This window comes from Neomonachus schauinslandi, chromosome X (genome assembly GCF_002201575.2).
Source record: "Neomonachus schauinslandi chromosome X, ASM220157v2, whole genome shotgun sequence".
NCBI lineage: Eukaryota > Metazoa > Chordata > Mammalia > Carnivora > Phocidae > Neomonachus > Neomonachus schauinslandi.
Genome location: NC_058419.1, coordinates 113,642,345 through 113,694,100, shown reverse-complemented (window position 1 = coordinate 113,694,100; position 51,756 = coordinate 113,642,345). Strand labels below are relative to the sequence as shown.

Sequence of the window (51,756 nt, the reverse complement as noted above, 5' to 3'; positions counted from 1 at the left end):
AAACTTGAAGGGCAGAAAGGACAAATAACAGGTCAAGGTTATTCATCTATTAGATGGTGATGTTAGAACCTTCATTCCTCTAGGCTTCTGACTGAAATTCTGGGCTCAATCCAATCATACTTGAAACAAATATCCCTTTTCAGTAGTGTTGACCACTTTTAGGTTCTTACTGACATAAATCCCAGAAAATACTGGTCCTAAGATGTCTCCTGACTTTCAAAGCTGAATCAACACCCAGACTCCAAAAACAGGTTGGAATATCATTGATGCCACTGAACTGTACACTTAAAAATAGTTAAAATGGGGGGCATCTGGATGGCTCAGTCAGTTAAGCATCCAACTCTTAGCTGAGCTCAGGTCTTGATCTCAGGGTCGTGAATTCAAGCCCCGCACTGGAGTCCACACTAGACGTGCAGCCTGCTTTAAAAAAAAAAAAAAAAGTTAAAAGAACAGATTTATGTTATATATATTTTACCACAATTTAAAAGATTAATAGTGTAATATACCAGAAACCATTGAATTGTACACTTTAAATAGGTTAATTATATGGTATGTGAATCATATCTGAATAAAGTTGTTGGGCCTTATTAAGCCAAAATCCTGGACCTGAATTGTGAATATAACTCAGGCTGGAAAACTGGAGAGCAGGGAAATCAGAATCAGAATCTGTCATAATCTGTCCCCACATACTCCCACAGGACACTGGAACTAGGTGAGAGGAGGAGGAATAATGGGTGTCCTTCGCCAACAGATTGCTTAAGACTGTGCTTGTGAAATCCGTTCATGCACTCCCTGCTCTGGAGGGGTAGTTGTTCACTTGACCCGTTTTTTTTTCTTTCCATTTACATGTTATTACAGAAAAAATTAAAGGTACAGAGCAGCAGACATAAAAGTATAACCACCAGCTTGGACAACTGTGAAACCATGGCCAAGCTTGTTTCATCTATATCCCTACCCATTTCTGCCCCCCTTCCTGTATTAATTTGAAGCAAATGACAGACATCCTATCATTTCTTTGGTAAACATCTCAGCACGACTCTCTAAAAGAGAAGAACTCCTTTAAGTACACACAACACCATCACCACAATTTAAAAATTAACAATCCCTATGTCCATCAACACATAAATGGATAAACAAAAAGTGGTATATACATGCAATAGAATATCATTCAGCCTTTTTTAACAGCGTTTTAAAGGCAGAATTTTAAGAAAATTCTGACACATGCTACGAACGGATGAATATCAAGGACATTTGCTAAGTGAAATGAGCCAATCACAAAAAGACAAATATGGTATGATTCCACTTATATGAGGTTCCTGGAGTAGTCACACTCATAAGGACATAAAGTAAAATGGTGAGTGCCAGGGGCTGGTGGGAGGAGAGAATGGGGAGCTGTTTAATGCGTACAGTTTCATTTTTGCAACTTGAAAAGACTTCTGGAGATTGGTTGCACAATGTGAATGTACTTAACGCTACTAAACTGTACACTTAAAAATGGTTAAGATGTTAAATTTTATGGGTATTCTACCAAAATTAAAATTTTAATTTAATAATTTCTTAATTTTATGAACTATCCAGTACTCAAATTTCCAATTCTTATAAACGTCATACTTTTCCCCCCAATGTTTGTTTGAATTAGGATCCAAATAAAATCCACAGGTTGCCACGGATTATGGCTCTTAAAACATTTCTGACCTATAGGTTTCCCTTCCCCTCTCTTCCTTACAATTTATTTAAAGAAACAAGGTCGTTTGTCCTGTGGTTTCTCACAGCTTAAATTCTGCTGCCCGCATCCCATGGTGTCCTTTAACACTTTCCTTAGTCCTCTGTATTCCCTGTAAATTAGTCGTTGGACCTAGAGGCCCTGGGCCAATTTTGATTGGGACTCAGAAAGGGGCTAAAGACGTCCATTTCTGCGGCGACGGCCCAGCTGGACCTGAAAAGGCGAGGCTAAGCCAGCAGCCAAGCTGCTTAGAGAGACAGAAACGCCGTTTACACGTCAGAGTCAGTCACCTAGAAAAGCTGGGGAAGGACGAGAGAGGACCGGGCGGGACTACGCTGGGAAAACCCTTTGTCTGCTTTCCACGCACGTCATAAAGTTACTGAAATAAACAGCCAATGGGGGAGGGGCCTTTGGCGGAAATGACATACGTGCGGGCGGTGGCAGAGCGGCCATAGAGACGGGGAGACGGATAGAGAGGCTGCTCCAGGGCCGCACTTCCGGCCATATCCCTGGGAGACGCGCATTGTGGAGTCGGGAGCAGGCCGTGCCAGTTAGGGTCTCCGGTGGCCGGGACCGCTGTACCGGCCCCGCGGGCGGGATGTTCCGGGGTTTGAGCAGTTGGCTTGGCTTGGAGCAGCCGGCGGCGAGTGGCCGGCAATCTGAGGGAGACGGGCAGGTCGAGGGAGACGCTCCACCCCAGCAGTGCTCCGAAGAGGTGTCAGAGTCGGCAGAGGAGGAGCCGCGGCAAGCGGGGGACCAGGAACTCCTTCATCAGGCAAAAGGCCTCGGCAGTGAGTCTCCTCCGGCCCTCGGGACCAGAGTGTGTGTGTGTGTGGGGGGGGGGTGCCTGCTCCCTTCTCTTGACGCCCGAGGGCGCGGACCCGACTGGTTGGGGGGTGTGGGGTGGGTGGAAGGGGAGGAAGGTGTGTCTGTCACTCGGTCGTCTTGGGACAGGGGAGGTTGATGAGGATCTGGGCAAGGCCGAAGTTTCATCTAGCAGTCAATCCTGTGCCTGAAGTTCCTGGTGACAGGTCAGTCTTTACGAGGTGTGTAAACATTGGGAGCCAGGGCTTCCGTAAAACGGTGTGGTTCGACGTCCTTAGGTTTGACAAGGAATCTTTTTTGTTTAGTTCTCCAGCTTTCACCTCCACACGCCCACCCCCATGACGGGGGACGTTGGGGAACTTTAGTTGGTTGGAAAAGTGCCCTTTGTGCCCTTAGGGCACAGTGTGTTGTCCGAAGTAAAATTGCGGGCAAGAGTTACCGAAGGCCTCCCTCAGGCTGGTCTCCTTTTTAGGTGCAATGGAATTTTTTTTTTAAGGCGGGAAAGTAGCTGTCCATTTTTGTCTGTGATGCAGGTTTCGGTACTGGATGTTTGATGAACGATATCTCATTTAATCTGTTAAACCTCCCCGTGAGTTGGGAGAACAAGCCCAGAGTTACTGGCTCAAAGTTACACTGATAGTAAGCAGTAGATGTGGAATTTGAACCTAGGTCTGTCTAATTTGAAAGCCACAGTCTAGTTAGGGAGGAGAGTAAAAGTAGTAGGTTTGAAGAATAAACACAGAGCTCTGGTAATTCTGATTCTGGAGACCTTGGCGGGCTTAAATAATAAAAGAAAACGTCTTTGAGAAGGTGGGGCCTAAAGCAGATTGCACTACAAGTGAGAGACCTGCACCAAAGGTAGATACTAAATTTAGCAAGTGTTTTTTAAGAATCTACTAAAAGGCCAGTTCACAGGGGAGGCTGGAGCCCGAGAGTGGAGAAACACATATTTGAATGAGAAAGGCTCTAACATTTCAAGAAGTTTGGGGAGGGGGCAGGGAAAACACATAATCTCAAGATATGGCAGTACAGAATCTCAGCTCAAGGTCCCCAAACAGTGCACAAGAGAAATAAAACTAAGTGCTGTGCAACAAAAGCTCTAAAGAGGGAACAACTGTTTTGTGTGTAGAAAACTGAGAAGAAATGAACTTGCAATACTCAAAAGATGTGAGATGAATTGGACTAGAGCAGAAAGGCTATGTTAGGTATTTGAGATAGATACAAGTGGGACCATGTTAGGAAAAGCAGGGTATGGGTGTTTACTCCATTTCATAGAACATAGAGAACTATTTTCGTTGATCTTCAGGGGACTATCAAAAGTCGCTTTTTTTTTTTTTAAACTAATTTCCTATGCCTAACATGGGGCTTGAACTCACAACCCTGAGATCAAGAGTCACATGCTCTAGTGACTGAGCCCGCCAGGCACCCCAGAAGTCAATTATTAAAACAGCGAGGGCTTTATTGTCAACTTGAAACCTCACGTTTGTATTTACTTATTTTTTTAAAGATTTTATTTATTTATTTGAGAGAGCAGGGGGAGGGGCAGAAGGAGAGGGAGAAGCAGACTCCCCGCTGAGCAGAGACGTGGGGCCCGATCCCAGGACCCCGGGATCATGACCTGAGCCAAAGGCAGACGCTTAACCAACTGAGCCACCCAGGCGCCCTATATGTTATCTAAAAAGACTCGCCTCTCTCTTTTTTTAAAGATTGTTTTTATTTATTTGAGAGAGAGAGAACGAGCTGTGGGGAGGGAGAGAGAGAGAAGCAGACTCCCTGCTGAGCAGGAAGCCCCGGGGCTTGATCCCAGGACCTAAGCCGAAGGCAGAGGCTTAATCAACTGAGGCACCCAGGTGCCCCGAAAAGACTCCTCTCTTAAAAACTGAAATTAAGTGCCTCTGAGCCCGACTCCCACTACGTAGATTCATTTCTTTAGCCTTTTAAAATCTACGTGGCTCTTACACTCAATACTACCTAAATACTTCTGGTTCATGGTGATCTATTGTAAATTTGTAAATTTAGGCAACTCACCAGTTACAAATGGTGGACACCCAGGCCTAGATTCCACTCCCTCACCCAAAACCGAACCTTCCCATCCTTGGTCCTTCTTCCTGATAAACTCTGGCCTCCTAGGATTACCTGCTTCAGGAGGGCAGTTTATAAGGGAACTCACAGAAGAGCTCCTCCCTACCTCCCTGAAGGCCTCATGCCCCAAAGTAACTTCTAATTCAGCACAGATTGGTTGCTTGATTTTTGTTAAAGTCGACCAAATTGAAGCTTTTTCTGTACTCTTCCTTTAAAAAAAAAAAAATCCATACCTCTGAGAGTGTTAAATACATGAGTCATTTGCACAGTTTAAATAAGTGGGAGGATGGCCAAAAATGAGCTTTGGTTTTTTCAAAATTGTCTCTAAGGCCAGTCCATGCCCAGAAATGGAGGAAGGACAACCTCCTCTTCTTTGAAAAGTGCTCTTAGTATTTGCAGTAGAACTGTATTAATTAGGCCATCCTCTTTTTCTGTAAGGAAAGTGCATTTCAAGTTCTAGGTGCCTAACTTGCTTAGTTTACAAAACTAAGAAGGCCCCAAAAGTTAGTGTGTATGTAGGAAAATATATGTCTGCTTCAATACAGAAGTAAAATAACTGATTCAGTTCTGATGACAAACCCAGGTTTACCATGAGGGAGGGCAGTGCAAATGGTCAAGAGCTTGGATCCCACATCTTATAAACAATAATAAAGAGAACTGGGGATTTTAGCTTGAAGAAGAAACTTGGGGCATTGCTCAAAATTCTGAAAGTTTTTTTTTGTAGAAAAGTCATTCTATGTTACTTAAGAGGACAGATCTAAATCTGAGAGGTAGGAATGACAAGGAAAATGAAAAGGATTTTCTAATTAGAGGGGGATAACAGTAATAATTGGCTACACTTTGAAGTCATGTGCTCCCCATCCCTGGAAGTAGGGCTACCTGGATAAGAGGTTCAATTAGGTAACCTCTAAAAGCCCTTTCCAACATGAAGATTCTCAAATTGTATGAAATACAGTATTTTTGAAAAGTTAGCCAGCAATGGCTTAAGAATATTGGTTTTCTAAGGCTTTGCCTTAGAAACCACTATCTGCTCCTTATTTTCTTATTCTAGCAGCAAGCCTTAATCTCTTTATTCTTTTTACTCTGACAAATGTATGCTTTTTCTGACCTTTGAGAACCTTCCCACTTTCCTTTATCCTTATCATTCCATTCAGTTCTGTAAGCCCTTGTCACTTGCTCATATGAGATGAGGCAGTATGGAATTGGGGCACAAGCTTGCCAGTTAGAAGCAGATAGCTTATGTTTGAGTTTCCTGCATTGTTGTCTTTATTGTGATACCATTTGCAAATTATAGAAAATTCAGCTGCAAGTTACAGAGAATCCAACAGAGGCATAATGAGAAGACCTTGATTATGTCGGAAGTTCCCAAGACCACCCCTAGGTTTGATGAGCACCCACCAAAATGGGGGTTGTTTTGGCAAGAAGGAAGGGGCTAGGCATTGGATAGGCAGTCAGCAGAGTCTGCCACTATCTTAATGGGCAAATCATTTATCCTCTGTGAGCCTTGGCTTACCTATCTGTAAACTGGGCAGATTATACCTATTCTTCCCAGGATGATTGTGAGATTAAAATGACTACTTTCATTGTTAGCAGTTTGCCCTCTCCTTCCATAAGGCTGTGTCGTCATTCTCACCGAGAGCCATTTTACTTAGTCTTCCTTTTCTTCTTTGGTTGCTGCTTTAGTTCAGACCTCTTTGTGCCTATGTTCCTGAAGTGGACATTGTACTCCTATTACTTCCTGTTAACTCTTATCTTAGTCTCAATTTTTTCTAACCACTTAATGAAAACTGTCTTTAACTTGGTGTCATCCAATATATTAATTTGCAAAATTAATAAACCACTTCTCATCTTTATGAGCTTCTTACCTGAAAATCTCCTATCATGCTTTCCCACACCCCACTCCCTCTGACCTCGGAATCCATCGCACTCTCTAATTACTCTTGGGAGACCTTTTCCCTCCCTTCTCTGAGTGCCTCTGTTGAATGATTATTCTTGCTTCTCTTGTCTTTGAGCCTTTTATTGGCTTGTTTGTTTAGAAATGGACATTCCTTGAGGGCAAGAACTATATTTCCTCCAGTGTTCTCTGTGTTCAGTGTACTCCACTCTTGGAGTCATTAAAATCTGAGAATTGAGATTATTATGCTAAAATAACCAGTTTTTATTTTTTTAAGTTTATTTATTTATTTATTTATTTATTTAAGTAATCCCTACACCCAATGTGGGGCTCGAACTCATGACCCCAAGATCCACAGTCACACGCTCTTCAGATTAAGCCAGGCACCCCAAAATACCAGTTTTTAAATGGCAGTCCTCCTTAGAATAAAAATGATGATTCTAATTAAAAACATTCTCCTGAGAAAATCTTAAAAGGAACCCTGCTCTTTTAGAACTTTAGATTTCTTAGACTGTCAGCAAAGAATATTTTTACAAAATAATCTGGCTGTCTACCCAATTTATCATACCACTTTGTAAATAGACTAGTCATAGCCAAAGAGAAATGAGGGACCGCCCTAAAACTCAGCACTATTATGTTGCTCCCCATTCATCCATCTAGCAAGTGCTTACTGGTCACTCATTGCGGATACAGTGGTGAATCAGACAACCTTGGTCCCTGCCCCAGTGGGACTTAGGATGGGCCTTCAGTTTAACTGAGAAGACTGAGCCACCAAGTAATCAGTAGAGTGTCATGAATATTGTTGGTCTGGCAACACAGGTGCCGAGGGAACACATCTCAGGAGCTCCTGCTCTAGTCAAGGAGCCAGGGAACATTGCCTGAGAAGTGCTATCTGTGTAAGCGGAGACCCACAGTATATGTAGAGTTGGCCAGATAAAAGTGTTTCAAACCAAGGAATAATGTATCTGAGACCTCCTTGGAGGTACTCAAGAATTTCTTGGGGTCATATGAATGTAGAATAGGAGGGGGAAGAATGGTGAGAATGAAACCAGAGGCAAGTAGTATCCTGTGGTATAGTCACAATGGGCTGTTGACATCACCGACAGGTAAACGCCACCAAACACAATGGGAGAAAGTAGACTGTTTATGGTAAAGGCTACAGAGAGTGGGAGAAAGGGTCATTCAGATTGGCAGATAGTACTGCTGCTCCCAGATAGCAGTACAAGTTGCCTGATTCTCTGGAAGAGATACCAGCCACCAGTGAGGGTTTAATCTGGTGTGCCAAGCTCTCTTTGCCATTCTTATCTGGGTTTCCCCCCGCCTGAGTGTTGAGAGAGTCAACCTGCCTGCCCCTCAGCAGGTGCAAGTAGCAGAGGCAAGACTGCCCTAACTTAAGAGAGTATTTCCCACTAGATGAGATTGGAAGGCCAGTTGCCCAGGAGCATCCCCTAGCAAGTCCAGCTTCAGAACCTGCCTGAGGTTGCTTCCTGCAGCCTACATTGTATACAGTGTGGACTTAGAAACAATATTTGTCTATGTACAGACCTTTATGTTATAGTTGCAATAGAGCCTTGATACTTGTGTCTTTTCAAGTTTTCAGGAAAGTTAAATTTGTGCTTTTGCTTTGTTTTGTAAAGATGAAAGTTCGTGTGTTCCAGTTTTGTTTTTATTTTTATTTATTTTTAAAGATTTTATTTATTTATTTGACACAGAAAGAGCACAAGCAGGGGAAGCAGAGGGAGAAGCAGGCTTTCCGCTGAGCAGGGAACCTGATGCAGGGCTTGATCCCAAGACCCTGGGATCATGACCTGAGCTGAAAGACAGGCACTTAACGACTGAGCCTCCCAGGTGCCCCTACGTGTTCCAGTTTTAATCTTATTCTGCATATTTGCTCATTATTATTAGGTTAAGGATTTATGTTTATATTAGGGCTTGCCAAGATTCCTATTTATTAAAAATTCCTCCAGATTTATTATGGGATGGCTTAATCTAGGGAAGGAAGGGCATGTTTTCTTTGAACAAGAGGGAAGGAGAAAATAAAATAGGATATTTAGGGTCTGGAAAGGAAGGAAAGTGAAAGGGAGCCTTGATCTTATTTGTGAAGTTGGAAGGGAGATTATCTACTGAGATAAATTAAAATGAGAGACTGGAGAAGGGCAACACAAGTCTGAAACAGCTACTGGGGGAGAAGGGGTGGGAGAATGCTAGCACTCTTTGAAAGAGATTAATTAAAGGCCTGGTATAGATGGCTAGTCCACCCAGAAAGTGAAGTACTGTCAGTGCTATCAGTGTTTGAAGTCCTAGTTAACAAGAATCGTGCCCTGTGGTTTAAGATTCCCGTGAGAGCTCTTTAAGGGACAATCACAAATATAATAACCATTGCACTTGAATGGAGCATAGACTGTCTTTTATTCTTTACAGACTATCTGTTTAGCTTTGCAACTGCTGCTACAAAAAAGATAACTGAATCAGTTGCTGAAACCGCACAAACAATAAAGAAATCAGTAGAAGAAGGAAAGATAGATGACATCATTGATAAGGTACATTTAAACATCTTTTGAAATTGATTAGCAGCTAATATAATTATCCCTTTTTATGAACTTTATCAACCCAAGTAGGATATCATATTCTGATAAAAATATTGTTTTGAGATTCTTGGGGGTTTTTTTTCTCTTTTTGTGTAAGAAGTAGCTATGATTTAAATAACCTTGGTTTTAATTTTAATATATTCTAAAATACACTGATACTTTTGGGTAACACTAAACTTTTTATATTGTGAATTTAATTTTAAACTATAACTGTTTCCAAATATTTATGCCTTTGAGTCATTCATTTAAGTGTCTAAAGTCCTAGCCCATTAGGAATTACACTTTTTTTTTTTTAAAGATTTTATTTATTTGACACAGAGAGAGATAGCAAGAGAGGGAACACAAGCAGGGGGAGTGGGAGAGGGAGAAGCAGGTTTCCTGCTGAGCAGGGAGCCCGATGTGGGACTCGATTCCAGGACCCTGGGATCATGGCCTGAGCCGAAGGCAGATGCTTAACGACTGAGCCACCCAGGCGCCCCAGGAATTACACTTTTAAGTAAGTTTGTTCATTTCCTACAGTGGTAGGGTCCAGGCCCAGGGAATTTCATTTATGTTGGGAATTATTTGAACTAAGGAGGTCATCAATTAAACTTTAGATAGCTTGTTATTTAGATGCTTTGTTATGTGTACTATTTGTTAGAATGAGATTTGACTTGGCTTTTATTGTTTTTTTGGAATAAAGCAAAAATTCAGTTTTTAACTCATTTTACCTTTGCATTTGAAAAGATAATCCATCATAAAAGAGTTGTATACTTGAAATTCAGAAATGTTGAATTTCTGTTTGTTGGGGAAAGGGGGAAGTATTACTTTTTTAACTGTTTTATATGAAGAAAATTAATAAAATATCTCCTGACTTCACAAATCTTAAATGTAATTCTTATCTAATAATAAAGTTCTCAAAGTAACTTGACTCTTTATATATTTTTTAACAGACAATTATAGGAGATTTTCAGAAGGAACAGAAAAAATTTGTTGAGGAACAGCTTACCAAAAAGTCAGGTATGATACATGTTTTTTGTACACAATGTACTTACCTGCCAGATTTTATTGAGCACCTGTTAATGTGCCAGACACCACACTAAGGCTCTGACAATACAAAACTGTGTAAGTAACAGCCCCATCCTTCGGTAGCACAAAGACTAGTCGGGGAGACAAGCTCATAAACCTTTGTGCTTTAAAGGAAGGAAGGATATTGTTCCCTGTGGCTGGGATGGAGGGTGAGACCAGCGGGTGACAACCCCTCTGGGAGCTGGCTCTGAAAGAGAGTGAGCTTTCATTTCTCAGTTTAGAACACGTCCAGCACAATGTGTGATGTACACATAATAGGCACTTAGCAAAAGTTGGCTTCCTTCCCATTCTCTTCGGGAGGAAAAAATGAAAGAGCTTTCCAACGGAGTGACAGGGGGCTGTGAAAAGTCACGAGGTGTTGTGGGAAATTACTCAATACATTTCTTTTTTCCTTTTTTAAAAAAAGATTTTATTTATTTATTTAGAGAAAGAGCAGGGAGCCCGATGTGGGGCTCGATCCCAGGACCCTGAGATCATGACCTGAGCCGAAGTCAGACGCTTAACATACTGAGCCACCCAGGCACCCCTCAATACATTTCTTTACTGACAAGTGCTCGTTTAAATGTTTGATAGTTATCGGGTCTCAGAATGTCTACTTTTGCTGTTTGGATGTACTCAAACACAAAACTGGCCTCATGTCTTTGAATTTGGCAAAAGGGTGAAATAATTTTATCAGTTTGAGCAGTGCCACAAATTCAAAAAGAGCTAGTTAGTCATGTGGTGAGTCTCAGGCATTGTCATGCCTAGGTAAACTCAAAGTATAAAGCAGATCTTTGGGACAAATACTCTGTACAAATTAGCATACCTTCGTGATTCGTGGGAAGCAGTGTGGGAAGCAGTGCAAGTGATCCTGGCTTAGAGACTTGGGGTAGGAGTTGGTTGCAGTCTCTGAGATAGGAACTTGGAGGGAGTAGGGTGAAAGGATTGAAGGTACTCTCAGTTTTGAGGTGCCCAGGTGAGAGGAACATGTACAGAAGCAGGGAAGGGAATGCAGGTGGCATTATCAGGAAAGTGCCCTTACTCAGTTGCACTAGTCACATTTCAAGGGCCCAACAGCCGCATGGGAGCTAGCGGCTTCCATATTGGACAATGCAAACCTGGAACATTTCCATCATTGCAGAAAGTTCTTTTGGTCACCACTGGTCTAAATTAACTGAATGGGGTCCAGCAGCAGCAGTTGATTCCTATTTGAAGCATGGAGAATTCCATCTGCCAGTAGAGATTATTAGTCAAGTCATGTAAAAACCATGAGAGTAGGTGACCTCAGTGAAAAGTGTGTCAAACATGAAGAGAGCTGAGCAGAGATATAGTGTTGAGGGGAAGGGAGGAACGGGAGAAATTGACAGTTCCTGAACACCTGCTAAGTGGCGGTTACTTTATGTACAGTATCTTCTTTAGTAAAAGGAAGGATTAGCAAGGTTAAGTGATTTGCTGAAGGTTGCTCAGCTGTTAAGTGATGAAACAAACCTGCCATTTAAAAAACAGACAAACAAACACAAAACTGCCCATTTACCTGAGATAGAACAGCTAGGAGAGAGAAGCAATGGAAGCCCAGAGAGGGGAGAATTTCAAGGAGAGTGAGGTCAGCTGAGAGGTCCATTTACAAGGACCGTGACGAGAGGTACTGTGTGAGTATCCCACGTGCATTTGTTAATTTAACGCTCACAGTAACTCTCTGAAGTACTTTTCTCTCCATTTTGCAGAGAAGGAAACTCGGCCTAGAGAGAAAAGAACTAGGAAGTGTCCATGGGTTGGACAACCAGGAGGCTATTGGTTACCCTAAAAAGAGCAATTTCAGAGGAGCAGGGAGGTGGGGGGTGTCTCATCTGTACCAGTAGGTTGGGCCTTGAAAGGACCTCAATTGAGGGTAAGAAACACCAGGAGAGGCTGTTCAAGGTGAATAGACTTAAAATGGAGGCCAGAATATTAAAGTAAATAGTGTGACGGGAAAAAAAAGTTGTTGTTGTTGTTTTTAAGATTTCATTTACTTATTTGCCAGAGAGGGAGGGAGGGAGAGAGAGAGAGAGCAAGAGCACAAGCAGGGGGAGTGGCAGGTAGAGGGAGAAGCAGACTTCCCGCTGAGCAGGGAGCCCAACGTGGGGCTCTACCGCAGGACCCCGGGATCATGACCCGAGCCGAAGGCGGGTGCTTAACCAACTGAGCCACCAGGCGCCCTGGAAAAAAAGTTTTGAAAGGGCTTTACCTGATTTTTTTTAAGTATGAAAATATGTTTAGGGGTGCCTGGGTGGCTCAGTCATTAAGCGTCTGCCTTCGGCTCAGGTCATGATCCCAGGGTCCTGGGATCGAGCCCCGCATCGGGCTCCCTGCTCCGCGGGAAGCCTGCTTCTCCCTCTTCCACTCCCCCTGCTTGTGTTCCCTCTCTCGCTGTGTCTCTCTCTGTCAAATAAATAAATAAATTCTTTAAAAAAAAAAAAAGAAAATATGTTTATTTTATCTTATAGTTAACAGAATTTGGATTATAATTGCCACATTTGCTTCCCTAGGATGAGCCAAAGAATGAGCCAGGTGTCTGTCTGTCCACATGTCTATCCACACATGCACATAACTTTTCTATCAGCTGGTACACAATAGGATGTCTCTTCCATTGGACTTTTGCAACATGATAGAAAGGGAGGTTGTTTTGGCGAAAATATTAGGACCCCCCTGCATGTCTGTCTTCATGCTGACCTCCCACCTCCACAGCCTTGGCTCTGCCCTCTTGCCCTGCCCTGGTTCAGATGGTAGAGCTGCTCAGATGAGCAAAATACAGGCTTTGTCTCCACTCTTTCACACTTGCTGCTCCCTCTGAATACCCCCTACACACATCCACCACTGAATTCCTCCTAGACCAAGATCAGCTCCCAGGTCTCCGCAGAAAACCCCTGGGACTCACCTCTCAGTGGTTGCCATTTGTTTTCTGGCATTATAAGCTTGCTTGAGTTGTACTCCTCCTTTTTCTTGTGAGCCCCAAAGACAATGTGTCTTTTGTAGATCCTGGCCCTATTGTTTATTGCTGCTGATTTGCCATTTCTTTCTTCATTTGCTTTCAGTCCTGACAACCCTTTTCTCAGTTCCTAATTGCTTATCACCTTTTGTCATGAATTAAGTACAGTGACGTTTTAAAAAGAACTTTTTATTTCAATTTACAGAAATTTGCAAGTACAAAAGGAGTACTGAGAACACCCCCGACACCCTCTACCTAGATTGTTGGTTTTATTCCATCTGCCTTATCCTTTACTCTTTCTCACTCTGTGTGTCTTGTCTTTTCTGTTCCACTCAGTGTGTGTTTCCTAAGAATTAGGTATATTATCTTACACAATCCAGTTATCAGCTTTAGGAAATATAACATTGATATAATGTGCATATTCTAATTTTGTCAATTGACCCAGTAATGTCCTTTGTACATTTTCCCCCTCAATACAGCATGCAGTCTAGGGTACAGTATTGTAGCTTTTGTCATGTGTCTTAGCCTCCTTTAATCTGCAACATTTCCGTGGTCTTTGTCTTTTAGGACATTAATGTTTTGGAAGAATACTCCCCCCCTTTTCTTTTTAAGACTTTGTTTATTAGAGAGAGAGAGCACCAGCAGGGGGAGGGGCAGAGGGAGAATGAGAAGCAGACTCCCCACTGAGCAGGGAGCCCGATGTGGGGCTCTATCCCAGGACTCTGGGATCATGACTTGAGCCAAAGGCACACACTTAACCAACTGAGCCACCCAGGCGCCCCTTCCCAACTCCTTTTTTTAAATAAACCATTCCTCAGTTGGGCTTTGGCTGATATTTCCTCATGATTAGATTCAGATTATGCATTCTTGGCCAGAATACTACATAGATGATGTTGTGACCTCCTCAGGATATCACATCTGGAGGCCTACAGTGGCCATCTCTTTCTCATTAGTGATGATGATTTGGGTCACCTGGTCAAGGTGTTGTCCATTTCTCCACCATATTACTTAAGTAATTTTTTTTTACCAAATGCTTACATGCTTTAGTCATACATCACGTCTGGGAATTATGATGAATGTTCATGTTTGGAACTTGTTAGTAAATTGCTAAAATGATTATGTGGAAACTTTCTCATTCTTTCAAACCACGGATTGCAATGTAACCCTTGTAAGCTGTTTTTCTCTTTTCTTTGTTATTAAAAACCTTTAGAAGCAGCAGTACCCCCATGGGTTGATAGTAATGATGAAGAAACAATTCAACAACAAATCTTGGCCTTATCAGCTGTAAGTATCTGTGATTCCCTGTGTAGAAATACTTTCTTCCTATTGTGATTTTATCCTTAGTTTTTCTTCTATACAGTTTTTTAAATGTTTTGAGATGTTAGGACTGTACACATCAACTTTCACTGTTTTTTTCCCCCTAAGTCTCCCCCCTCCAGTTTTAACCTGCTTCTCTTTAAGTTCTTTTTTATTAATGGTAAAGTATAATCTATTACACAAAATAATTCTTTCAGCCTTAAAAGGATTCTTTTGTTACTAAGATAATCTTTGAGATATGCTATCATATAAATTTTGTAGATAGCATTCTAGTTTGTCTGAATGAAAAGATGGTATTCTAAATTTTCTCTTTAACTGTTATATATATTTGAAACTGAAATTTAAAAAAAAATATTCTGTGCTGGCCCACAAAAATTTCTCTCAAGACTTCAGAGGGAACGCAGTGATACCAGTTAACAATTGTATAGCACCTGACAGTTTCAGAAAGAACTTTCTTACGCATTATCTCCTTTGAGCTTCACGCACATCTGTGAGGTAGATAGGAGCTTTTATCGCCATATACAGGCGTGAGGATGTGACTCCCAGATGTGACCCTCACTACTTAACATGTGTTTCCACTGGGCTGTGCATTCTTAGCGGGCAGAAGCTGGCTTTGATCTCTGTCCTTAGCACCCAGGAGCCTGCCTGGCATAGGACTCAGCAAATAGGGCTTTTACTGTATCAGTGGCTTTCAAGCTTTGTTTTTAATCCACTCTTTTTTTTAGCCAAAGTCATAAATGGAACTTCAGCCTAGGAAACAGACAGAGAACTGGGCTCTTTACTTCCCTTCCATTGCCCTCCCTCAGGACATTTTAAGGTTTTTTCTTTTCCATTAGTAATTCCTTCAAAGGCCTGAGCATCCATTATGAGTTCAGTGTGAACCCCATGTATTTTGTTTACTGTGTTATGGCCAAACTTGATGCTGATGTCACATAATGCTTTTCTCCAGAAGCAAATTGGGACAGTGAGACTATCATTTGAGGGCAAATATCAGATACTCACCAGTCAAGTCCCCACAGCTCCTCTGTCCCCCAGACCTGTTCCTGTCCTCATCTTCTCCATCTCAAAATAAGATTCCAGTTATCCACCAGTTTTTTTCTAGTCACCAGCCTAGGAGTCTTCCTTCAGTCACACCCGCCCCCACCTGGGCCCACCCACATCCTGACAATGCTGTGTTCAAATACACCTCTACTCCACTTCTCCACTGCCACCACCATGGTCCTGATGCCCTCATCTGCCTCCAGCATCCCAGCTGCTGTCCCATCCTTGGCCCTTTCCCTACAAGCTCACATCAGTAGCAGCAGGGGTCCAGTTATGGTATAAATCCCTTCGTGTCACTTTCCTACATAGAGCCTTCTAATGGCATCTCATCTCCTGCAGGTAAAGATCTAAACTCCCTCTCCTGGCTTCTAAGGCCCTTGGCTTGGCTCTCTTCCCTTGGGCCGCACTGCCCTGCCTCCCAGCACTCTAGCCACTGTTTCTTTCTGATGAACAAGCAAGCCGAGCTTTGTCCTGCTTTAGTGCCTTGTGATTGCTGTCCCCTCTTCCTGGAACCCCAGCCTACACCATTCCATAAGATCGCATCTCAAATGTCACCTCCTCCCTAACCATCCTTTCAGCCCTCCACCAGTTACCCCATCTCATAGCCTTAGCAATCTAAGCCTGTGTCTGTCTCTTCCCACGCTCCCACCCCATAACTGGAATAGAAACGCCGTGAAGGCTGGGACCCCATCTGTGCTGTGCCCTGCTGAGCAGGTGACACAGTGCCTGGAGCACAACAGGTGCTGACTGGGTAATGCACACACACGCCTACAAGAGAGCACCGCTGATTTTAGCGTGGCACAGAGGCTTTGAATGAACTTCAGTACATCCTTTATAGTGGCTCCTGAATTTGTTAAGATAGACTAAATTGCTATAATAGAGAAATCCAAAAATACAGAAGGTTAAATAAGCTGTGACTCTGTTTCCCTCCCTCCTTCTCCCTCACATGAGAGTCCAGAGATAGATGGTCCACGTAGGTGTGCTTTGCCTGTGAAGTCATCTACAGACCCAAGTATTTCCTGTCTTAATCCTTTCCTATGCCAGCCTCTAGGGTGTTATCTGCCTTCTCTGTGCGGAAGGCAGCTCCTGTGACCATGGCTGTGTTCCAGCCCATGGGAATTGGGGAAGAGGTGGGTGGGCATGCCAGACTGTTTGAAAGATGAGACTCAGAAATTGTACCTATCACTCAGGGCTACATCCCTTTGGCAACCTGGATGCATGGTCACTCCTAGATGCCAGGGAGCCTGGGAAATCCGGTCTCTGGCTGGGTGGCCACATGCCCAGCAGGAGCTCAAGAGTTTTGTGATCCTTTTTTTTTTTTTTTTTTTTTAAGATTTTATTTATGTATTTGACAGAGGGAAACACAGTGAGAGAGGGAACACAGCAGGGGGAGTGGGAGAGGGAGAAGCAGGCTTCCCACGGAGCAGAGAGCCCGATGCGGGGCTCAATCCCAGGACCCTGGGATCATGACCTGAGCCGAAGGCAGACGCTTAATGACTGAGCCACCCAGGTGCCCCCTAAGAGTTGTGATCCTAAAAGGAAGGAAGGGATACTGGGAGATAATTAGCAGTCTCTGCCAGAGTTGCCTTACATTCTCTGACTTGCCAAGCACTAGTTGGGACAATTCAGAGCCTGCAGCAGAGTAACCCTTTAAGCTCCTTATGTTGGGGCACCCCTTATGGCATAATGCTATCATTAGGTAGTTATGAGAACTCAATTCAGCAAACTGTGTTTAGAACCTCCTCTGGGCCAACCTTGTCCCAGGACTGGAAGTAGATGAGACATGCCCTCCAAGAGCCTGAAGGCTTACTGGACATCTGCTAGATGAGTACACACAGCGTCACTCCCTGTGATTAGCACTGTAATGCAGGATGGTAACGAAGCACTGAGGAGAGGGGCATCTCACTGGTTTTGGAGAGGGGAGGGAATGATCTCAGGGAAGCTTCCCAGAACTGATGACATTGGAACTGTTATTGAATCTTGGGAGGAGGGTGTGTGGATGTTTGGCGGATGCAGGGCAGGGTTTGAGGTTCAGATAGGGAGTGTTGTAAGCATTTGGGTATGACTGGACTGTAGGATGCAGGTGGAGGTGTGGATAGGAAGCCAGGTCATGAAGACCTTTTTATACCTTTCTGATAAGTTTGGGTTTCATCTTAAAGGCAACAAAGGAGTCACTGAAGGATTTTAGTGGTAGGTAAAACACATGTTTTTCTTGGGCAGGGTAGAAAGTGGGTTGCTCTGGGTAAGAAAAATGGGACTGGAGACAGCTACCCCTTCAGCGGCTGCTATAGCGATCCAGGTGAAACTTGATGGGGCAATTTTAGGCTTTGCAATTTTTAGGCTAGAAGGTAAAATAACTAAAATCCATTTAGGTTCAGATTTGTTCTTGCCTTAATGTAGGAATTCTCCAAAACCAAAAATACTGTTAAAATCTAACACGGGCAAGATGAGGTGAAACTGACCGGTGCTGTTAGTAGCCAGCTTCTAAGATTTAAGTAGCCAATTTTCTAAGATTATTCTACACTAGTTTTCATATACCTAAAGGTGCTCACGGAAACAAACGTGTTCATACAATTTCAAACTCTAACTTCAACTAATTGCACGACTGAATTTCCTGGCCTCCCATGAGGCTCTCTTCAGTTGAGACTGTTAAATATATGACAGGATCGGTCATTCTCCACTCTCTTAAGTAGACAGGTTAGTAGATTCCTCAATGGACTTTGTGGCTGAAATCTTTAGGAGAATTCAGTATCTGTCAAATCAGTGATGCATTGTTACATATTAATTGCATCCTATGGTTTCCCCCATGTTTTTCCCCTTTTCATCGAAGGACAAGAGGAATTTCCTTCGTGACCCTCCAGCTGGAGTGCAGTTTAATTTTGACTTTGACCAGATGTATCCCGTCGCCCTGGTCATGCTTCAAGAGGACGAGCTGCTGAGTAGGATGAGATTCGCCCTTGTTCCTAAACTGTAAGCAGTGTGTTCCTGAGCCAGAGTAGCACTGTGCACAGTATCAGGGAAAAGTTGTGGAATGGTTTCCTACTCTCTCTCCATGAGAACAGGCTCTGTGGCCCTTTAGCTCGCTCACTCGCTCACTCGCTCACTTGCTGTCTCTCTGTCTCTCTCTCTCTCTCTCTCACACACACACACACACAGAGCCATAGAATCAAAACTGAGAGTGGACTTCACAGGAAATTTAGGGGGAGATAAGATACGCTCTTTTATCCCCAGTCCCCAGTTAGAAGCTAGAACATAGTTTCCTACAGAAACAACCAAAGTGCTCGTGTCTTCCAAATAAAATTAAGGTCTCCAAGGCTCATCAGGACCTGGCCCACTGCCTTTTTCCACTCAGGCTCTGCTCCCTGGCAGCAGTGTTCTCGTTCTCTTTCCCACCCGAGGTTTTTCCTCTGCCCAAAGGCCCTCTTTTCCTCCGAAAGTCCCTGCTTGTCCTTTGAGCTCCAGTGCAAGCATAATGTCTTCAGGGATACAACCCTGACAGGTATCATCAGGGCCCCCCCCCCCCACAGAGGATCCCCTTCCCATCCCCTCTGCCACCATGGGCTCTTACCTTTTATTTTTTTTATTTTTATTTTTTTTTTAAAAGATTTTATTTTTTTGACAGAGGGAGGGACAGCTAGAGAGGGAACACAAGCAGAGGGAGTGGGAGAGGGAGAAGCAAGCCTCCCGCCGAGCAGGGAGCCCGATGCGGGGCTCGATCCCAGGACCCTGGGACCATGACCTGAGCCGAAGGCAGACGCTTAACGACTGAGCCACCCAGGCACCCCTCTTACTCACCTTTTAAATTCCAATTCCTTGTTTTTAATCTGCTGCATTTTTGGTCCACAAGTCCTCTCTGAGTGTTCCTTTTTTATAGTACTCTATTCTTTTTATTTTTTCAATTTTTAAAAAGATTTTTTTTTATTTATTTAGGGAGCACGAGCAGGGGGTGGGGCTCAGTGAGGGGGAAGAGAGAAAATCCCAAGCCGACTCCATGCTGAGCAGGGAGTCCGACACAGGGCTCGATCCCATGACCCTGAGATCACAGCCCGAGCCCAAATCAAGACTCCGCTGCTCAACCGACTGAGCCACCCTGGTGCCCCAGCACCCTCTTCTTTTTAGATGGGTGCAGTATCTTCCTGTTCTTGAGAACATGAACTATAGTTTTCTTGAAATACTCTTTTGTCCCAGTGCTTTTCTCTGAACCTTTGTGTTTGTCTTGGGCGCTGTCATTCATGGTGCGGGTTTTCCTTGCCCATCCTTTGAATCTGAAGGCACCACGCTGAAGGAGCACTTCGAGCTGTGTGTCCGTGCGGGCCTTTTGGACAGGGAGGCTCAGCGGCCAAGGGCTGGGTGGCTTCCTGAGAGGAGGACTCCCCTCCCGCCTGAGCCTGAGTGTGGAGTGGCTTGGCTTGGAGTGGACTGTCGCTCCCCGCTGCATGGGAGCGCAGGCCCTGGCTGGCAGGGGCAGCGCAGGAGTCACGGCAGCGGGCCGCTCCTGGGGGGGCCTTGCCACCACTGCTCCTGTCCTGAGCCCAGCCTGCACCAGCCTTCAGAGACGCCTGCTGCCTCATGTCCCCGGGTCTTTGCGAGCAGATGCCCGGCGGACAGGCCTGTTCTCACGGCCTGTCCCCTCCTGCGTGCGGCTCGATGCAGTACTCGCTGGTCTGCAGGGTAGATTGCGCTTTGCCCGTCACCTTTCCAGCTTCTACTGTGGTTTTCTCACCAGCTCTCTTTGTCATGTGGATTTTATCTACTGAATGCCTTTTCTGTTAGTTTACAAGTGTTTTCAGAGGGAGCACAAATAAATACGTGTTCATTGTGCTATGTTTAGCTGGCCAAAGAGGGTTTTGTTTTGTTTTGTTGTTAAGATTTTATTTATTTATTTGACAGAGAGAGAGAGAACACAAGTAGGCAAAGCGGCAGGCAGAGGCAGAGGGAAAAGCAGAGTCCCCACTGAGCAGGGAGCCCGATGCAGGGCTCGATCCCAGGACCCTGGGACCATGACCTGAGCCGAAGGCAGACGCTTAACCGACTGAGCCACCCAGCGCCCCCAAACAGGAGTTTTAACATATATTTGCTAGCCCTTTGGTTCACATGGAAGCCAAGTTCTTCTGTTTGTGAGAGAAGAACAAGTGTTCTTGTGGACTTGGAACAGCAGTTATATCGAACCTTTCACTTACGTTTACTTTGTAGTGAAACTCTTCATAATTATCAATGTGTTGGTGGTGAATTTTTGTAGCCTTCCCCTCCCTTTCTAAAAAGAAGAGTATGTGTTATATGGCTAAAATCTCATTACAAATCTAATTCTTAGATTGTGTTTAAAGTAGCTAGTTTTGGGGCACCTGGCTGGCATGACTCTTGATCTCAGAGTCATGAGTTCGAGCCCCACATTGGGGGTAGAGATTAAACTAAATAAATAAAGTAGCTGTTATTAGTGAAGGGTATCAAAAAATTATTATCTGATCTATTCTTTACTATTTTGCTCACAAAACCCTGAGAGTTGCCTTTTGAACAGTTCATGTGTATATATATCTGTTGGGCACTCTTTCATCTCAGAATCTGAGGTTATACAACTGCCTCCTCCTGAGAGAAACGTAGCAAAGCTCTGGAATTCAGGTGGACTTTGCACCTAAAGTCTCCATCAACTTGGAGACCATTTGGATCACCACGGGCCACACGGTGGGCTCCCTGCCAGCACTCTGGGGGACTGTCCAGAGGCCCAGGGGTGCTGGAGTGTGTGGCCTGGGGTACTCACGGGAGGCATGTAGCCAGCTTTGGTTCCATAGCTTTGCTTGTTGACAATTCTGGACTCCCTCTTACTGCTGAGAGTAATTTTAGAGTTTTTAAAAGATTTGGAGAGTTGGTATTTGGCAAAGAGTATTTCTAGTTTGTTGCTGGCTAGGTAAATGGTCTATTGAGTAATATAATTCCAGTTTCCTATTGTTAATTCTGTTAGGGATGATTTTAGAAATTAGGGTTACCACTTTTTATAAGTCTTTATCTGTTAGAAATGCATACTGAAATATTTGTGGATGAAAGGCTGTAATATCTGGCATTGCCATAAAATATTCCATCCCACACCCAGAGAAAGGCATGTGTGCAGGGGAGAGGAGCATAGATAAAACATGATTGGCAAAATACTGGTGATTGTTGGCTAGGTCCCGGGTACATTGGGGCTTCTTTGTCCTAGTCGCTCCACTTTTGTTTTTGTTGAAACTTCCATAATAAAACAAATGAGCCATCATCACACACAAATCCAGGACTTCTGGACTTTCCTTTCTGGCATGCAGAAGTGCAACTTTGATCATTTGAGACACTTTTTGTAAACAGAAGCCATCATTAGCCAGGAACAATTTAGAAAATCAATCAAAACAAACACTTGCTCTGTATTTCAAAATACCTTCTAGTGGTGAACACTTCCCTGCAACAGCAGTGCTGGCATGAGCCAGGACTCTTGCATCACAAACACCCTCTGAGGCCTTCACTCTGACGACAGTAGAAAAATCGCAAGTCCCTTCCAGCCTGGAACTGACCTATGCCCATTGTTTCTCAGAGGGTGTTTACAGCATTCTAATGCCTTAAAATAGTCCATGAAAGCATAAGTGGTAAGATAGACATTTGGGAGTTGCTATGTTTCATGGTTTTCTTTATCATAGGGCTTCTCAGAATCTTTTTTTTCTTTTTTTAAGATTTTATTTATTAGAGAGAGTGTGCACGAGCAGGGGAGAGGGGCAGAGGGAGAGGGAGAAGCAGACTCCCCACTGAGCAGGGAGCGCGATGCGGGGCTCCATCCCAGGACCCTGAGATCATGACCTGAGCCGAAGGCAGGCACTTAAGCTGACTGAGCCACCCAGGTGCCCCTCTCAGAATCTTTATTATGTCATGCGCATTGTGATTCTGTCCAGAGTGTAACAGAATATTTCTCTAGTGTGCCTCTGTGACCACTTTCTCTTACATCAAGAGGGAGAGACTCTGGGAAAGGAAATAGTCCAGATGTTTGTTTCTATTAAGAGAGCAAACATTGCCCATAATCTGCTGTAGATTGGTGGTACACCTGTTTCATTTTGGATATTTCATAGAGCTCAGAATTAAGTGACTTTGAAAACATTCAGGCAGCTCACTACCTCATGGGAAGTTAAGCTCACTTCTAACTGTGATGTTAACAGTGTAAGATTCTTGAACTTAGCCAGGTAAAGAGCCCCAGTTCTTTTTTTTTGTTCCCTGGGGTATCTTCATCTCTATACCCCCTCACCATCCAGGTGCTTAACCTCCAAAAGTGAGTTCTCCGAAGTGAATATAAAGTGTTGTCTAATTACAGAAGAGCACACTACAGGTATTTATTGTATTGCTTTTTAAAGATTTATTTATTTTACTTATTGACAGGGTTGGGGGGTGGAGAATCCTGAAGCAGCCTCCCTGCTGAGCGGGGAGCCTGACACAGGGCTCGATCCCGTGACCCCGAGATCATGACCTGAGCTGAAACCAAAAGTCAGCCACTTAACCGACTGAGCCACCCAGGTGCTCCTTGTGTTGCTTTTTAATGCTGCCTAAGATTTTGTTAGCTTTTCTAGTGGCCGCAGCATAGTCTTGTTTGCTCAGGTAAACTTGTGGTTGACTGTAATACGTCACGAACTGCTGTTAAGCCAGGCCTCCCTCCTGCTGAACTATTTCCAAGAGATGTTACAAAGAAAAGAGAATCGTGAGACCACATGAGTTTGGGAAATGCTACTTGTCATTTACTTGGCATAGTAAGAATTTAACAAGTAAGAGGTCATTATTCCTGTGACCATCTGTGTTGGCAGATAACTTGGTTTATTCGTCCCTGAATCACCTGGATAGGGCCTGATGCATGTGGCACTCGGTAAATATTGGTGGAATTAATGAAAGAAAAGATGGGCTGCATCTAGCAGCATGTCATCTTGTTACCTAGCCTAGCCTGTGTAGATAATCTTGTATTTTGCCTCTGTTGCTTAAAAAAGCCAGCCTCTGTTGGGGCACTTAGGTGGTTCAGTTGGTTAAGCGTCCGTCTCTTGATTTTGGCTCAGGTCATGATCTCAGGGTCATGATTGTAAGATTGTTAAGGTTGTAAGATTGAGTCCCACGTTGGGCTCCACGGTGGGTGTGAAACCTGCTTAGGATTCTCTCTCCCTCCCCCACTCCCTCTCTTAAAAAAGAAAAGAAAAAGGCTAGCCTCTGTCACTCAAAAAGCTAGTCTGCTGGCCCAGCTTCACCATTCACAGATGTGACAACTATGTGTTCTTATGTCTTACCTAAGGCAAGTACCGTCTTCATCCATAAGCCTGCATCTCAGAATTTTCTCTTAGTTCTCATTGATTTTCTTCTACTCCTTCAAAATCTTTTTCAGTCATGCTATCTTCCTCAAGTTTCTCACCATTCTAAGACCCTGCATCCCTTCAAGTAAACCAGGGGGTAGAGAGGCATTCTGCTACCCTTTTGTCACTTCTACTAGCAAAATGTTTTGGGAACACAAAATGAGTGACTCCTGCAGGCAAAAAAAAAGCCCTGCACATACTGCACAGGTCACCAAAGAGACGCAGAGAGATGCAGAGAGAGAGGGAACACAAGCAGGGGGAGTGGGAGAGGGAGAAGCAGGCTTCCCGGGGAGCAAGGAGCCCGATGCGGGGCTCGATCCCAGGACCCTGGGGCCATGACCCAAGCCAAAGGCAGACGCTTAACGACTGAGCCACCCAGGCACCCCAGGGGTGAACATTTTATGTTTTTTGAGTTTTGTTTTGCCTTCCACCCTCAAGATTTTATTTAATTGCTCTGAGGTAAGCATAGTCATCAATGTTGTTTTTTACTTTTAAACAATCACACCTTTATATAGAAAGGTTGGAGGTATCGCATAAAAACTTCTCTTTCCACTCATTTGAGACCTGATGCTCCATCAGTCCTGACTGCTTTAGTGTGTATTTCCTACAAACAGGCTTTTCCTACATAACCATCCAAATCAGGAAACGGTCATTTATGCGTTATTGCCATCTGATTCTCAGACCCCATTCAAGTTTTATCATTTGTCCCAGTGTCCTCTTTAGCAAAAGGATCCAGTACAGACTCACATGTTGCATTTAGTTTTCATGTCTAATCAGTCTCCTTCAGTCTGTTGCATCCTGTCAGGTGGTACACACTGCCACTTTGTCCCGTTACTGTCCACACTTTGGTCACTTCACTTGATGAAGGTGGTTTCTGCCAGACTTCTTGCTGTAAAGTTACTTCTTTCCTCTTTGAAATTAGTAAGTATTTTCTGGAGAGGTACTTTGTAAAAATATTCCATTCCTTATCAGACTCTGAACGTATTCATGTATTTATTTATATCGGTATAGACTCATGGTTCTGTTTTATGCAATGGTTATAATCCATTGCTGTCGTTACGTACTTTGATGCTCAAAATATCACCAACTTGGCCAGTGGGAGCCCATTCCAAGTTGGCTTCTGTGTCTTTTTGACTCATTCTCATCATTCTTTAAGTGCTTCCTTGCTTTCTGGTATGGGGTAGTCCAGGCTCATCTTGTTCTCTCCTTTGTAACCCTGGAATTGGCTACTTACCCAAAGAGATCTGGTTCATTTTAGTGGAAAATGGTGTACAGACACCAAGATCTGAGCACTAGTCATGTTCATTGCTATTGGGGTATCACTACTCCTTGGTCCGCTCAGCAGACAGAGCTAGGGAATATTTGTGTGCTCGTGTATATACACATACACTCATTTGCATCTGTATTGGATGAAAACCATGTATTCATGGTGCTACCTCACCACACGGATCATTCTAGAATTTTCCCTTTCAATGTTTGTAACTCCCTTCTCTGACCATGAGAAACTTGGTTTGCACTGTCCTTAATATTTCTATTTAATTGATCAACCCCCTGCATGTAACCAGTCTTCCATTTTTGCCAGCACCCCCTCCCCTGCTCAGACACCCTCCTCTCCCAGCTCAGGCTGTCATTCATTCCAGGCCACCCCCATGTGGACACTCACCTTACCCAGCTTGGTCACCAGCACCCCCTGCTAGGTGATTCTCATATGCAGACAAGTTTGAGGACCACTGAGGGTTCACGGCTTGGACTGCACTTTAGTCTTCTTATCAGTCATCTCCCACCTCCCTGCTAACTCTTACTGATTGCTAGTTATTTGCATGCTGCCAGACATTTCCTTTCGTAAGGAACAACACCCACAGTCCTTTTCTTGTCACTGCTTGAAAGCTCTTAATTATTCGGTAAACAGCAAATACAGTGCAGTCCTGGCTGCGTTTGCAGCCTCCCGGGTTGGTGTGCCGGTCTCACAACAGTGCCTCTTTCCTCTGCTGAGGGCAGTGTTGGTGTCATTAAAATACCAAGAAATGCAGAGGTTTCATTGGTGTTCTGTAAGTTGTCTTTTGCCGCTATGGAGAAAATAGCTATTATTTTTGTCCTTTCCCGCAGCTTCCAGTTCAAAAGCAAGTGAGAGTCTCCTTTGAGCCTCACTCAGATTTGAAAATACCCCTAAAAAAATCATCTCTTCCCGCCTCCACTAAAACAAATAACCCCCCGCATGCATGTGTGTGTGTTGCATGCATTCTCAAGTGTGTTGTTGTCTGTCCTGAAAAGCGTGAAGGAAGACGTGTTTTGGAGGAACTACTTTTACCGCGTCTCCCTGATTAAGCAGTCAGCCCAGCTCACAGCCCTGGCCGCCCAGCAGCAGGCCTCCGGGAAGGAGGAGAAGAGCCATGGCACTGAGGAGGACCTGCCACTGGCAGGTATGTTCAGAGAAGATTTCACTGTGTGTAAAAAAAAAAAAAAAAAGAGTTACTTTAAAAATATTCTTATAGACTCTCATGAGTTTGTCATCTTTTATGTACCAAAAATGTCACTGTCATCTTCTGGAAAACTCTTTCCTTTCCAGAGGAATATTCATTCTCATTGCCCTCTCTCTGACCCTGCTCACACATCTTCCCCAAGCTTTGCTCTCCTTTGCTTTCTTTTTCTCGTTCTTCAGGGTTTTTACTTCCTTTTTATTTCTCCCTTGGTCACTAGTCATTTTCCCATCTCTTTCCTTGCCCTTTACAATTTTATACCTTCTTTCCTCTACCAATTCAGTCCACCGCTTTTCTTTGTTTCTCTGCCTTCCATTCAAGCCGATGCTCCCCTAGTACTCTGTAGAGCAGAACTGAGCTCCATTCCACTCCAAGTTACCAGTGTCTAGCCCAGACCTAGGCACCATTATGGTGCACATTGGACTCTTACTGTGACAGTTGACCCCTGGTTGTTGGGGAAGTGTTTTATAATACCAGCAACAATTTAAGATTCTGTAATAGTAATTAAAATCAGAAAGGTATTAAAAAAATAAGAAGAAAGGTATTTTGTGTCATATTTTTAACGTTTCATGAACACCTGTGTGCAGGTACTGATTACAACTAGAGACTTAACCTGTTCGTGGAATTTTAAATAATTATGCATCATGTATCCTAAGGCACAGCTTGTACAGACCACCAGAAGAGAACCTGACACTGCATTTAGGGTCAGGGAAATGTAAAGAAGTTGCTCTACACAGTAAAAATTGGCATTTTGCATATAGATGTTAAAAAGAATCCCAATTGTCTATTATTCTTTACTATTTGTTTTCATTTATTTTATTAGAAAATGCCGTTTTACCAAATACTGCCTGTATTACAAAATGGGCTTAAGACAGGATAGTAAGGTTCATAGTAAGACTAGTAAGGTTCATAAGAAAGAAAATGCGGCCCAGGAGAAAGAGGGGAAGCTGTGACTGAGCATTGCACTTTGCTTTGTGCTTCCTAGCATTCGTGACAAATGGAAAATTTGATAAATAACTGAATTCTCAATATCCTAAAAGAAGGAGCAGATCTATTCCTGAATTTGATTTCAGCTAACACTGAGGTCAGAAATTATTTCCTGCTTGGAAATCTTATATGAAGGGCATCAAATATGATGACATAAAAAAAAAAAATTCCCAGAAGAAGTTGAAATGGTCTCACCTAGCTATTTCTTGAAAGCATAACATAAAAGCTCATTTCTGAAAATTATTTAGTATCATCGTACTTGTGGATATTTTAGTTGTTACTATAATGTGTATTCAGAATTGAATCAAGCAATTTTTGTCTCTTTTATTCTCACTTCTTAGAGGCAGTACGGCCCAAAACGCCACCTGTCGTAATCAAATCTCAGCTTAAAACTCAAGAGGTAATACAGTTTTACATTGTACCTAGTAGTTGATGTCTGGAAATGAAGTAACTCTGTGTTAACTATCTCAGATCCCATTTGAAACTGCTTATGAATATGGGTCTTACCTGTTTTGAACAAGAGGGGTCCAGCACTTGCACAGTTAGGGACCTGTAGCAGAGACATGAGGCAATTCCCTGGTATCAGTCATCTTAGATGTGCTCCCGGGAATTAGACTGAATGACTGGAGTGACCCAAACTGTGAGAGAGCATAGTGGATTCAGGTGGTAGCTCATCTGGTTCCCAAGCAGCCGCACAGGTTAGAAGGCTGAAGAGCAGTGAGCATCTGACTAGCAGAGGAAGGAGACGAAAGGGACGCTTTTTCTAATGCCACTTAGAAAACCATTCCCAGAGCTCCTTTGTTGCATTTCAGGATGAAGAGGAGATTTCGACCAGCCCAGGGGTTTCTGAGTTTGTCAGTGATGCCTTTGATGCCTGTAACTTAAATCAGGAGGATCTGAGGAAGGAAATGGAGCAACTGGTTCTTGACAAAAAGGAGGAGGAGACAGCCATTCTAGAAGGTACCAGACAAACAAAATAGCTGTGCTCTTTTCCGATTCCGAAGTTGATTATAGAAAATGTCATTCTGAAGCAGACATACAAACATACTGTAACTTTTGTGTCAGAATCGCTTCTCTGTTCCCCATTAGAAGGTAGATTCTAGCACACATGACCAGACCTTATATCCCTCTGCCTTAAGCATGCACAGGAGTGTAGAGAGGAGAAACAGCCCAGAGAGGATAAGTGATTGGTCCAAGGCACCTCAGCCCCAAGAACATGTGGCCAACAACAGGCGACAAAGAGTGCACACCCTTTCACTTAGAGACACCATCCTCCAGCCTTCTACTTGGGTTTATACTTTTTTTTTTTTTAAGATTTTTATTTATTTATTTGAGAGAGAGAGAGAATGAGAGAGAGCACATGAGAGGGGGGAGGGTCAGAGGGAGAAGCAGACTCCCCGCCGAGCAGGGAGCCCGATGCGGGACTTGATCCCGGGACTCCAGGATCATGACCCGAGCCGAAGGCAGTCGCTTAACCAACTGAGCCACCCAGGTGCCCCTACTTTTTTTTTTTTTTTAAGATTTTATTATTTGAGAGAGAGAGCAGGCATGTGCCCATGAGCAGGGAGAAGGGCAGAGGGAGAAGCAGGCTCCCCGATGAGTAGGAAGCCCGACATGGGGCTTGATTCCAGGACCCTGAGGTCATGATCTGAGTCAAAGGCAGACGCTTAACCGACTGAGCCATCCAGGAGCCCCTCGGCTTTATACTTCTATGTAGAAGATTCTTTTTCCTGCTGCTGTGTGCCACAAGAGCATTGCTTCTGGGAAGGAGCATGCTGCCTTTAAAAAAATAATAATTTAGAGACAAATACAAGTGGGGTTGGGGTCGGCTGCTTTCTTTGGCACATCAGGACAAATGACTGGCTTTCTACTAGATGAAAAGCAAAGGCTCGGGTTAATCATCATCAAATGAAGAGTGTTTCGTGAAGCCTTCTGAGACCCCTCCCACCCCCATCTGTTTCTCATGCAGATGGCTGCTGGCCACTGCGGAAGGGCACTGGGCAAGAGCCCCGGGTGTTGGAGGTGATAGCTAGAGCAGACTGTGTGCTGGTTCCCTTTTTGCTGGTGATGACTAGTAGTACGGGCCCCACAGGAAACTGGAAGTGGCCCTGAGGCAGGAGTCATAAGGTGCTGGCTGGATGCTCTGGGCAAGCTGTTCTTTCATTGAATTGCTGCCCGAGTTATAATTTGGACCACATAATATTCTTTTATATATTCATTGTCTTGGCCCCCCAGCTAAAGTGTAAGTTCCTCAAGGGCAGTTACACCTTGTTTTTGTTACCCCACAGTACCTGACACGGGGTCTGGCACCCAGCCCCTAATAAATATTTGTGACATTGGTGGTTTGCCATGCAACACACCGTGTCCTTTCCCTTGAGTCTAAGTTTACTACTAAGTTTAAGGTATGTATGTATTTATTTATTTATTTTTAAAGATTTTATTTATTTATTTGTCAGAGAAGGAGCGCAAGCAGAGGGAGCAGCAGTCAGAGCAGGCAGAGGGAGAAGCAGACTCCCTGCTGAGCAGGGAGCCCGACGTGGGACTCGATCCCAGGACCCTGGGATCATGACCTACGCCGAAGGCAGACACTTAATGACTGAGCCACCCAGGCGTCCCAAGGTTTGTTTTTAACCAACTGAGCCACCCAGGCGCCCCCCAAGGTTTGTTTTTAAAAGAAGAAAATAGAAGGATGCCTGGGTGGCTCAGTCGTTAAGCATCTGTCTTCGGCTCAGGTCATGATCCCAGGGTCCTGGGATCAAGTCCCGCATCAGGCTCCCTGCTCGGCAGGAAGTCTCTTCTCCCTCTGCCTGCCGCATCCCCTGCTTGTGCTCTCTCTCATAAATAAATAAAATCTTTAAAAAAAAAAAAAAAAGAAGAAGAAGAAAATGGAGGCGCTCGCTTGCTCAGTCAGTGGAGTATGTGACTCTTGATCTCAGGGTTGTGAGTTCGAGCCCCACATTGGGCATAAAGATTACTTAAAATCTTAAAAAAAAAAAAAAGATGAAAATAAATTTTAGCTTTATTTTTTAAATAGCTGGTTTTTTCTATTTCATAACACCACATAACAGTTGTCTTATCGTCTACATACATATATGTACACATACACATCACACACTCACACACACACACACACACACACACACATTGAGGTTCTAAGTGGAAAGTTGCAGTTCTGAATCAGCACAGAAGAGGAACGTTAGAGCTTAGATGGAGCCCAGTGTGAGGGGCCAGGCTTCATCAAGAGACCTCCTGACTTCAGGTTCTGGTATCCATTGCCATTCTAGGAAAACTACTGCTAAAGTGCTTACGCACAGACTGTGAAGCCTGCAGATCTGGCTCCATCTGGATGCCTGGTGCTATCAAGCTTTGTGTTCTTGGGCAAGTCACTTAACCTCTCTAAGCCTCTGTTTTCCATCCTAAAAAATGTGCAGCAGTGTATCTAGTCCCTGGATTGTTCTAAGGATGGAAAAAAAAGGGGGCGGGGGAGTGATATGTAGAAAGAAGTTAGCACAGTCCCAGCTCAGTGATTGCTCAAGAAATGTTAGCTGTTTTTTTCTACCACTGTCATCCTTAATAGTGGTAAAAATTAATTTGCAACCAAATATTAATTATCAACTATCCATTTAAATACAAGGAAAAGCAGAGGTTTTAGAAAGCAAAATAACACCCAAACATATAGCACTTAACCGATTTATCTTTCTAATCATATTTCCCTTCGGTTACTGTTAAAATTTGGTCAGTTTTTCTGAGCACACATGGCGAGGAAGCTCGAGATGTTAAAAATTACCATGGCTAGGACTTCCACAGGGAATTATACTTGACCGAGTTGTTAAAACCAGCATTGTGAATTCAGAGAGAATCTTTTCCTTCTCATTTGTTTCTTTCAGAAGATTCTGCAGATTGGGAAAAAGAACTACAACAGGAACTTCAGGAATATGAAGTGGTGACAGAATCAGAGAAACGAGATGAAAACTGGGATAAGGAAATAGAGAAAATGCTTCAGGAGGAAAATTAGCTCTTTCCTGAAATAAAAGAATAATGCTTAACATTCTGTAACTGACATTAAATTCTAGATGATGACACTCGCTGAATCAGAATGCAAAAAAGATTGGTATAACTACGAAATTCAAGATTATTCTTTTTTCAAGCTGAAATTTGCCTTTTTTGCGTTTATAAAAAGTATATAGAACAGTTATTCTAATAATCAAAAAGGGATGTTTTATGTAATATTTCTTTAATATAAATCTAGAGATATTCATGTAGTTACTATGGATATCTTTGCCACAGAAATGCAAGTAAAATTTTAGAGTTCTGTTTTCCATGAGGTCAGAATTATAATTTATTCTTCAATTGTTTTTTCCTAAACATTTGTACTTCTTGTTGCATTTTCACTGATACATGTATTTGTTGAAGTACTTACGTAATGGATTGATAACTATCAAAATGACCAAATTGTACCAAAGAACTTAAGAAGAAGCACTTTCAAGACTATTTTCTTGGTAGGTATTTTCTAAAATTCCCTCTAGAAGCCAAAAGGTAAGATAATTATGTTGATTTTCATAGTGTAAACATCACACAATTTGACATTGAGAAATACTGTGCAGAAACATTTGTTTTTTTCTGGGGCCTTTTCTTTCTTGTGTTGTTGTTTGTTTGTTTCTTTGTTTTTTTAACTATACCACGTTTAGTATCGTTGCTTTCCTAAATTCCACATCACAGTTTTTGTAGAAAGCGGGGTCTTTTGTCCTTTTTATATTAATGACCTTCATAAGCCCATTCACCTTACAGTCTCTTGTTTTTGTTTAAATCATCATCACATATAAATGTTTCAGTTTTGTTTGTTTGTCTTAGTTAAACTGTCAGTCCTTATAAAATTGTGTTCCTCTAAGTACAACTTGTGGAACTTCACTGCTCAATCCTGCTTGTATTCTGCTACACCAGCAGGCCCATGCTCATAGAATATGGTATTTTTTTTTTTTTAAGATTTTATTTATTTATTTGACAGAGAGAGACACAGTGAGAGCGGGAACACAGCAGGGGGAGTGGGAGAGGGAGAAGCAGGCCTCCCGCCGAGCAGGGAGCCCGATGTGGGGCTGGATCCCAGGACCCTGGGATCATGACCTGAGCCGAAGGCAGAGGCTTAACGACTGAGCCACCCAGGCGCCCCAGGATATGGTATTTTGAAAGAACAAGGTGGCTTAATGTCAGAACACTTCCGAGGCATTTGCTTCCTAAAACGTTCATATTTTTCAAGGAACCTTTATTTCATAAAAGGGAATAGAATTAAGACAGTCCTTTATAGGAAAAACGTACATATTTCTATTCTTCACTCCATAAAAATTAGTCCATGGTCCTCTGGCAAAGGTATAGTCAACGAGAGAACTGGGTGTGCATCGAAGCTTTCCTCTTGTTTGTAGCTTGGTGCACACACTTGTGAATGAGCCAGACTGTCTCAGCTAGGATCCCTTGGGTTATAGCAATAAACTCACGTATTCTGTGAAACCACTGACTCCATTATGAAGGGATCTCCACTTGTGGTGCCACAGTTGCTGATTACTGAATTTGGGTTCAGAGATGGTGACTGGCAACTTCTAAAATAATCCTATTGAAGGGAGAAGTTTGGGTTTTTTTAAAGTAAAGTTTTCTGGAGGGAAAGAAACATGTAAAATGTTTTTAAGTAGCTAAAAGTCCTGGATGTAAGCAGATCATATATGACAGTGCTTGGCTCTTGGTATATGCGCTAAAATTCACATTATTGAATAAATACAAAAAAGCAAAGGTTTCAGAGAAAGTAAAAAAAAAAAACTAAAATGACAATAGACATTATAATTGTTACTATGAACTTTACATGATACTCTTATTGCATTTAAAAACAACCTAATTGTGTATTGCTTTATGAAAACAGAAGGCTAAAATAAGATTTAATACACAGCATAAAAATACAGTTATGCTCTATTTTTAATGATTCAAATAGGAGTAAAATGTTCTGCTCTTTTAATTGATACAGGTAACTGAAGTGTATTCCTTTAAAGGAAAAAATAATTTGTAACCATGTTGGGTGGAAAATTTCTAAGTATTTATTACATGCCTGGGGGATAGCCAACAAGCTATGCTGAGCATAAAAACACATAAGCTTCACACTATGGGGATTATACCTCACTACTCACAGTGTGGCTAGGAACCAGCGATGGCCTGCCCTAGGAGTTTGCTAGAAATGCAGGGTTTTAGGCCATGCCATAGACCTGCTGGCCCAGACCCTGCACGTTACCAAGAGCCCCAGGGATTAGAATGGGCTTTACAGTTTGAGGCAAATTGGACTAACGCGCTAATGCCCTCAGGGCAACCAAGGTTGCTGGTGCTTTTTACTTTGTACTCTTCCACTAGCATCGTTGGATGATGGGGTCTTTCTAGTTGGTGTTACAGATGCCTCCTCTGCTGTTGCAGTTAGTTCCTGCTGCCGATTCACCTTTTCACACTGCCAAATAAAGAGGAACCAAGCTCCCAGGAAGACCATGAATGATCCTGCTAAGTCAGATCTTTCTGATGTCACACTTTTCAGAGGAAAATGACAACACCACAAAGTGCAGAGATAAGGCTCCCTGAGAATTGTTTCACATGTTCACAAGCTTTCTCTGAGGTTCTTGAGTGGCGTGGCATCAGAGGGCTGATGTCCCCCGAAGGCCATAAAGGATGGAATGTACCATGTATGGCACGTTCATGCACATGAAATCAAGTAAAAATATTTGGAAAGGTAATAGAGTATGGACCCAAGCTATGTCTTTAAGGCCAATTTTAGGTACATGGAGTCTTATTTTACAAGAACGGAAACTATTTGCAGTTCCAGCAGTTTATGGCAAGTCAAGTCCACGGATGCAGCCAGTCTCAGCAGGAGCTCGTGCTCTGCTACCGCCAACTCAGTTACAGTGTCACAAATTCATATGCAAAAGTGGCAACTTCTTACAAGAAGTGGGAAATCTCAGTTGGTAAGTTTTGAAAAGAAACTAGAGAACCTTATCTTTTAGTAGATAAAGCAGCAATGAATGATACTTGTAACTCAGAGTGCTTTCAGCTACCCTACAGTAAGCAAGATGGTTTTTCACAAACTATTATTACAAATAGGATTTTTAGGACATTTTAAAGGTTTACCAAAAAAAAAAAAAAACCTTACGATCACATCCAACTTGCAATAGTTTATTTCCCTCCTTGACCACTTTGGTATAAAAACCATGACTTCAGTGAATGTGCTTCTATAATTTAAATAATTTGATATGGTTCTTTCTGGTAATAGATTTTTCCCTCCATTTTAAAGTAAAACCTTTTTCAACAGCAAAAATGAGGGGCATTTAATTTTCGCAAATTTATGTTTCAGCTTTTAAAAATATAAGTGGTAGGAATTTTGATACGGTTTATATAATCAGTTTTATGGGGGGGGGGAACAGGCCTTTTTAATGATTATTTCCAGACTATATTGATAGGAAAATAAAATTACAAAATGCATGTTACAATACCCAAAAAAGATGGTGCTTAGAAAACTAATGAGTCATGACATGACAAATATATATTCATGAAGCTTTAATCACATGCAGTTACATATTTCTTATAAATCAATTGTTTATCTGGTCTTCACACTTAGGGATTTGTTCAGATGAAGCCGTTTATGATTTCAGTTGTTAAACTATGATTAGTTTTTAACAGCATTTATTCAGTGCATTCTGATTTATTTCCAATATGAAAAAACTATATTCCACTTTGTTCTGAATAAACCTCATTTTTAGTGATAAGATACGTTATAATGGTTTTTCCTGAATAACTAAAAATTGTCTTCCAATAAGGACCTATAAATATTTCAAAGTTACCTGGTATGTAGGCTTCTATTAGAATTAAAACTGCCTTGAGAAGGTACTGAGTTTTAAGAACACATTTTACTTTCACTGTAGACGACTACTCAAGTGCAGTGGGTTGTCCTTCATAATAATAAATAATTCTAATCCAGTCAGCAGGTCTTTTACTCTAAAGCTACTGCAGGATTTTTCCCTCCTCCAGTAGTGATAGTAATACTGATCTATCTTGTTCTTTCCTGATAACCATGATGAGGACTGATGATGGTTTCTGCTGGCTAAAGCTCAAACTCACCAAGGTTAACCAGTTCTCACTAAAGCCGAGGGGAAAAAATTTAAGCCTGTAATCTAATAGGGGCACCTGACTGGCTCAGTCGGTAGAGCATGTGACTTGATCTTGGGGTTGAGTTCAAACCCTACGTTGGGCCTAGAGCTTACTTAAAAAACAAACAAAAAAAACCCCCCCCACAACTGACCTAGTAGAGCTAATAGATCAATTCAACATAATAGAGGATTTGGGTAACTACCACTAAAGAATCCACATTATGATCATGAAAACAGCCAGTAAGTACATAATATTCTCTGCCATATTGCACTTAGTGCAAAAATCAAGATACAGCAAAATGGCCACATCACTCAACAACATTAACTCTCATGGAGACACTGCAGGGTATAAACGTGATGTGGGAACTGAGCTAAATCGTGTCCCTCTACCAAAAGAGTGTGGCACAAGATGCGACATTGGAGCACCAGACTGGCTCAGGTTGTGGAGTGTGTGGCACTTGATCTCAGCATCATCAGTTCAAGCTCCACACTGGGCCTGGAGTTTACTTAAAAAAAAAAAGTGGGACGCCTAGTTGGCTCAGTTGGTTAAGTGTCTGCCTTCGCTCAGGTCATGATCCGGGGTCCTGGATGGGGATCCCTGCTGAGCAGGAAGCCTGCCTCTCCCTCTGTCTGCCGCTCCCCCTGCTTGTGCTTGCTCTCTCCCTCTCTCTGTGTCAAATAAATAAAATCTTTATTAAAAAATAATGCCATCAGGGGCACCTGGGTGGCTCAGTCGTCAAGCGTCTGCCTTCTGCTCGGGTCATGATCCCAGGGTCCTGGGATCGAGACCCGCATCAGGCTCCCTGCTCCGCGGGAAGCCTGCTTCTCCCTCTCCCACTCCCACTGCTTGTGTTCCCTCTCTCGCTGTGTCTCTGTCAAATAAATAAAATCGTTAAAAAAAATAATGCCATCAGCAAGATTAGTGTAGTGTTCTTTGTTCATTGAACTAACAAAACAAGTGCTTGTGAAATTAAGGCATGAAAATAGACACAAATCTGGACAACACACAAAAGCAATTTCATAACAAGAACATGGGATGCATGTCTTACTGTCCCTAGTACCACACTTTGAGGAATGAGACTAAGCCAGTGAATTTCTTGACCGAAGGCAGTGACCCTGCACTTGAGAACCACCTGGGAGCTTTAAAAATGCTGATGCCCAAGCCCCACCCCCAGAGATGCTAACTGGTTGGGGATGTAGCCTGGGCATAGGGTTGTTTTTGTTTTATAAACTCCCTGAGTCGTTCTGAAGAGCAGCTGGAATTGCAAAGCTCTGGGCCTAGGGGAAAGAGCCCTGGGGGGAAAAGATTTGTTTGGGTGAGATAACTAGGGAGCACTCAGTTGCTTCCTTAGAAAAATGAAAGGGTGAAATTGCTTGGGTTTGGGGTTGGTTTTTTTTTTGTTTTGTTTAAGATGTTATTTTTAAGTAATCTCTACACCCAGCGTGGGGCTTGGACTTAAAACCCTGAGATCAAGAGTCACATGCTCTACCACCAGAGCCAGCCAGGTACTCCTGGTTTTAAAGTCCATCCCATGTCCTAAATGTTATCTTAAGAGAAGCCTTTATAAAATACTTTTTTTTTCTTTTTTAATTAGAGCGGGAGGGAGGATCTTAAGCAGGCTCCTTGCCCAGCACAGAATTGGATGCAGGGCTCGATCTCACTACCCTAAGATCATGACCTGAGCTGAAATCAAGAGTCGGAAGCTTAGCTGACTGAGCCACCCAGGTGCCCAGATAGATACTTTTTTTTTTTTTTTAAGATTTTATTTATTTATTTGACACAGAGAGAGACAGCGAGAGAGGGAACACAAGCAAGGGGAGTGTGAGAGGCAGAAGCAGGCTTCCCGCGGAGCAGGGAGCCAGATGCGGGGCTTGATCCCAGGATGCTGGGATCATGACCTGAGCCGAAGGCAGACACTTAACGACTGAGCCACCCAGGCGCCCCGATAGATACTATTTTAATAATGTTTTCAAAGTGGTTTTTAATTTTCTGAGATGATATCTTGGGCTTTCAGATTGAATATGTCAGATTAAATATATGCGTTTAACTCTACTCCATCCACAAACCCCACTAAATGACAGTAAAGGAGTAAAAAGAAAAGGTATAAATTTGTAGTAACAAAAACAGCAGGCAACAGTAGCCAGGTGGTAAGGAAGACATTTTGATGTTTCAGAACCCCCAAAACCTCAGGAATTCCAAAGGTGTGCCCCCCTAAAAACAGGGAAAATTGATAGGGTAGGCGACTAGAGGCCTCTCCCACAATTTACAACTGAAAAATCATCAAGAAAGAGTGGTATAAGCATATGAGCTACAGAAGCAAACAGATAAAACTGCTAAAGGTTTAAAATGATGGCTCCAGGGGCGCCTGGGTGACTCGGTTGGTTGGGCGACTGCCTTCAGCTCAGGTCATGGTCCCAGGGTTCTGGGATCGAGCCCCATGTCGGGCTCCCTGCTCAGCGGGGAGCCTGCTTCTCCCTCTGACCTCCTCCCCTCTCTTGCTGTTTCTATATCTCTCATATGAATAAATAAAATCTTAAAAAGTTTAAATTTTTTTTAAAAAATAAAAAATATAAAACAATGGCTCCTGGATAGATAAATAAATAAATAAAATGATGGCTCGTGGGAATTGGGGAAGGGCAAGTCAGGGGTCTGCTGTTCTGAAAGCCTTCATCATTTGACTTCTAAAATTTAGATTATAAAGAGAAGATCTTTTTTTTTTTTTAAGTTATTTTTGATGGGATGCCTGGGTGGCTCAGTGGGCTAAAGCGTCTGCCTTCCGCTCCAGTCATGATCCCAGAGTCCTTGTTCGGCTCCCCCTGCTTGTGCGCGCTCACTCTCTCTCTCTCTCTCTCTCTGACAACAACAACAACAAAAGTTATTTTGGGGCGCCTGGGTGGCTCGGTTAAGCGACTGCCTTCGGCTCAGGTCACGATCCCAAACCCTGGGATCGAGCCCCGCATCGGGCTCCCCGCTCTGCGGGGAGTCTGCTTCTCCCTCTGCCTGCCACTCCCCCTGCTTGTGCGCTCTCTCTCTCTGTCAAATAAATAAATAAAATCTTAAAAAAAATTTTTTTTTGACCATGGTATGAGGGAAAAGGTATGCAAATACTGTAGATGAGAATGTAAAATAGTAAAACCTTTCTGAATGGCAATTGGGTAATATGGACCAAAATTTTAAATGTACAGAACATTTAGTTCAGCATTTTCGGTCTTGGAATTTTTCCTGAGGACTTGAGCAAGCACTGCTTTGATTATAAAACTGAAAATTGGAAACTACCTACATGTTCTACATTCGAATCTTCATTTAACAAGGGATGGCTCATCCATACAATGGAATGATATGTAAACATTTTAAGTGATGGATTTCACATGCATTAGATGCTCAAAAATGTAAAAGTCTGAAAATAGCAATAGGTGAGCATGTCAAACAACTGGACTGTGGATATACTGATGGCGAGCGTGCACACTGGTTCATGGAGAAAGCAAAAATTGGCCATCACTTAAAGGAAAATTTGAATATGCCCTTCTCTTTGACCAGGAATTCCTCTCCCAGGGAGTATAAAATGATAGAACTACTTATGAAGAAAATTACCATTTCTTAGTAAAATGGAAGATAAAAGGAAGGATATATCCAGTGTGATATGTGCAAAAATGTCCACAATAGCGTTCTAGTAGCCTCAGGTTGCACCCAAGCCCAACGACCATCAACACAGAATGGAAATATATACCATAGTGAAAAGCAAAGAACACAAGTAAGAGCCACACACGAGAATGTGAATGAATCTCTGACTCTCACAAATAAAATGAGCAAAGAAAGTAAGATCCAAAAGAACAGAATGACTTCATCTACGTACCCTTGAAACATAGGTGGAAAATTAAAACTATAAGCAGTATAAAAAACTAAGACAACCGCCATGAAAATCAGATACCACCGAGCTAGAGAAAAATAACGGCCTTCTCACAATTTAGGAGAAAATGATAGAAAATCACAACTGCACAAAACCCGTTAGCTACAAGATCTACCACTCTACCCAAATATTAGCACTGCAGGTACAAGGGCTCAAAAAAGACCAATATTCAAGCTTGTTTCTTCTCCACAGAAATACTCAGTGAAAGTCAAAAGATCTGTACCATCTGAAGAGAAATGGGAGTAGAGCGTCCCCATTTGAGAATTGCCAAGGAACTGAGGGTGAAGCAAAGCCTGCAGCAGCTCTTTCAGTCATTTGGGTAAAGAAAAGTCTCATTCTTTGAAATAATAGCTTTAAAGGAAACCTTTGGCTTTTAACTTGAAAATATATTGCCTGCAGTGCACCATGGTAATGCAAATGAAAGCTGAGTCATCGCCCTGGAGATTAACGCTATAGCTCCTGAGCTCAGCTGACGCCCGCCTGGCAGGGACCGGCCCCCTCCCTAGTCGGCCCGACCCTTAATTGCATCTGTTTTGTTCACGGAGGCTCTGAGTATGATTTCTCTGGGATAAAGGATTTTGTTGCCTGCCTAAGAAAATATCAGAGGTCTGTATTTGACACGAAAGAATGTTCACCATATAATGTTAGATGAAATATAAAAGGCAAATTACAAGAATCTATTTACCACGATTACATTTTTCTTCCCAAAAAATGCTTGCGTGTGCGTACGTTGGTCATGTATGTGCGTAGAAAAATGCTTACGCCAAAATTATCCTTACGCCAAAATGTTAATGCTGGTTATATGCCTTTTTACAAGCGCTTTGTTTTTGTCTATGTTTTCAGAAATGTCTGTCTTTGACATATTAAGGCAAAATAAGAAAAATAAAGTGATTTCATAATAAGCAAAGAAAAAGAAATTAGGAAGAATAATAAACAGGAGAATAAGACAAAGAATCAGAGAAGCAAAAATGATTTTTTTTAATTTTTTTTAAAGATTTTATTTTTTATTTATTTGACAGAACACAGCGAGGGAGGGAACACAAGCAGGGGGAATGGGAGAGGGAGAGGCAGGCTTCCGGTGGCGGAGCAGGACCAAGACCCTGGGATCATGACCTGAGCCGAAGGCAGACCCCTAACCATCTGAGCCACCCAGGCGCCCCGCAAAAATGATTTTTTAAGATTTGATCAAGATAAAAAAGCAGGCACAAATAATATTAGGAATTAGAAATGGGATACAATTAAAGATACAAAAGTGTGGCTGACACGGCTAGCTCCCTAACCAGTATCATTTTTCTCCTTTTTACTAACAAGGTATCTGTAGGGTCAGCAATGTGTTCAGTTTGTGGGAATAAAAATACATTTCCCAGGGGCGCCTGGGTGGCTCAGTTGGTTAAGCGGCTGCCTTCAGCTCAGGTCATGAGATTCAGGTCCTGGAATCGAGTCCAGTCCTGCCTTGGGCTCCCTGCCCAAGGGGTGTCTGCTTCTCCCTCTGCCCCTCCCCCTGGCTTGTGCTCTCTCTCACTCTCTCTCAAATAAATAAATAAAATCTTTTTTTTCTTTTAAAAAGTGCATTTCTCAGTGTCCCTAGCCAGTGAGAATGGCCAATGAGAAGCAAGTAAAAGTCTTTGGGAGAACCCCCAGAAAAGCTGAGTCAACCTCATTCTTTCCTCCTTCCTACTCCCTGGAATATGGATGTGATGGCTGGAGCTACAGGTACCTCCTTGAGACCAAGAAAGAAAAGTCAAAGAATTGCAGGGACCTTAACTTGGACAATTGAGGCTCTAAACCAGGGGTCAGTTAAGTATCCTTATGAATTAGTGGGTTTAAATATATCTGATGTGTGTCTATCCATCGCAGTTTTTATCTTTACTGATTTTTAAATTGTCTTATCTCAGTCCAATAGGAGCTTCTTCAAGTAGACCCCTGAGATTTTGACTCAACTCTTTTTTTTTTAAGATTTTATTTATTTATTTGACAGAGAGAGACACAGCGAGAGAGGGAACACAAGCAGCGGGAGTGGGAGAGGGAGAAGCAGGCTTCCTACGGCGGAGCAGGGAGCCCGACGCCGGACTCGATTCCAGGACCCTGGGATCGTGACCTGAGCCGAAGGCAGACGCTTAATGACTGAGCCACCCAGGCGCCCCTTGACTCAACTCTTAGTAGCCTTTCATATAGCTTCATTGCTTTGCTGCGCGCACACACACGCACACACAGAGACAAGATGTTTCATACTCATCTTTATTTTTTTAAAGATTTTATTTATTTATTTGACAGAGAGTAAGAGAGCATGAGCAGGGGGAGCAGCAGAGAGAGAGAGGGAGAAGCAGGCTCCCCACTGAGCAGGAAGCCTGATGCGGGGCTTGGTCCCAGGACCCTGAGATCATGACCTGAGCCAAAGGCAGACGCTTCACTGACTGAGCCACCCAGGCGCCGTCATACTCATCTTTTATATTTCCTGACACAGACCTAGAATCAGGCATTTCTCCAAGAGCCCTGGTTTCTATTGATGAGACAAAGTATTTATTCTTCAATTGTCTTGGCTATTCTTTGCCTTTGCTTACTGTATTCAGGATATAGATGGAGTTTTGAAGAAGAGTCAATGACACAAAGAATTGATGAAGGAAATTTCTTCTGTATAAAAGAACTCCAGCTAATAAGAGGTACAAAAGGTACCAAATGAAGTAAAGATCTAGTTAATAGTCACTAGTGATGCTAAAACCATTAGGAGAAAGGTTGATGGGAAACTTTATAATGAATTTAAAACAAACAAAAACTCTAATATCTTAAATGAGATATTAGAAAGCATTGCAGCCATGAAAAAATAACAGTATGCTATAGAAAAAGAATATTCAGAGAACACAAAATAGGTCTAGAGAATTAAAATATGATAGCATGGGTCAAAACTTCATTGAAGTATTAGAAGACAAAGTTGAGACCATCTTCTAGAAAGTAGAACAAAATAGGAGGTAGAAAGGAGAGAAAAGATAAAAATCAGAGGATCATTCCAGAATGTACAACCTCGGGGCACCTGGGTGGCTCAGTTGGTTAAGCGACTGCCTTCAGCACAGGTCATGATCCCGGAGTCCCTGGATCGAGTCCCGCATCGGGGTCCCTGCTCAGCAGGCAGTCTGCTTCTCCCTCTGACCCTCCCCCGTCTCGTGCTCTCTCTCTCATTCTCTCTCTCTCAAATAAATAAATAAAATCTTAAAAAAAAAAAAGACAGAATGTACAACCTCTAGCTAAAGGAAGTCCAGAAAGAGAAAACAAAATGGAAAGAAGAAAAGTATGAAAGAATTAAAGAAACTTCAAGCACACCCATACATGTGGGTGCACCCACGCACACACCCATGCATACACACACACTTCGGCATCATCATCCTCCCAATATAGTTACGTTTTAATTTTGTTAATCTGTTTTTTACATTATTTCCATGTGAATATTATTTACAACTTAGTCATAGAGTGTCCTTTGAATATAGTAGTTTTCTTGTTCAATTTTTTTGTCTCTGAGTTAACAATTGCCTTATGTTTTTATTTGCTTGATTTTCTATACCCCTATTGCCCAATTCTTTGCCAGAGTCTCTGCTACAAATACATTCAATACGGTCTCCTTTCAATACATCAGTACATTGTAACACCTTGGGTAGGTTAGTCATTTTATCTACTTCCGGGGACATCCCTCCAGGAATCCCATGCCCTTCTGTTCCAATCTGGACTGTTTGCTCTCTTGAATCAGGGCCTCCTTTCTTTCTTTCTTTCTTTCTTTCTTTCTTTCTTTCTTCAGGGCTTCCTTTCTCCTTTTTTCCTCTGTTGGGTCCCTTTTTCTGGATCTCCTATTTTTCTTTTTTCTCAGTTACCCTTTTGTATGTCACCCAAGGTTAAGTTATGCTTTGGTAACAAATGATCCTAACACCACACTGGTCTTCAACAACAAACCTTTCTCAGGTGTGTTCTGCGTCCCTCATGGGTTGGCTGTAGTTCTATGCCTTTTCTTCCCAGGACCAAGGGGATGGAGCAATCCCTGACTGGGACATCAGTCTCAAACCAGAGGGAAAAAGGGTGTAGCTAACCAGAGATCACCCTTAAGCCTCTGCTCAGAAGTGATATATGTCTATTCTGCCTACATTCCAATTGTCAAAGCAGGTCACATAGCCACTCTTGAGTTCATTCCGTATCTGTACTTTGCTGGGTATATGATTCTTGGTGGGAAAAAATTTTCTTTCAGGATTTTTTTTTCAATAATCTCTACACGCAATGTGGGGCTTGAACTCACAACCCCCAATCAAGAATCAGATGCTCTTCTGACTGAGCCAGCCGAGTGGCCCATCTTTCAGGATTTTAAGTGTTGTTGGTAAACCAATGCAATTCTGATTCTTGAATCTTGGTATGTGACCTGTCTTTTTACTCAGGAAGCTTTTAGGGTTCTCTTTTTGTCCCTATGGTATGATGTGGGAGAGCAGGTGAAAAAGCATTGGACGCTCTTCTCCCCTAGAAGCAAATCTATGTATATTATCTTTCTATGATTCAGGAATAAATTTGATGGCATGTGACAGAAAATCCGAATTTACAGTGGTCTAAACTGGATGCATATTTCTATTTCACATCAGTGAAGTCTAGAGGAAGGGGAGCAAGGCTAAGTGTGCTCCAAGAAGCAGTTAGGGACTGTGGCCCTTCCAGTCCTTGGCTCCCTAAAGGGAAGAAGGATGTTCCCACCCAGAGAAACCAGCACCATTTTATGTCTCCCAAGCTTATGTCAAAGTGATCAAAACAGAGGGGACTCAAGCCTGGGCATCCAACTGCCAACTTGCAGGAAATTCCCAGGACACAGTTGCTCCTGGAACTACATCTGGAGTTTGTAATCAGCAACATTCAAGCTGCTGGGATCAAAGGGCCCGGTTTCTTCTACAGAAAAATTATAAAGAAAAGAGAAGGGGGATGGAGGGGAAAATGCAGATAAAAATGATTTAAAAGACATTGACCCAAATGGGCAGGATTAAACTGTGATACCTGGGGATGCACATTTGGGTGAACAATAAAGAAAGGAGGACTATAGGAGTTGGGGGGTCTTCCAAGAGAGGGAGCAGTGACTGGGGCAGGCCTTCAGAGGGGATCCTGGGGGTGGCTGGCAAAGTTCTATTTCTTGACCTGTGTTGTGGTCACCAGGGTGTTTGCTTGAAGATACCTTATTAAGCTGCACATTTGTTTGTATGGTCTACTTCTAATTTCCAAAAACAGGTTAAGAAATATCACTTCCTAATTTTACACATTCCCATCCCTCAACTCCCACTACCTAAAGGCCACCATTTCATCTCTTTAAAACGTCTCTTGGGGTGCTTGGCTGGCTGAGTCAGTAGAGCACGTGACTCTTGATCTCGGAGTTGTGAGTTCAAGCCCCACGTTGGCTATAGAGGTGACTTAAATAAATAAATAAATCTTTAAAAGGGGCACCTGGGTGGCTCAGTCAGTCAAGCGGCTGCCTTTGGCTGAGGTCATGATCCCGGGGTCCTGGGATCGAGCCCCATGTTGGGCTCTCTGCTCAGCTGGGAGCCTGCTTCTCCCTCTCCCTCTGCCCCTGCCCCTGCTCATGTTCTCTCTCTCTCTCAAATAAATAAATAAAATCTTTAAAATGATAATAATATAAATCATCAAAAGGTAATTTTATTACAGACCAAAAAAGTAGAAAGAAAAAATAAAAACTTAAGCAGAAATGAATGAATGAGGGGCGCCTGAGTGGCTCAGTCGGTTAAGCGTCTGCCTTCGGCTCAGGTCATGATCCCAGGGTCCTGGGATCGAGCCCCACATCGGGCTCCCTGCTCCGTGGGAAGCCTGCTTCTCCCTCTCCCATTCCCCCTGCTTGTGTTCCTGCTCTGTGTCTCTCTCTGTCAAATAAATAAATAAAATCTTTAAAAAAAAAAAAAAAGAAATGAATGAATGAATGCATATAAACCAAGATTAGGCTTGATGAAGAAAAAATATTGATCAGGAAAGAAAAGAGAGAGAAAGTTAAGTAGTATTAAGAATGATAAGGTGTCACAGTCACTGCTAGCCATCTTTCCAATGTGAATTGTACTTTTTTTAAAAAGATTTTTTATTTATTCATCTGAGCCAGAGATACAGAGAGAGAGAGCATGAGCAGGGGGAGAGGCAGAGGGAGAGGGAGAAGTAGGCTCCCTGCTGAGCCAGGAGCCCGATGCAGGGCTCGATCCTAGGACCCCGGGATCATGACCTGAGCCGAAGGCAGAGGCTTAACGACTGAGCCACCCAGGCACCCCTCCAATGTGAATTATACTTTAAAAATTTATACATATATAAAACATTATGGCAAATGAAAGAAGTCAGACACAGAAGGTCACATATTGTATGATTGCATTTATATGAAATATTCAGAATGGGTAATCCATAGAGACAGAACAAAGATTGGTAGTTGGAGGAGAGAATGGGGAGAAATTGCTTAATGACTATAAGGTTTTATTTTGGAATTATGGCAATGTTCTGGAACTAGATAGAGGAGGTGATGGAACAACATTGCATATGTACCAAAGCCACCGAATTGTTCACTTTATTTTATTATTTTTTATTTTTTGGGGGGGGGAGAGACAGAGGGCGAGAGAGAGAGAGAGAATCTTAAGCAGACCCCACACCCAGCACAGAGCCCAACGCAGGGCTCGATCTCATGACCCTGAGATCATGACCTGAGCCGAAATCAAGAGTTGACACTTAGCCACCCAGGTACCCCTGAACTGTTCATTTTAAAATGGCTAGTTTTGGGCACCTGGGTGGCTCAGTTGGTTAATCATCTGCCTTCGGCTCAGGTCATGATCCCAGGGCCCTGGGATGGAGCCTCACATCAGGCTCCCTGCTCAGTGGGGAGCCTGCTTCTCCCTCTCCCACTCCCCCTTCCCCCGGCTTGTGCTCTCTCTCTCTCTCAAATAAATAAATAAATAAAATCTTTAAATAAATAAATAGAATGGCTAATTTTATGTTATGTGAATTTTACCTCAATAAATTTAAAAATATGTTATTAGATATATTTTACACGTATTTTATAGCTAATATATGTATTACACATTATATATGTATTATATATCTAAAACATATCCTTGAGACGGTAGGGTAAATTTGCAAATGGACTGGATACTGGATGATATGAAAAAGTTATTGTTAGAAATTTAGCATTGATAGGGCGCCTGGGTGGCTCAGTTGGTTAAGCGACTGCCTTCGGCTCAGGTCATGATCCCGGAGTCCTGGGATCGAGTCCCACATCGGGCTCCCTGCTCGGCGGGGAGTCTGCTTCTCCCTCTGACCCTCCCCCCCTCATGCTCTCTCTATCTCATTCTCTCTCTCAAATAAATAAATAAAATCTTTAAAAAAAAAAAAAAAGAAATTTAGCATTGATAATGACACTGAATACATCCCTTGGCCATTTGGGCCACTCAGACCCCTGGGACTCAACCCCCCCCCCCCACCAAGTCTTCCCCATGATCCAGCCACTGACACCACTATAGCCCAGCTCAAGCTGAGGGCCTCCAGGACCCCAGTCAGCGAGAAGTTGACAACCTGTGCCTGTCATTAAGCTTTCCTCTCTGAGCTTTACATCTGCCCTCCCAGGTGCCCTGGTTCTCCTTGGCCGGGGACTCCCTGTTAGGCCCTGCCATTGGGAGGCGCTAGAGGGCAGGCTGGAGGGGAGAGAGGACTTGTTTCTGTGCTTTGTCCGCACAAATTTCACCTGGCTGTAATGAGTTTCAGTGGTAGCAGTTAATTCCCATTTGCAGCTTTCCCCCAGAACCAAGCTCATGGTGCCCCGAGAGACCCCAGCATCGACGCCCCCTCATCACAGGTCTGGTCCCCTCCTCCAGGCTGGTCAGCCTCAATAATTCCAATTGCTCCTTTTTCCCCTCCAGTCCCAGGAGCAATTGCTGGAAATAGCTACCTTAGTGTTTCCTTTTTGCCAAAAGGCTCTTCAAAATATGGGCTAATCATTCTTCTCCTCTCCCCCAAACCCCTGGTTAATCATTCCTTATATTAAATTTTATCTGAAGTAAACGTCTCGTTGAAATCGGTAACCAAATTTGGTGAATGGGACTAATTGCAGCTGCCGACTCATAAGCTCAGCTGCAGATTTTTACCCAGACCTTTTTCCTTTGCCTTTAAATTTCCCTGACTCTCCTCCGTCGGAGGTGGATTTGAGGCTTGCTCTCCTGTCTCCGTCGGGTCGTTTGGCTGCCTCTTTTCTTGCTGCACGCTCGTTGTCTCAGCGATTGGCTTTGTTGTGCATGGGGCAAGATGAGCTTGGGCTTGGTTACAAATTTGGCAAACCAGCCGGTTGCTCTTTGCCCGTGCTTCTTTGGGCCCCCAGCCGGTGACAGGAGTCTGGTCATAAGTCTAAGCAGCTGCCTACACTATTTGTCCTAGGGACCGTCCCCAGGGCCCCACCCCGACTGGGCACTGCTGGCCTTCAGCGCCTACTTTAACTCTTGCCACAAGGAAACGGTTTGGGGGTTTGGTTTGGACAGACCTCTCTTCTTGGTGAGTACTTCATGCGTGACAGCACATGAGCTTATTTCTTCCTCCCGTTTGGGTTGGCTCTCTTAGATTTCTTCCTCTCATTTAGTTGCCTTCCCCTGAAGGGTTTTGGTTCTCTTAGTCTCCTTTTCTTGAATGCTTAAAAAAAGGCTGGGGAGGAAGCCATTTGGTTCAGTCAGTGAAGCCCCAACTTTTGGGGAGGAACCAACAGAACCAAGGCTTACAGAGCGACTCTGGGCTTTGTCTGGTTTGCTTGTTGCTACGTCTTTTGCTGTCCTTGAATAAAACCGGCTAAGGTGTAATTGGGAAATGAGGATTTGATCCCCGCATGCGGCCCTTTGAGCTGTATTCTCCAAAATTGGGCAATTTTTTTTTTTTTTTTTTTTTTTGCAACACTTCTTGGCTATGATATTCATTAGACCCTGGAGAAAAATAACCAATTAAAAGACCCATAAATTATAATATCATCTTGCAATTAGGTTTTTTTTTTAAGATTTTATTTATTTATTTGACAGAGAGAGAGACAGCGAGAGAGGGAACACAAGCAGGGGGAGTGAGAGAGGGAGAAGCAGGCTTACTGAGGAGCAGGGAGCCCGAAGCGGGGCTCAATCCCAGGACCCTGGGATCATGACCTGAGCCGAAGGCAGACGCTTAATGACTGAGCCACCCAGGCGTCCCTAGATTTGTTTTTTTCTCTTTAAGATTTTATTTATTTGACATTTTAATATTTTATTTATTTTTAAGACTTTATTTATAGCGAAAGCAGAAACACAAGTAGGGGGAGTGGGAGAGGGAGAAGCAGACTCCCACTGAGCAGGGAGCCCAATGCAGGGCTCGATCCCAGGACCCTGGGATCATGACCTTAGCCAAAGCCAGACGCTTAACGACTGAGCCACCCAGGCACCCCTGCAATTAGATTTTTTTTGTAAAAAGGAGCTCTTGAGAAATCAGTCCTTTAAGATTTTGTTTGCATCTTGTGTTTTTGTATGTGTGTCCATGTATGTTATAAATGTGAGCTATTTTCTTTACCTCCTGATGGCATTGCTAAAATTAATTTGTAAAAGAGCTCTATTCAGTTGGTTTAAAGGCAAGCACTTGTAAGAATTGGGCATTTTAAAACTCAGATGGAAACTAACCCAAATGTTCAAGTTCCCATGATCTTGAAAGATATTTGGCATTAAAGCTAATTTAAGGTGGTCAGTTTAATTACAATGGACATGTCTTTAGAATTATCAGCATTTAATGTAAAAGTTTGTGTTATTTCCATTGCAAAATTTGTCAGAAAAGGGAAAAAACTTAGAGCTTTGTCTAATGCTTCATGAAGTTTTATGGGTGATCTACGACTGGAAATAATAAGGGTAACAACTCTGTATGCAAGGAAAGAGAGACTGGTTATTTAAATCTTTTTTTTTTTTTTAAGGTTTTATTTATTTATTTGACAGAGAAAGACACAGCGAGAGAGGGAACACAGCAGGGGGAGTGGGAGAGGGAGAAGCAGGCTCTCCGCGGAGCGGGGAGCCCGATGCAGGGCTCGATCCCAGGACCCTGGGATCATGACCTGAGCTGAAGGCAGACGCTTAACGACTGAGCCACCCAGGTGCCCAAGAGACTGGTTATTTAAACAGGGTAAAGTTAGAACAAAATCTGACTGTATAAAAGGAAAGTTGTAGAAGGCTTGTGAGAAGGAAGCCTTTGGTAAGGAATTTTGTACATGGTCAGGACTAAGATTATAGAGCATGAACATGGAAAAAAGTTTATTAGGGAGTAATCAACCCCTGGGAAAGAGAAGGGAAAGTAAAAGAGCAAAATGAGGCAGAAGTTGAACAGTAATAAAATATTAACAGAAGCCTTAGCTGATTCTGAGGAGTTCCAAAGTTGGATTACCCTTCAGAACCATCCTAATTTGGGGCAAAGGGGCTGGACTTCTATAACAACCATTGGACGTGAGCACCTGGGAAGAGGGCACAGCCTTCCCAAGGCAGCTGTCTTCGGTCAAGGTTATCCCTGATGGCCTCAGAGTTGGGAATGGTTGGCAGCCTCCCCACAGCTGAGAGTCCTTCATTCCTAGTGGAGATTTTGGTCAGTATATCACAGCATCCACAGCAACTCTGATCCATGCAGTGTCCTGGATGTTCTTGTCAAAATAAGTTTATATCAACATGGGAGATGACAGGAAAAAGACTGCATAAAGTCTTTAAAAATTCATCTTGTTGCAGGGCACCTGGGTGGCTCAGTTGATTAAGCATCCAACTCTTGATTTCGGCTCAGGTCAGGATCTTAGGGTCATGAGACTGAGTCCCACATCTTAAGCTTCTCTCCCCCCTCACTATCCCCTTCCCCCTTCCCCCTCCTTCCCCCCCCCCCCCTGACCCTCCCCCTTGCTCTTGCATGTGTTCTCTGTCTCTCTTAAAGAAATAATAAAATAAGGGCGCCTGGGTGGCTCAGATGGTTAAGCGTCTGCCTTCGGCTCAGGTCGTGATCTCAGGGTCCTGGGATCGAGTCCCGCATCGGGCTCCCTGCTCGGCGGGGAGCCTGCTTCTCCCTCTGCCTCTCTCTCTCTCTCTCTCTGTCTCTCATGAATAAATAAATAAAATCTTTAAAAAAAAAAAAAAAGAAAGAATAGGGGCACCTGGGTGGCTCAGTTGGTTAAGCAGCTGCCTTCGGCTCAGGTCATGATCCCAGGGTCCTGGGATCGAGCCCCGCATCAGGCTCCCTGCTCGGTGGGGAGCCTGCTTCTCCCTCTCCCTCTGCCTGCCTCTCTGCCTACTTGTTCTCTCTATCTCTCTGTCAAATAAATAAATAAAATCTTTATAAAAAATTTAAAAAAAAGAATTTAAAGACTTGATTGTTAAAAAACAAAGTCAAGTTTAAAAACCTTAAAAAAAAGAAATAATAAAATAAAAAAATATATTCATCTTGTTGGAGTAAGAGTTTTAATATCAAGTACATGGTATGAGCTTGGGATTTGGTTTTCTTCTGCTAAAATGACAGTTTTTTGAGATTATTGGTCTAAATGGTAAGCACAGGTTTTTATCTTTAATCTGTCTAGAACAACAAAGTTTGTATGTTTTGTCTTTATTAGGTCTTTGATTAAACTAAGGTTTCCAATTTTCTCCCATTTTCTTGACTTGAAACCATTGAAAACTAAACCTGTCCTTTTTTCCAGAAGCCCTGCAAACTGAAGCTAGACAACTTGAAGTAAACTTCAAAGAAAATCACCACACTGGCCCATGTTTGTCTGTTGCTGTATGGGCCACTCAGAAAGATCACCAGAACAAGTTTATTCCAGCCATCCTGATTTGGTGGATCTGCCATTGGAAATTCCAGACCTTAAGATAATCATGGATGGGAGCAGTTTTATGGATCAAGGACAACAAAGAGCTGGATGCAATGGTGACCCATCAGCTATTGTCCAATGCTGAGGACACCCCAAATTGTTTGATTGCTCAAGGGAATAATCAGGCAGACCAAGCCACTAAGCTGGCAACCCTTACAAAGACCATAAAACTATAATATAACGGCTTCGGTACTAGATGTAGACTTAATTAAATACCAGCCCCAATATTCCTGGAAGAGCCTCAGAAGAACTAAAGAATGGGGATTTGGATACCCTGCTCGCACTAAAGCCAGCTGGAAATATAATGAATCTTTATCCTGGAACATCTTATGGAAGAAATGGTTGGTTAACCATATTCACCAAAGCATCCATTGTGGGTGAGATACTATTCTTCAATGGATCCAGAAGTATTTGGTGGGGCCCAATCTTCAGATAACTATTCAAAAATAAGACCTTTGTAGTAGTGGTAGTAGGTAGTAGGTAGTAGGTAGTAGGTAGTAGGTAGTAGGTAGTGGTAGTAGGTAGTGGTAGTAGGTAGTGGTAGTAG

At 42.9% G+C, this 51,756-nt stretch overlaps 1 protein-coding gene across 2 annotated transcripts; it reads left to right on the top strand.

Annotated features, from left to right (window-relative positions):
- The first annotated feature begins 2,219 nt into the window (after positions 1-2,219).
- Positions 2,220-32,301, top strand: SYAP1 (synapse associated protein 1). 2 transcript variants are annotated; one of them, XM_021680951.1, is made up of 9 exons: positions 2,220-2,514; positions 8,946-9,064; positions 10,045-10,111; positions 14,335-14,408; positions 18,313-18,452; positions 26,087-26,235; positions 27,621-27,679; positions 28,092-28,239; positions 31,170-32,301. In XM_021680951.1, the coding sequence occupies exons 1-9, from the start codon at positions 2,322-2,324 to the stop codon at positions 31,292-31,294; spliced, it is 1,074 nt and encodes a 357-aa protein (XP_021536626.1). In that variant the 5' UTR covers positions 2,220-2,321; the 3' UTR covers positions 31,295-32,301. The 2 variants fall into 2 exon arrangements, with proteins under 2 accessions (XP_021536626.1, XP_021536617.1); XM_021680942.1 differs by having other exon boundaries at positions 31,167-32,301.
- The last annotated feature ends 19,455 nt before the right edge of the window (positions 32,302-51,756 follow it).

Coding starts and splice junctions, on each gene's coding strand:
- SYAP1 (XM_021680942.1), top strand. CDS start 2,322: ATGTTCCGGGGTTTGAGCAGTTGGCTTGGCTTGGAGCAGCCGGCGGCG. Junction 18,453..26,086: donor TTCGCCCTTGTTCCTAAACT/GTAAGCAGTGTG, acceptor TGTCCTGAAAAG/CGTGAAGGAAGACGTGTTTT. Junction 26,236..27,620: donor GGAGGACCTGCCACTGGCAG/GTATGTTCAGAG, acceptor CTCACTTCTTAG/AGGCAGTACGGCCCAAAACG.